At 36.7% G+C, this 53,462-nt stretch overlaps 1 protein-coding gene and 1 long non-coding RNA gene across 6 annotated transcripts; both read left to right on the plus strand.

Annotated features, from left to right (window-relative positions):
• The first annotated feature begins 341 nt into the window (after positions 1–341).
• On the plus strand, positions 342–40,319 carry LOC141918078 (uncharacterized). 5 transcript variants are annotated; one of them, XR_012621563.1, is made up of 9 exons: positions 5,234–5,278; positions 8,476–8,637; positions 10,489–10,611; positions 12,670–12,717; positions 15,083–15,171; positions 16,691–16,783; positions 28,909–28,977; positions 38,150–38,273; positions 40,155–40,319. XR_012621563.1 is itself a non-coding variant. In XM_074812109.1 (7 exons), exons 2-7 carry the CDS (start codon positions 8,529–8,531, stop codon positions 24,203–24,205), a joined length of 651 nt encoding a protein of 216 aa, XP_074668210.1. In that variant the 5' UTR covers positions 342–2,349; positions 8,476–8,528; the 3' UTR covers positions 24,206–31,775. The 5 variants fall into 5 exon arrangements, 4 of the variants coding, with proteins under 4 accessions (XP_074668210.1, XP_074668209.1, XP_074668212.1 ...); XM_074812109.1 differs by lacking the exons at positions 5,234–5,278; positions 38,150–38,273; positions 40,155–40,319 and adding an exon at positions 342–2,349 and having other exon boundaries at positions 24,017–31,775; XM_074812108.1 differs by lacking the exons at positions 38,150–38,273; positions 40,155–40,319 and having other exon boundaries at positions 24,017–31,775.
• Positions 40,320–46,809: 6,490 nt separating this feature from the next.
• Positions 46,810–50,905, plus strand: LOC141918290 (uncharacterized). The gene is made up of 3 exons (XR_012621650.1): positions 46,810–46,893; positions 49,395–49,582; positions 50,812–50,905. It is a non-coding gene; the product is annotated as an uncharacterized LOC141918290 (long non-coding RNA).
• The last annotated feature ends 2,557 nt before the right edge of the window (positions 50,906–53,462 follow it).

Raw genomic sequence — 53,462 nt, forward strand, 5'->3', positions numbered from 1 at the left:
TTCAGCTGCTGATGTTCACAAAACTTGAAAGAATGTCCATTTTTTTCAGTTAAGATTCCTCCTTCCGTGCCCTCATCAAACTTGGTCAAAATTATTCAGCAGGTTCAAAGGTGATTGGAGAGGACAGAGAGACAGGCAGATAGCACTCCTGCATAAGCCTTAGTTCCTTGGAAAACCAGAGTAACAGGAATTTAGTAATCTCCAACTCAGTACATTTTTACTCTTCTCTGTAATTGTGCAACACAAGAAAAGAACCACAAAATTGCTTCATACAGACTTAACATTTATTTATGTGGAAGGTTTTGCAATTATAATTTACTATGTCTAATTGCAGAGCTGAAACTTGTTTTTCATTTTCCTGGTATTCTAGAAATGACAGTTATTTCCCTTTCGCATTGCTGAAGAGTGGAGAAAAAATACAAGGATACAATTTTAATAGTAAAGAGAGATTTTGAGAGAGACTAGATACTGACATTAAAAGTACATAGAAAGGCAATGTTTAGGTGACTAAAACATTTGCTCCATTCACTGCCCGTTCAGTTCCTTTATAATCATTAACCGTAAAGACCATGATCTGCAGTATCCAAGAAGACGTCTCACGAGCCAGGACTAAAACTGCAGTCACCCGGATATGAATGCCTGTTTCTGACAGGGGAAAAGAGAACTCCAAGTGTGTTCACATTATCAACAGTTCTGCAGTATGCATTGTATGTCACTGTGCCTGGTGGCTTGTGTCAAACAAAAGAAGCCTTGCCAGTGCTTACTTACATTACACACTGAATACACATACAAGATAACACTTGTATCCTTCTGTACCTGTCCGTCAATGAAGAATAGTGGAAAGACTGGGCAATACTTGAAAAATATAAATTAAAAGTATGATCTGTATTTATGGATAACTTGGATAACTACAAATACCAATGCTTGTTCTGGAGCATTTTCACTAAAGTTGTAGGAATCCATCAGTAAAATTTGGTTAAAATGTAAGAGTCTTCAGCCTCATCCAACTACATCTCTTCTGTACATCTGTTTTGTCTCTACATTCAAAGAAAAAACACAGTTATTTCCAAATAGGAGATTTAGACATCTGGGCGTAAATCAATGAATGAATCAATATAAATAATAAACAGTTTTCTTAATATTAATTTCACAGATTCACAGGATAGTTGATGTTGAAACAGGCCTCCGAAGGTCTGTTACCTCCATTTCTCCATGCTCAAAGCAGGGACAACTAGAACAGCTTGCTCAGGCCTTGTTCAGTTGGGTTTTGAATATCTTCAAGGATGGAGGCTCCACAACCTCTCTAGGCAACCTGTTCCAGTTCTGCCAAACTGTTTTCCAGTCAATCAGCCCCAAGACTGTGCTAATGTGGGGTGTCATTCCTCCCCAGGTGCAGCACTTTGCATTTCCCTTTGTTAATGTGACTCAATTTTACATGTAAGAAAGAGAAGCTACTGTAGTCTGGGGAGATATCCTGACAACCTCCAGGTTTTCCTCTATATGCAGTGAAAGCACATGGGTTATAATGCCGCTGGGTGTTGCAACACTTTACTGTGCAGTGAGCCACTTTTGCTGAACCCTTCTTGTGGACCTATGTGTCCTCCAGTGAGTGAAGAGAGCACATCTTTTCTGATCTCAAGTTCAAGAGACGTCATCCTCTGTTATACCTGGAAGCACCAAAAATGTTGTAACCCATAATAAGTAAAAAACAACTGCAGTGACATCCATTGTAAGAACTCTAGACTTTGAGAAATCTTAAAAATTAGTAAAATGGCATTGGAGCAGAAATAGCTTCTGATGATACAGCACTGTTTTTAACTTGTGTGTGTGTGTTTTTAAGGACAGAGGTTTCTTAAAAAGTGGTAGACTTTGCAGCAGTGGACAACACAGTCATTACTGAATCGTTAGTCTTCTGTTGTATACAGAAACACATGGAGGTTTAAATAAGTGCCTGCTGTTCTGAGTAGTAGAAAGCTTCACTGTAAGTAGAACAACATTGTTTAATGACAGTTTGGAAGTACTGGGAGTAATAGATAGGCTGAAGTAGACTCAGTTTAGTCCTATATATGTCTTCAGCATGCCATGTAAACAGGATATGAAGTAAGATAAAGTTGACTGTTACAGGCTCATGTTAAAATGTTCTTAGAATATTAAAAAACCCTACAGTTTCCAAGAAAAAAATACATTGATAGATTGCCATGTCAGTTTGTCTCAGTAAGCTGCTAAATATATTCAGCTTGTTATCTTCATGCCTTTGGGGGAGAAAGACCTCAATGTGAAGAAAAAGAGGAACTTCTCATACGAATATTAAGATACGTTCGGGTGTAATACAAGCTGTATTCCTTAATAGTAAGTCACTGAATTTTAGACTAGAAACTTGGTGTTCAAAACTAGAGCAAGTATTTTTGACCTGACATCTCCAAAATCTGAAAATCCCATCTTTCACATCTGTTTTAATGTTTTCAATCACTTCCACTGAAAATATTTTGGATAGGTTTCTTCAGAATATTACTATTTGTGATCAAACTTTTCCCCAGTGTAAATGTGGCAATACACTGTAGTCAGAACTAGAAATAAGTCTTTATATCTGATCTTTTTTCTGGTACAGTCCATTGGCTATGTTTCAGTTTTGTTCCAGCTTGAGAGACTTTGAGTTATGTCTCCTGCAAATTGTTTGCAAATTAACTGGCTGATAAAATGTAGTTGCTGGTATTTACTGTATGCTCAATATTATTCATGCAATAGCATGTGGTACCAGGAAACTTTTTCCTTTTCATTGTTGTAAATATTGACCTTTTGCAGATGAATATCCTTTTACCTAAAAAAAAAACCAAAAAACCAAACCAGTTTTAGGCAGTTGTTTTCCTTGTTACTTTCCATGCCAATAATTATACTAAAACTAATTTTATAGTAATTTTGTTGACATTTTTCTCAATATGACTGTTTTCTAAAGACTATTGCCTTTCAAGATAATTTAATATGAGATCTAATTTGAATTAGAAGAAAATGTTGAAGATATGTCCAGTGATGGACTGGTCCTAACATTGTAACTGTAGGGATACAGTTATTAGCAGGGTCTGTTGCTGATGAAATACAACTCTAATGGTGAAGCTAGGAAAATGAAAAAAAAAAAAGCAAGTAAGAAGAGTGAGAGACAGAGTGACAAAAAGGGGAAGGGAGACATAGGTGCCAAGAAGGAGAAAGAGAGGTGGAGGGAGGTGGGAGGAGGGAGAAAGAGACAGACAGAGAATAGAAAATGCTTCTCAGTGGCCAGCCAGGAAGAGAAGTGTGTGGGGCTCCCCAGATGAGTATCCTCCTCTGGTTCCCTCTCCAGTGGAGCAAATGGTCCCCCCTAATAATGCTGTTCCCATGACAACTTGACATTTTTCATCAGGACCTGTACAAATTCCCTGTTGGTTATTCCTGCTTTTGATGCTGTTATTGCTGATGGGAGCACAACTGGTCACGGAAAAGGCTGCACAGCTGCTTCATTGCTGAGCTTTCTGGCAACACTAAGCTCTGGGATACAGTAAACTAAAAACTCTATTTATTGTTGAAGACCACTACTGATCTGGATTTAGAAAGACTCTTCAGATCCAGAAATGCTCAATGACATAGTCAACTACAGTCTAAACAACAATAAAGTTTAAAATAAACTGTAAAGACTAAGATGGAAGGTCAGCTGCAATGTGAATGCATCCTCACTATTTACATGGCTTAATCTGCTCAGATTGTATCATCTATGATTAGTTTTAGATTGTTTCTTTTTGTGGCTGCTGGTGGAATATGTTATTACTTAGCTATTCTACAGTAGTTTTGGTGTAGTGCATTATAATGTTCATACAGTTGGTCATTTAAAAGAAAAAATTGTTCGGTACTGTGGCTGTAGGATCACAAACACTTCATTTAAACCTGGAATATTACCTCATGGCCCAGGAACAGATACAGCCTGTAAGGGTGGTTCATGTGACATGCAGTCTATATCTTGCAACCTGGATCCATCTGCTCCTTACCAAAAAATGCAACTGCTGCAGCATCATCAGATCTTCACCCAGTGTAGCCTCTGACAACTATATTAAAAAAAATGCTTTTGCCACATCATACATTTTTCATTGCATTTGTCCTGTATTGAAATGACACTCTTATGTCATAACATTTAGAATCCTTCCCACATTTTTCAAACTGCTTGAGTAATAGCTAAAGACTTGAGATTTCAGTTTCACATTGCTTTGTCATTAAATATATCTTTTAGCAAAGTCTTTCTACCAACCTGATATACTACCAGTGTCCAGTGAGGGCTTAATGAACTAAAAAAGGCTTTTTGTAAACAAAACACAGGTAAAATATAGAACTTTCTTGACACAGTATACAAATTTTAGATAAGAGCAGTAGCTCCTTGATTTTAAGAAAACTCTGGCAAATAAAAAGAAGTTGTTTTTAGAGGAGTTTCATTGTTTCAGTGAAGTATATAAAAGTGTGATTCACTCCTTTAAAAATGCAAGGCTTGCTTATTAAAACAAAAGTTGTGTGTATAAATGAAGAGGACCAATAGGTGAGTGAAGGGTTGGGAATGTACGTAGGTGGATAGATAAAGCCAACTGAACATGCCAAATGTGATAATGAAAGAGTTAGTTCTTGTATGATTAAACCTTTATCTGGACTTTCTGGGCAAAGAAATGCAGCACATGCGCTTTAAAGAAGTTCACTCATGTCACAAGCAGTCACAACTATTGCCATTGGTGCAATGCCTGTAAAGCCCATTTAATAGCTGGGTAAATGTTTAAGCAGTTAACTTGTTTCAAATTCCCTGCAACTGAGGCTACACTCCTAGATTTAATATGTCTATATTACCATAAACGCAGCATTTGCCCTTGAATCAGCCTTGGAAGGAATGATAGATAGCAAGAACAATATCAGTGACGCAAAATATCAGAATAGTATTTATGAGTATATTCAGGCATTGCACAGAACTACTGGCTAAAAATTTGCATGCAGTTCTAGGTAAGACAGCTTCTGTGGCATCACAGAGATGTTTAAAATTTTATGCTTACTATTTCCAGCACTCCTGAAACTCCAGCAGCAGTTAGAGCCATGAGAATATTGATGTAAATGAGTGAACACAGAGATCTAAAGGATTAGGGCCACGTCAGAGTTTTCTTTTGTTCAGAGGTTTGGCTTCCTGCCATGAGTTAAGGCAATAAATTGGCTGTAACAGAGCTTCTTCTAGGATTCTGCTAAGTAGAAGTATCCCAGTAGAGACAATAGCAGGCAAAATAAGGTAAGCAAGAGTGGAAGATTACAGCAGAATTTTCAATAGGCTTCAATTTAAGATTATTTTATCAGACTGCTTGTTTAGATTCTAACAAATAGCATTTTTCAGCTGACTTTTTCTTCTGAACTCTTCCTTAGTCTAGTTTATGTCTATTTTTATGTATTCTTACATCTAGTTTATAGATTTTGTCTGATGTGAAAGAGATCATAACCTCACTATTTATCATCTACAGGATTCTAAAAGTTCTTTTTAATCCACTGTTAAATTGTAACAAACTTGGAGGAGTTACGTTCTTGGGAAGCAGGACTGTCAGCTGCAACCCAATGCACTCGACAAAACCATTCTGATCCTTTAACAGTCTTAGAGATACCTTTTTATGAATAGTATGAGATAATATTTGGATTGTACCGCCGTGTGAATGAACTCCAAAATTTTAAATTCTGTTTCCATGTACTGAATTTGATTTAATTTTATGATCAGGTGTGTCTGGGGGTTAAGTGGAAGAGAGAATGATGGCTAAGAACAAGAGAGATCACTAAGGGGGCAAGAGAAGCTATATAATAGATTTTCTTTGCTGCCTTCATATAAATGAATTGATATGGTCTACATAGCAGGAAAATATTTCAAACTCCCTGTGCTTTTAGGATGATCTTATTGCTATTGGCCACAAATGTGCTCAATAAACTGATTTCAGCAGTTTAAAGAGCTCAAAATTTTCTGCTTCCCTTAGATGCAACTTAGATGCAAATCAAAGCAGAACAGACCCAAGTTTCCAAAACAAACAGTGGTTGACTAGGTCTGCAGCCAAGAACAGTACCCAAGCTCATCCTAGCCCTCTTCAAGCAGCATATACCTTAGAGAAGAGAGAAAAGAACTAAAGAAATGGGTGTGAAAGACATTAAAACAAAGAAATAGACATAGGGAGAGACACACAACATTAAAAACTGTGAGCAAGAATGAAAAAAGTGGGAGTACATGACATCTATGTAAGAACATGTCATGAGAGGAAAGGCTTATTGAAATGGGAGTATTTCTGTGTCACTCAGTCCTAAGGGACATGTAAGGAATTCAAGTTACAGAAGCTTTTGTTATTTATTGTAGAGAGATTTATTTGTTTTGGAGAGCTAACAGACATGAAGTTCTACCACAGACTCTTCCATTTTCTACTTGTTCAAACAAGCCAAAATTATTAAACTTAAGTACGGTCCTTCAGAATGTCAAGATTACCTGTCTATCTTTCTCTGTAGAAAGTATTCTAAGAATTTATCCACTTCCTAAATATGCTTCTGAAAATTTCTTTGAACTGGCCTGCCCTCTTAAGGAATTCTTCAGGGTCTTGACTTGTAATTATCCTTCTTTTCTTACAGTGGTGGGTGTAAATAATGCAGACTCTGAATCTAGGTGGTTTGCACAGTTTCACATTGGTTCTCAAAAAGAAAATAAATTATTTCATTAAGCATTTAGGACTAACTCAACATAAATTGTCATTAGAAACTGCAGTATGTGAAGGGCAAATACGTCAGAAAACAATTCCCTGACTGCTTCACTGGGTATAAAAATCAGGAATTAGGATCTTCAGAACTTCTGATCAAGTGCAGCCAAACTAGAATTGCACTTATATTTTCAGTAGGAATCTTCTATAAGGTATTAAATGTCTGGTTTTGAGCATCCTAGATCTAACAAAGTCTTGATGCTTTGTTCATGCTGAACTCCTAGCACACTAAGGTCTCTCAGGATCCACAAGCTGGTGTTGCTGCCCACATACTCTGCACAGCCTGATTCATCTAGATGTTTGCAGAGGTCAGGTCCCAGTTAGGACTGGAAAACCTCTTTTGTTTAGCATGCTCAGTGCTAAAGCAATTTCAGCAACATGAAGAAAATCCAGACTTGCTTTCTACCTCTGACTACAAGTTATCAGACATTTGAGAAATTAGACATATTTATTATGAAGAATAAGTTACTTCTTTCTAACAAATGTTTCACTTTTCAGTGACCTAGCTTAATGTTTAGTTGTGACTAAAGAGCCACAGAGAGTGAAAAAGCCTTAGTTAGCCTTCATATCCTAGTAACGAGAGAATTGCCAGGGACAGAAGTCTTTCATTTCTACCATTTCACATAAATAGTTAATGTGAAATTCTGCATCAGTGGACTGAACCAAATCAGAAGACAGAAGTCCCCTCCTCCAGGTGAATTCACAAGTCACTCCACTACTGTCAGAGCCATGATCTCTCTGGCCTAACTGATCTTTAGTTATTCTGTGCAAATCTGCATGGGGCTAAAATTACACCCATCTTCACTTTGTTAATTCACCAGGGTACCAGACAGAATTGAAGTTCATTGTTTACTTTGGTCTGCACTTGCCATAAACAGTTGACTTAGGAGACTGTGTAGACTTAAGAATTCCAGTTTCTTTTTCTTCAAACCAAAGTAAGGTCCTTAGCTTTTCTGAAATGCAGTGATTTAAGCTGAGTCCTCAGGATATCTTGTTAGCTGCCTGGGTGATTCCTCAGTCAATATTGTTCCCATTCTTAGACACCAGCCTCTCCTTAGGATATCTAGCCTAGGTAATGCTTAAATCCTTTTATTCATCTAGCCTTCAAAAACTGAAGAACATTATTTTTTGTAAACACAGTCACAGATACAACATAATTTGAAAAATGCAGAGCACATTGAAGTAAAATTAATGAATCGTAAAGGAAACAATTATTTGAAAATATGAATGGTTGCTAATGGTAGGAGATTGATTTATTTTCTAGTCACTTGTGATAGTCATTAATAATTCTAATATACTCCTCAAATTTCCAAACTCCAGTCCTCATTTCTGAGGTAATGTTTACTGAAAGTCAGATTATGCTTGTTGAAGTTAGCATCATTTTCAATCACTTATGAATACTTTGAAAATTTTCTTAGACTGTACTCTGAAGGACAAAAAGAAAATGATTTTTCAATCCAGCTAGCAAAGTGTCACATAAACTGCTTATCTTTTATCTAAGGGGAAGTCTTTTAAAATATATTCCTTCAACACAACTGTATTCATGATAACCTGCATCTTAGTGGAAGTGTAGATAGCCGATTTACTGTCATTGGAAACATTTACTGAGTTTATCCTGCTTCCTCTGTCATTTATCAAAATTATTCTTTTTACAAACTTGCTTCTTAACTGAAACATGAAGTATTGTGACAAATTCTAACTCCTACTTTAGGGCTGGAAAAGAGAGGCAACTCAGATTATCAGGATTTCTTGAGTTCTTCCGCAATGCTGCTCCGCTCAGGCCGCAAAAAGCCGTATGAAGTGTCTTTCCGTGGAAGGCAGTCTAAGAGGAAATCTCTGCTGAGAACTGTGGAAACAGCTTCTGAGAAGTCAGGTAACTCTTTCCTGAGTGACAGGTATGTTTGTAATATTGGAAAGATGATTCCAATCCAAGGCAAAATTCAACCAAATTAAGTATCTGGAACAGCTTTTCTGTAATGAGGTCAAAAATAAAAATACCTGGAGGAACAAAAAAATTAAAGCTTTAAAACAACACTACAGAAATACTCCTCAAAACAGTGGTATTAGATTTTTCACACCACCAAATTCAGGCCAATAATTACTAAAGTACATCTATACCTCCCTGGAAAAGAGTGAATGACATAGCAGGCCTGCCAACCATTTTATTTTGGGCACTGCACTAGTTCCTTAATTCTAGTTAAAAGTAGTATTCTTACACTATAGCTATTATAATATAACAATTTTTAAGGGTTTTTTTAAGGGGTATTGATTATTATAGTTGTCTTGTTGCCTTTTAGAACAATGCAACTTTTTTCTGGAAGCCGGATAGCCTTAGTTACCAGGCCTTTGAAGAGAAGGTCTTTGCCCACACATGTATCAGCTATGCATGTGCTGAAGGTCTGACATGGGACGTATCAGACCTGCCACTTCTGGAGCGTGTGACACAGGCTCTCAGGGTGTGCATCATCCATCTCTTTTGTTGACTGTACATGCAAAATTTCTCAGTCTAAACAGGATGGAAAGAAAGCTTCTCAGAAACAAGTCTATTTTTCAAAATGTGTGCTTAAATACAGATGTTTCAGAGGAGTTACATCAATATCAAGTTTTTGTGAGGTCAAGCATTCCCAGAACATTATATCACTGCTGGTACATTTTGAGTATCCTGTTGTTTTACATGCCTAATTGTTCTGGCAAAGAAAGGACTGTATGTTACTTCATACCCTGGAGGTCTGTGTGGTCTCAGAAATGTCTTAACTGAATTTGGAAGTAGCAAACCTATTCCAGTAAAACAATGTTCAGCCTAACATAATCAATCATTCTGTAGGTGTCTGACACCCAAGTCCCTGAACCTACATCCTTCTGACATCCAGAACAGCACAGTTGTGTTCAGTAGTGATAGGGAACATTTTCCCTCCTGACAACTTTTAGCTACAAAGACCTGGGTTTTTTTCACTAAGACATGTCAGATCCCCAAAATAAATGCTGCTATTTTAGGTAGCCGTATGCACTCTAACCTAAAATTCTTGTCTGCACAATTTTCAAAGTGCAAAATTGGAAAACAGGGAAGTACTTACCTACAAAATAAAAGAAACTTGTGTAGAAACAGTATGCTGCAGACATGCTTTCTCTACTTCATCTCTTCTTTTCTTCAGAATGAAAACTTATAACTTATCTCTGTGTTTTCCACATCTCCACATATGGGCTCCTGTGCACAACCTTGCTCTGGCTCTGGCTCCCCACAGGGCTCTCTCTCCCACTGTAAGACTACTCATTCACCAGCCAACTGCTAATTAGGCCCTCTCTCTCATGTTCAAATTCCTTCTGTCCCCATTAGTCTCATTCAACACAGCTATCTTCAGGTTGTCCACAATCCCCCTTCTTACACTATCCCTCAGGCTGTTGGGTTGGAAGACATTTTTTCAAGCTCAAGTTTTGGCACATGTTAACTGTCCAAAAAGTTCAGCATACGTCTCTTCTTCTCACTGAGATAATCTGCCAAGCAAAGAAATCTTTGCTTTCCTTCTTCACACCACCATCAAGCCCCGAAAACAGCTGCTGAAGCCCACTGTATAATTTCTATTACATATGGGCTATACTGTTCATAGGTCAAATATTCATAGATTGTCAAACAAAAATTGCTATAAAATACAGTTGGTCTTTTTATTATGGAATTTTACCATTTTTCTGTTGCTAGTAAAATTAATTGTAACTTATTTTTGATTAGTGTTCAGTCTGCGAGAAACACTGAAATGCTATATACTGACTGAAGATTCAAAAACAGTGCATTTTGACATAGATGAAGATGGTCATCATGAAATATCAACCAAGGATTCCCAATCCCATGAAGGTAGTGTGCTTTTTCTACCAAAACTCACTAACCATATGTGGAGTACTACCGGACTTCTTTTAATGTACTGTTATGTGTACTGTGTTCAGTTTTGGGCCCCTCACTGCAAGGCAGACATTGAGGTGCTGGAGCATGTCCAGAGAAGGGCAATGAAGTTGATGAAGGGTCTAGAGCATAAGTCCTTTAAGGAGTGGCTGAGCGTACTGGGGTTGTTTAGTCTGGAGAAAAGGAGGCCGAGGGGAGACCTTATCACTCTCTACAACTACCTGAAAGGAGGTTGTAGCAAGGTGGGTGTTGGTCTCTTCTCGCAAGTAACAAGTGATAGGACAAGAGGAAATGGCCTCATCTTGCACCAGTGGAAGCTTAGATTGAATATTAGGAAAATTTTCTTCACTGAAAGGGTTGTCAAGCATTGGAACAGGCTGCCCAGGGAAGGGGTTGAGTCACCAGCCCTGGCGGTATGTAAAAGACATGTAGATGTGGTGCTTAGGGACGTGGTTTAGTGTTGGACTTGGCAGTGCTAAGTTAACGGCAGGACTCAATGATCTTAAGTGTCTTTTCCAACCTAAATGATTCTATGGTTCTGTGTTTTCTGTAGATGTAATGTTATTTTGCATCTTTATGAATATTGATAGTGATATAAGAAAACTTTTATTCCAGTTTACAGTAAGTACATAATATACTTAAATGATAAGTTATTTTGTTGACTCCCATTTGAGTTAATGGGAAGTTCAGATGCTTAACTATTAAGAGAGCGAAAGCAAAGATAATCCTCAGAGGCAAGGGCAAAATGGACAAAAATAAAGACGTTTTTGGAATTTTCAGGATTATTTTATTTTTCATGGAACTCTTCTTGCATCTCAAATGGGGCTTCTCTAATTGATACCAAAAATTATATCACAGCTAACATCACAGAAGTGGTTGTTAGAAGATATTCTTTTGGTAGAGAAGAAGCAAATAACAACAAATGCAATTATTATAGAATTATACATTTTCCAGAGATGTGAAAGTAGGGGAAAAATTAAAACATATTTCTAACTGAAATACAGGAAAAAGTTAAAATCTGTAAGATAGCTATCAACCTACTGAAACTTTATTTCTTACAAAACCCCAGCTTTTACAGGATGAGAAGTCCATTATATATGCTTCAGATAAAGACATAGAAAGTCTTGTTTGATATATTTATAAACTAAATTAATGTTATTTTTATTATGTTAAACTGTGAATAATGACAGCTGCACTGATAAGATATTTAAGTGTGCTTTATATCTTTTGAAGAATCTTTTATTTGACAATGTCATAGAATTTTGAAGTAACTCATAAAATTAGTATTCATAATTTATGAACAGAACCAAAATCTGTATAGGTATACAATGGAAGCATTTTGTGATAGATTCATAGTGTGACAGTCTTGTTGTATAAGATACGGACGTTCCTAGAAGAAAAAGAAAAAAGAAAAAAGGAAATGCTATGTGATATTCTTGTATATATAAACACAAGCTCCACAAACATATATTCATGGTGATACAGTTAAGACAACATCATATTAGAAACCTGCTGTAACGTGGATGTTTGTGACTTTGACCTGAAGTGGGTGATGCCTTCCCCAGATGGCTGGCTACATGATTCAGGCTGATGTTAGAAAAGCCAGAAACGTGCTGCTATTGTTGCCTGTTACTTTCCAATCTTGTACATTTCATATTAGGGTCCTCACATGTGCTGCCAAAGACTGTCAGGCTTCTCTTTGATAGCATTTTAGTCCTTACATCTCATTACTGACCTCTATTTTCTCAGGTGCATTCTCTTTTGCAAAAGATAATTAATTGATCAATACATTTATTAGAGTTCAGACTTCAGGGTACCTTCACAAGACTAACTGTAGACTTCTGAGGTTATATTAATTCAGAGACCTGCAGGAAATGAAGTCTGATGCCTATTGCTGCTACACTCTTTCTCAGACTACGTTTTAAAACAATTCTTTAAATTGTTTGTGATGTTTTTAAATGTGAAGAATGTACTATCTAATTCCACATATTTGTTTAATATCTTCTATTTTAGATATTGCGTGGTTAAGCGTGTTCACAAAGAATGAACCAGCAGTTACTGGTAAGACTCCTGTGGGAATAAAAGGTACCATTCTCTTCGGTAGGGTCTGGTTTTGAAGAGGTGTTTGAGAGTAGGAAAAGAAGGTAGTAATGTTTTATACATAGACTTGACATTAGAAGTAACGTAATATACCAGATTTTCATTTATGTCAGATTGCTGGACAATTCTAAAAATGAAAGAGCCTTTCTGTGTTCCATAAGAAGAAATCTTTGAAGTTGGAAAATTTGCCTTAGCAAGTTATGAGTAGTAGCTTGGATTGAAGACAAATGTATATGAAGAAATAGAATGTATACAAGCTAGAAAATCGGATTTTTTTAGAGGAAAGTGTGTGTGCTCTGTTGCTGGCATATGGGTCTTAGCTGGCAAAGACCTGTTGTAACAGGAGAGGGAAAACAAAAATAAATGAATATGAAGAAAGAAGAGACACATTTTTGGAACTTTCATATTGTAAGCATAAGAAATGATTGGGAAAAATCAAAAGTATATTAGTTCCAGGTATTCCAGTAGAAGTGAAATGTATTCCAATTTCAACCATAAGGGGCTGCTGTAATAGATGAGAGCAAACCAGGATTGCACTTTGAACAATGGCCAAATGAGGATTTCTAGGTAACAATATAAAATATTGGTACCCTCGTAAATCCCAACACTTTGCATTTCAGGGACACCTCAAGCAAGAAGTGGTTTCTTGTATTTAGTTAATTTCCTTTGCATGAATTTTTAAAATTGCCCCTTAGTCTCTGGTAAGGTTTTAGTAACCAGAGAGGCCATCAGAGAGTGGAAGCATCACATAGGAAATCATGGAAAGGTTCCTTAGTTTCCTTGCCATTTGCTATCTGCCTGATAGACCACTTTTGTTTTTCAGAGGTGATAGGGAAAGTTAGACTCCTTGGATTTACTCAGGCTAAACAATGTATAAGCAAGTCGCAATAAACTCTACAGATGGAGAAAGCCAAGGATAATTAGGATGTAACTCGTATTGACATATGTCCCTGGTTGACTGGCTGGACTCCTGCATCCCTCTTTTGGTGCCACTCTTACCTGTAAGTCAAGACACTCTTGACTTGGATATGAAATCTCTCTTGCCTGCTGATGTGCCTCTTACATGCTGCAGCTGAAGTTGGACAATTGTGACTGAAGCAATCTAAGGTGATGTCACAAAATATAATAAAAATGGCAGAATTTTAGACCTTCTACATTCTACTATGTTTATCTGAATACATATGTAAACTGAGTAAAATACACTAGGGTGGAGTGTGTCTCAATTTTTAACAAGGATTTTTATGCTATTTTCATGCTATAGCTGACTCAGACAAAATTCCTTCAGGTGGCTTCCACAAAAGCATTACAGTTATGGTAAGTTAGAGCAACTAAAATCAGGGCCAGGATTAGAGCACCCAAAATCAGTCAGATGGGATGAATATGATCTGCTGATTCTGAATATCTTTCAAAGGCTAAAAAATACCTTTGCTAATATGAAAAAAAAAATCTCCTTGACTGCAACTGTTAATGGATAATTATATAGCATAATGCTAACCTCTGTAAAATTTGTATTCAGTTGCTGCAGTGACGAACATATAGATCAACTGCTACTTTCTTTTATGTTTTTGTCTTAAACAGTACACCTGAGAGACTTTTAAAAGCACAAGTGGTATTATTTGAAGTAAATCTGCAAGGCAGTCAGAGAGTTATAGCATCACCGTATAGTTATTAATGTCACAGGTTTTGCTAAGTAATGCTCTTGTATGCTGTATCAGTTCACAAGGGGTACCTTAATTTATTTACTTTTTGCTGAGGCCTTGAAGCACCAAAAGGTAATGAATATTGCCAGTTTATCAGTCTGATGAGTATCCTGTATTATTGATATGTTGTTATTTCCTGCAGCTGAAAAAACAGTATTATCTCAAAAGGGAGTAAATCCAATGCACCCAAAATTATGATAGTGGAAAGATTTTGACCTAGAAAGCATGCAGAAAATAAAAGGGAAAAAAATTGTACATTTTCCGTAGTGATGTATACACAGGTATATTACATAAACACGTATATTGCATGTATGCATTAAGTACTATTATATATGCCTTTGTGGTTCATATTATATATATTAATGTATAACTGATATTCCATACATTAATTATAAATATATAGAAAAAAATTATGTAACTGGAAAACTTAAAGCATCATAAAGCTGTAGACTTTAAATACTTTACAGAAGAGAACAGTATCAAGAGTGCTTATATTTGCTTCTATTGCTATGTCTGTCGATGTAAAGTGAACATGAATGTTGTCTCTTTACAAAATATTTTAATCTATGCTTCATTTTATAAAGTCATACACATTTCAGTACAATATTCTCCTCTGTGTAAAACAGATTCTAAGAATTTGGTGATCCTCACACAGAGATCAAAGCTTAATGAATTTGTCCTATTGTGCAAGGGTAAGAAACAGCTGTCTCTGAAGGTAAGAAGTTATTTCCTCTGTAAATTGTGGGTGCTCTTTCTTACTATAGGACAATTTCCCCAACAGACCTTTTCAAATTCAGTTTCCTTTACTTACCACCTTCCACATTTCATGACTTCTGACTACCTCCCTCTATTCTGTCTGGGGAAATATTTAAAGTAGGTTATTGCAAAAATCATTGGGTTAGGTAGTTGACTACTGTCACTAGAAGACAGTCGGGAATGTTGGGTTCCAGTCTCTGTGGAGGGAGAGGGGTCTTTTAACCAGAAAACATGCAGGAAATAAAAGGGGAGGAAGAAGCAGGAATGCTGCCTTGGAAAGAGATGAGTTTAAGAGTGGAATTATTTTCTCCTAATCAACGTGAATGACAGGGCAAGGAATGTGGTGAAAAGAAAATACAGCTGAACACAGTATCCTGTTTTAAACATTTACCATCTGTTGTCAGAGCATTCTCATTTTCTCCAGTCTTGTGAAGGTTTGTTTATGGTAGGAAGAGCAGGCAAGGATAGTTTTCCCTGTTGGAGGGTTATAACCTTTACTAAAATCTGTCTGAGGAAGAATGTTATGTTGGAACTTACCCTCTAAAACAGGGCAAAGGTCTAAGAAGCTCTGTTTACATAGATTATATTGAGATAAAGAATGACCCTTCATCCAATGCTGGCCATGCATGATGGTGTAAATTGCCAAATGCTTTGTCAGATTAAGTCTTTGATGTTTTTCATTTGTTTTTAATTCACAGATGACTTTCCATAAAATCCATTTCCTGAAATTATCTGGGGAAATGTATGTTGCAAGATACATTAATTATTTTTATAGCCTATTATCCCACTGGGATTTTCCCTTCTGTCCTTTAAAGAGCAACTATTTTAAAAGGATTTTTCTGGTTCAGAGATTACCTTTTCATAAATTAATTGTTTGAAAAGTGTTCCACCAAATCAGAGAAACAACTGAGTGGTCAGCCCTTATTGATTTGACTTACAATTCCCTGTTTTGAAGCACCAAGTTATACCAGATTATGTTTCTTGACATGATTAAAAGCAGTTCTTATCTGAAAATGAGAGGAGACATATTTAATGTCTCCCAAATATGTAAAAACCTTGGAAAGATCATGGACCTTTATTTATCCAGCAGAATACAAATAATTTTCTTAGTCTCAACAGGAATTCTGATACACAAGATGACAAGGCTTCTTATCTGTGATAAAGTTTTGGTATTCTGTTACAACATGGTCAATCTTGGCTGCACTGCAAAATAGAATCCAGGCATTAAACAGTTTGAAGGACTGTCTTCAGTATTTTCTTTCAGCCCAATTCATTTTGCATTGCAAATGGTAAAAGAGGAATCTATTCATGGAAGTGTTTTGAGAATTTATCGATTTATTAATCCTGGATAATTTGAATGTAATCATTAATGCACTTTATTAAAAAAGAGAGCTTCTTTAGAATTAATACTAAATTTAGTGGATTAAAAGAGCAAAATATGAAGACAAAATTACCAATCTGGGCGGTTGTAAACACAGGTCTTAAAAGCATCCTGTTCAGAACCAGATTATCCTTCAGTGGAAAGATGCAACTTGAAAACATGCAACCATGAAGATCCCGACTTCAAACAGGTATATAATTATGATCAAACAAATAAAAACATGTGTGTGAGAGAGTGTGTATGCAAACATAGGTGTAAAAGAAGTGCAGCTAAATGCACCCTGCTCTTTTTCATTAAGTGACTAATTGTTTACTTTCCTACTTCAGCTGATTTTTACTATTTTCCTCAGAAAAGGGAAAATAAGAACTTTCCCATACTGTTGACTTGACTTGTATGTGTGAGTGCATCCTTCAATCTGCAGGCAAAATATCTGACTTTCAATTAAAACACGAAAGATGGAGATGTTTCCTGTAATACTATGGTATATAAAATGCAGGGAGATACAAAGTAGTTTTCACTTTGTACAAATTCTTAGGCACAATCTAGTAAATCTGGATGAGTGTATTAGCGGATCTAGAAGGGTCAGACTACAAGAGTGATTTAAGTTTTTAAGAAATAGTGAATCCATCAGTCAAAAACTTCTGGGAAGTAATAAAACCATAAATTATATATAATTTAATATAAATAACAGAAGTAAGCAGTCCCTGAAGTACTTTCAGACTGAATTCTGTATCAGCAGATGATTACAAATCAGGAGTAATGCATTGTGTATAGAAATAAAGGTAGCCAGTTGCTTTCTTAACACGTTTTTGTGACCACAGTTTGACTTTGTTGGCTCTTCTCTATACAGAAATGATAAAACCTTGTGAACACAGGAAGAAAACTACTTTAGTTGTTCTACAAGATATCTTAGACAGACATTCTAACCTAGAGAAAAAGAAAAACTAAGGAAATGTAGCTAATAATAATTTTTGTTAGGGTTGTAGTCAAGTGGATTTACTGTTCAGAGGGACTGAAAAGACAATCTTTCCAATTTCAGTGAGCAAAATTGAAGCTATCTGTGATCAGATAGCATTCAGAACTTCATAACAACAAATGTGAAACACTGAAAACCTGAACTTCCCAGCCTAATATTTCTGACTTTGCTAGCATTTCTCTTAAATCAGAAATGAATTCTGGTAATTTGAAATTACAAGGAGTTTCTTGTTTGAAGTCATTCTGAAATGGTCTTTCAAAGGTATGAGCTACAGTACTATTCATTTTTTTTTTTTAATAATTAATGAACAAACCTGCATACCAGGCCTGGAAAATCCAAGTGGTTCCTTCAGTTTACATTCCTGCTGAGGTACTTACTTGCTGCAAATATTGCTTGGCTCTATATAGAAGGAGAAAGCTATGAAACTTAGGAAATTTATATGGCAACTTCTTATCCCCTCCTTGTATGATATAAACTATCACAGTCATATTGCATTCTTCTAAAATTTATTTCATATGCTTTTTTATAGAAAAAGATATGCCTTTTTCTGTGGAGCTGTGCATAGGGAAAGAATTAGTGTCTTGATGGCTGCAAGTTTTGGGGGACAGCTGGAAAGAAGGGCTGTAACAGTTGCCTGGAGAGACCTATTAAGGACTCTGGGTTTCTAAACAGATAATTAAAATGAAAAATTCATTCTGAGAACCCATTCATTACCTAACAGAGAGACAGTGATCTCCTCATCATAGTTTCTTGCTGATACCTTCAATTAGTAGAAAAAAAAAGTTACTTCTTTGTGTGAGAAATCAGCAGCCTGCACTTGAACTACATCCACTCAGGCCAAGAGGCAAAATCATAGTCAAGTCTGAATCATGAAATTCTTAATAAATCTTCTAGAATGAGTGCACTGATCAGGAGATAATTTTTGGTGTGATGAATAAAGCCTCCACTGTCCTTAGGATGAAAAAGTGACTGAGACAGAGAAATACTTCTCATGGTCAATGACAAAGTTATGTGGTGCTGCAATGTGATATTTAGTCTGCTAGCTTCTGACAGTAAGTCTTAAAGACAGGCATTTTCCTTTTTTTATTGGAAGACTGCCAGTAGAATTACCAGAAACATGAGAATCTGTGGAGCCTGCTGTTACACCAGCAGGAAGAGTTGCACAGAGTGTTGTAAATTTCCATTTCTGTAACCAAGGCTTACGGAGACACAGTTCACAATCAATGTTTATTAAAATATCTTTTATTAATTAGGCTGTTATTATCACACTAAAATAATAACAGCTTGCAACAGCAAGTAATAGAGTATAATAACATCTTCTTCTGGCAGGAGACTAAGTGAGGAAGGTAACACAGATCACAACTAATATGTATTGCAACACTGTGCTGGTAAGAGTGGAAAACTGCATCGTACATGCAGTTACTTCCTCACGCAGTGCACACACACACGGCAGCTGAGAGGCCAACCCCAACAGTTCACCCAGGAGCAGGCTTACATTTACTTATAACTGTAATTATTTTAACTCTGTAACAGAGCATACTTATCATAATTAATAATATCATACAAGCAAATGCAGTTAACCACACAACAGGATGAATAAAGAGATACAGAACAGTATTTCCCTTTGGCTCTGCCACAGAAAAGGTTTTTCCAACTATCTCCCCACAACATGTTGACAATGATGGGATGTTTCCCACCCCTTATATATAATTCTCTCACTAGTCAATACAGTGTCTTTTAGCGTAAGTAGGATTACATTTACAAACTTTGTCACTTGATGTAGCCTACGCACAGGAAAGTGTTAATCCCAGTCATTTCTGGAAAAAACAGCATATGGTTATGATGTTGAAATGAGTTTTATTTGGCATTCACTGTTGACATTAATGGCTTGATTTGACCCTGAGTTCTCAACTAGACTGCTACTGTTTCATGCCCTTCTTATCTTCTTGCAGGCTGTCTCATAAATTAGCAGTTTCCTTAGAAGTCTGGACCAAAATTATGCCATCATGTAGTATGAGAGCTGGGCCTGTATCCTTGGAACACAGGCAGCTAAACAGATCATAGGAGGAGGGAGTACAGAGGGAACAAATAGTAAAGGCAAGAGTTACCAAGGAGAGTTGTTCACATTCTGTGTTCTTACATATATACACAGATTTTAATCTTTTCATTTTAGCATTTTCATTAATTATATATAAATTTATGTTATTTCTTTTCTACACTTCCAGAAGTGCATGGTTTAGTGATTATATGTGGGTTATCAGAGAAGTACATATCTCCTTCAGTACATATCTGTAGTATCTCCCTTCAGTGTTATTTCTGTTCTGGTTCAACCATAATATTTTACTATTAATGATACATTACCACCCACAGATCTTTGCATATGTATACTTAACCCTCTCAGCTCTTATTAAGTACTAGTAGCACTCAGTTTTCCCTCCATTTCAAACCTTCCTTTCTCTTTACTTTTTCAGCTGATACCCCTCCTAAGTTCCTTCTTGACTTAACACATTTGCTTAAAAGATTACTGAAGTCAACAATTCTATCACTAGATCTGGCTGCTCCTCTTCAAATTGTTGTCTCTTGGCAGATAATGCAGGATTATTAGGTTATTAAAGCTGAACAGCATTTTCCAAAAACTTTGACTGGAATTCCGCAGCCAGGGTGGACTGAGATCTGAAGAGCTGCAACTCTCAAAGCTCCATTAAGAGCTGTAACAGTTTTTAATCTAGGGTCCTCTCTACTTTGCTGTGTAGTTAGATGAGGCTAAACAAGCTTCATGGTTGGACTTGATGATCCCAAGGGTCTTTTCCAACCTGAATGATTCTGTGTGATTCTGTGTGAAGACAGACAGATAAAGTCAGAGGTTAGCTATGCAGTCATGAAAGATCTTATTGTGGGACTTAGCCTTTACTCCAATTAAATAGGCCAAAATAAAGAAAATGAAGCTCCAAACAGTCAAAATCTGGCAAATGAGGTCCACAGAATTACCTTGGTTCAGAACTTTTGACCTTGTCAGTAATGATAATGCCATGTTTACTGTGCTTGGTTGCTGGCTGAGGTCAACCCATCACAGTCCTTGCTGGCACCCAGCGTGGAGCTTGAGGGGTTTTTTGGCTCCATAAGTTGATTCATCTATTGAAGAACCAAGGAGTAATCAGCAAGATTCACTCACCCTTCCGTAGTCTCATATGGCCACTGTGAAAGTCTGATGGAGGATGTAAATTAACAGGGGACTACTCTGGCCTGAACAAAGTCATGCCACAATTGAGTTCTGCTGTATCAGATGTCCTAGAGCTCCAATATGAATAGGAATCAAATGTGGTAGAGTGTATTCTACAACTGATATTGCCAAGGCATTTTTCTTGATCCCTTTGGTAGCAGAGTGCAAGCCACAGTTTTCTTGCATGTGGAGGGATGTCCAAGACACCTGGAACCAACTGCCCCAGGGCTGGAAGCACAGCCTACCATTTGTCAGGACATGTGAGAAAATAAGCACTGAGGTCTGTTGGCCCTAGCCAGCAGCCAAGCCCCCACAGAGCCTCTCACTCAATCCCACTCCCCACCAGTGGAACAGGAGAGAGAATAGCAAGAGCAAAAGTAAGACATGAGTCAATATAAAGACAGTATAATGTGTGAAGATCAGAAAAAACCCCAAGCAATGCAAAAATACTTCCCTCCTCCTATGAGGAGATCAATGCCTAGTCAGTCTCTGAGCCACAACCACCTTGGAAGCAAAAAAACCCCCACCTCTTCTTCCTCTATGCCAGCCTTTATGGCTGACCGTGACATTATATGGCACAGAGTGTCCCTTTGGCCAATCCAGGACAGTTGTCCCAGCTGTGTCCCCTCCCAGCCTCTTGCCCACCCCCAGCCTACTCACTGGAGCAGAGCGGGAAAAAGAGAAGGCCTTGATGCTGTGTATGCACTGCTCAGCAATAGCCAAAACACTGGTGTGTCATCAACCCTGTTCCAGTCACAAATCCAAAGCACCATATAATTAATTTGTAATACTTTTCAAGGTCCATAGCTTCTTTGATGTAATTGAGGTGACAGCTCAGTTTTACTAGCTTGCTTATTTATTATCATTGCATGACTCATGTAGTTTTTGATCATGTGCTCATTTCCTTGTTTCATCTGAGGCAAAATATAGATTGTAGTGTGCCCTATACTGCTTTGTGTAATGACAATGTCAGATGATTAGTTCTATTTCAGCTGGCCTTCATATCCATTCCTTTTTATCTTTTAGCTGCTTCCTGGTTTAGAGTGCAGCAGTTGAGCTTAGCCTGGCATTATGCTCATTGTGTCTTATTCAAACTGGCATTAAATCATTTTTAGTCTATTTATTTTAAAACATTTGTAGCATTTTTCTAACATAAGCAGACATATGCTATTGCAAGTGGATTGTGGATCACCTGTGGGCCATGAGTAAAAGTGTATTTTTTTGAAACCTAACCTGCAAGTTGGTTTTTCATTTAATGCAATGACAAAGAAACAGTCAGATCTATAACTGAAAACCAGTTGTTTTTTTCTTGAAACTTGCAAATGATCTCTCAGGCATGACTACTGCCATAGGAGCTGTTCTCAGGATAAACTTTATCTGGCAGTAGTCCACCGTATTCTCCAGGTTTTCTCATGAGCCTTCTTAACAGGCCATAATAGGAAATCATCTGTGTCATGAATTCTTGCAAAACACCTTGTTCTTCAATGACCTGCTGCAACTCCCAGCCCTAACAGTGTTTGGATATACTTCTACTCCCAGATCCTCCTACTTCTTCCAGTCACACATTATCATTCCCCAGATCATCTTCCTGTGATGGCTCTCCATCTATTTTTCCATCATTTCATGCAGATACAGCAGGTATTTTTATTTTTTACATCTCAATCTGCTTTTGCAAGCACCTAATTTTGGCTTCACATTTACCAGATCCTATCGGAGTCTCCCTTGCTCTAGGGTGAATCGCTGTATTGTACACATGAATCCCTCTCCTTGCTTCTGTAGGTTTTCTTTATTTTTTTTTTTCCTGAAGTCACCAGATTCTCTTATTCCATTTCTATTTCCTTATTACTTTTTTGAGTCCCTAGAAGGTATTTCTTCCTTAAAGGTAAATTGTCTTCAACTTTCTTAATAGTATTTTTCAAAGCAGAATTTTTGGATTGAAGCTGAAATACTCTGCTGCTACACTGGCTTGATCAGGGCAGAATGTTTTAGCTGCTTTCCGTTATAACTTTGCTAATACAGGAGGGGTGTCCTCAAGTTTCTTTCTTGTATTCCGCAATAACTGCAGGACATTTTCTTTCCTTTCCCTGTTGTCATATGGGTTGAAGGGACACATTCTTCCTTCCATGGAAAGGTGGTTATTGATAATGCCTTAATCTCTAGCATAGCTGGGACCCTTTTATATCCTCCCACTTTTTCTTAAGCATTCAGTTTCCTTTTAGAGGTTCCTTTAAGCATTGCACACAATGCTGATACACCAGACTGGTCAGATTTATAGAACTGTCTTGTGGGTAGGATGAGAGTGTTTAAACAGATCACTCAAAAGGGAAGATGAAGTAATTTGATTAGGATGCATTCATTTGCCATCTTTCTTCCCCAAAAGATATTATAAATTCCCTGCTCCCTGGCAAGAGTTTGAGTTGGGGGAAACACCAATCTCAACCTTTTATTAATTAAGCTCTTACTATTAGCAGCAGATAACTATTCACAGTCTTCTCAGTTACTCCCTCACTCAGTGTACACACTCAGGAGCAGAAGCTCATATTCACGCTCCGGGGGCTTCTGGGCAGCTGTACACGGTCACACATGGGGTCTTTCGTTTCAGCAGGTGTGCTTACATATACTGCCCTGTAGCCTTTGCCCACCTATAGCAGCCGCTGCCTTTTTGGATATGTGGTGGGTTACATCATCTGTCGTGGGTGCCAGTGGGTGCTGGAGGCCTTGGGCAGGTTCAGCAGCTCCCTGGTATCCTAAGTTTATCAGGTTTTGCAGATTTAACAGGGTTTAATTTGTACCGTAACATTCTAATTCTACTCCAAAAGAGACAAGAAAAACTGTGGGTTTATATTTTGTTGCTAGTGGCAGTTGACAGGATAGGTCTGTGGTAAGAAAATAACCAGATGAAAATCCTATATTATCCCAATAACAGGTATACTGCAGAGGAAAACTGTGCTGGTCTTTTCGTGAAGCAAAGGAATGCAGCTTTGGGTCTGGAAATACTCAGACCTTTGAGGGAGACAGGTATTATTTTATTCATAGTTACACAGAATTTCTCTCAAAATTATTATGTGTTTTCAAAGATTTATCTAAAAAGTGGTAAATGTGTGTCACCAGAGAAAAGCACTCAAAATATAACAAGCCAGCAACATACATGAATTTTTGTCACATGAAAGCCTATAGAGAGGCTTTGAAAATATAACATACGTTCTTTACTTTGTGTGTTTTCATAGCTGAGTGAAGATAATCACTTTTTCATCATGCATTACCAAGGAGATTCAGTGCAGTTCCAGTGCTATGAAGATACAAGTTACTACCTGTATGTGAATGATGACTCACTTGACATTCGCAAGCCGGAAAACAAAGAATCCAACGAGGACAAAAATTTTTACTTCAGGGTGTCATATTTACAGGAAAAGTAACTTGTCTACTTTTCAGCAGCCTAAGTGTCCATACAACTCCTATAATAAGCTAACACAAGAGAAGGAAGGTTGAGATCAACTCATTTCCATTTTGGCTTAATTTTTACTTTTTTGTAATTTCTTGAGTCACCATTTTGCATGAGTAACATCCTTTATTTCTGTACTTTCAATAGGAAAAGACAAAGACTGTTTGAAAAGCATACTAACTGATCAATCTCTTTGTGTCTTACGTGCACAATTATGGTTTTAAGGAGCTGAATTCTTCTGGAAGGGGAAAAATACGCAGGGGATATTTCAAAGACAGGGAAAGAAGAAGGAAGCATACTTGGATGTGAAATACAAAGCACAGTTAGTTCTCCACATGGTAAACTTTTTACTTTTTAAAAAGTGTCTCTTATGAGCTCACCTGAACTTGAGAAGAAGACATTTAGATGTTATTAGATGCATATGTGCATGTCCTGTCTGACTGACTTTAGCAAAGGAGTGGAAAAGGTGTCTCTGGTCTAACTGAGAATAAAGGAAGAGTCTGAAGGTTAGACACAAGATCTCTCTGTCCCTGTAGCTCCAGGTCAGCTCATATACTCCATTATGCAATTTTAGCATCTATCCAGCATGGCAGCTCTCTAAAGAAAAGTACACAGAGCATCAGACTCACAACGTGCAGGCAGTAGGAGGGAAGCACATTGAACTGACGGGACATAACATGTGCCTGTGAACACTGGCAGAAAATTGCTGACATATTGGCTTCCATCTCTGAATCACAGAGGGAAATGCAATCATGTGTTCAGCTGCAAAGCAGAGTGCAGAACATCTATAAAATAATTAAATGTTCAAAATGACTAAATAAAATAAACAATAAGTGCTTATGTGGGGTACAGTGGAGGAGCAGTAAGAGTGCCTGCCTTTTAGCAGCAAAGTCTCTCAGTGTGAAATGGAAGATGCTGGTACTTAAGCATCCATAGACCATACCCTGCAAGACACAAACCATTTGAAATACAAGAGATGAAGCAAAAGTGTACACAGGATCACTGCTGTGCATGGAGTCCCGCTGTGATTCAGAGGCAATTTTCTTTGATGCAAGTAATTCGTGAATGTATGCATATAAATGATGAGAATCACGCACCTATGCCAAGAAGTTGTCACTTAGTTGCAGTGGAACAACCTACAAGCTACACAGCACTTGCAGGAATTGTTCCATGTAAATATAATAATGCATACCTGAAATAGGAATCCTAACGTCAGTCAATCACACGAATGCACATTACAATAAAATAATTATCTATAGTAGACCAAACTCCAAATTCCAAAGGTGAGACCTTAAAAGATATTCCCACCCCCAGTAATGTGGAGTTTCTCTGCTGGGCTGCTGGTATTCTTCTAATAGTGAAAATCAGTCTGTGGCTTCCAATGCTGACTGAACAAAAGAGTGCCTTTGAGTATTCCCTAAATAATACTTGCTTAGTAATACTTCTGGATCTGTTAAGTGTTCAGTGAAGTCAGTGGGAAGGAAAAAACCCCAAACGCTGGATACTGACATCAGCATACATTACACTAGAATTAAATTATTTTAGTGCTATCTATTATATTGCACAAGAAATAAATTCAATTATATATCAGGTACAATAATTTCACTAAGTGATACTCTAACACTTCATAGTCATACATTTATTATTGGTAAAGCGATCACCTTACTAAATTACAGAACATGCTTTCTAGATGGTAAGTTGATGAGAAGATGACAACGCATCATAAAGCTTGTACAAAACATACTAATGAAATCAGCATTGCTAATGTCAGCAAAAAAGTAACCTTGACCTCAGTGAAATTTTAATCTATTTTACAGTTAAAACTTAAATTATGGTTATATGCAGAATTTTGTACTTTTACCATCTACTTAAAAATAAGATTTTTTTAAACAATTTAAGGGACAAAAGCCCTTATGGAAAGCAGCAGTGGTAATTTTGTAAAGTTTCATATTTGAGATATAAGACAGTAATGTCATTTGACAATTTCTCTCAGGAAACACAATAAATTTAGCCATCTTTGTAACTATAAATGTACATAGAAAAACAAAGCTAACAATTTCTGGATCCTATTTTTTCCTAGATTCTTTTGTACTCATATGAACTCCTCAAACCCACATTTTCAAATTCCCACTAATCTCAGTGTCTCATGAGTGGCAGAGAAGTTTTTATTTTGTGAGGTGGAAAGCATGTTGAAATTTTATTTAAAAATAGAAAGTGAAAGCCAGTGAGTCTTTTAGAAAAATATAGCCTCTAACACTTTACAATACAAAAAACATTTAACCATAATGTCTAATAGTTGAATATGAAATACAATAACTATTTCACAGTTTGTTTTGAAAACAGTACTGATATTCTTTAACTTCTACTTAGCAGATATAACTATTAAAATACTAAAAGAAATATTTTGCTCTATTCTTTTCCTCTTCAAAAGCTGTGTCAGAAAGAAAATACCGTGTTCTGTTTGCTGCAGAACAATTTAATGCAAGTATTCTTCATATATAACTTCTAGTGGTTTGACCATATTTGCGACTTGCTAGAATAAAGCTTGTGAGAACATCAATAACTATAAAGAATGTGATCCTTATGCTAGTTAATCTGGCAAAAAGCTAACCAAAATAATATATGTAAAAGAGGGTACCATATCTTCTTAGGATCATGTACTAATTTTTCAGGAAAGCAGAGTTCTTTCAATAATGGAGAGGAGAATGGTAATTTATGGTAAAAAAAAAAAAAAAAACATTTAAAGTAAAAAACACTGAAGACTGGTAAAAGAATGACTGCATTAAAGTGTGAGTTTAGGAACAATTGTCATATGTTAAAGCAAGAGACTGGCAGCCAGCCTTGCTAGCCCTGAAATACGTGACTAGTATACGCTGTATTACATACCACCTTCATTATGGGTAGCCAAAAGAACCAGAAATTAGAATTAGAAATTGCTAGTCTAATGAATGCTTTTACAGTCTAAACAAAAAATAACAATCTAGCATTAGTCCAATTGCAAGAGTACTAAACCTTGTAAGTAATCCAAATCATGCAGTTTCTATGTTAAGGATCTTTAGTAACACAACACATCAGTAGACAAATGCCTCTTCCCTGGTGTGAAGTTCTCACCCTTTCAGTCACTCACTGTCTGAAGTCAAGGGCCCTTTTTTCTTAGATGGGATGATGTGATGATGTTGCCATTACAACGGATGTTATAATATATGTCTATCCTGTATTTCCCCGCTGATTTAGGCCAAATAGTATTCTGTCTTGAGTGTTGCTGCATCTAGATATATGTGGCATGAATTTTGATGTAGAAGGTGTGTATAAATAGAGATTTTTTTAATGTAATCTTGGTTTTGTTTCTATTTGTCTAACCAAAGAAATCATAGGCAGGCTAAATTCCTCCAACGTTTGTGTGTTTTAAATGCAACTCCTCATATTGCCTGTGTATACGAATAGCTGCAGAGGAGCAGATTTTCTACCATCTTCTCTCTTCATTGTTTCTGGCAAATTACATGGGCTAACTAGTACTGAGGATGAAAGACAGCAGCTGTTAATGTACAGCTCTGATGTCAGCACACAGTTCATTGAAGCCGTACTTCTCTACCAACATCTCATAGACTTCAGGTGAACAGTAGTATCCTTGTATCCAATTTTATTACATCAGCAAGCTACAAAAAGGTTCTCAGCAGCTGAAAACAAAAAATTTCTTTCTTTTTCCGAATCCTAGTATTTATTTCCAACTGATACAGGGCCTAGATCTCCTGTGTCTGGAGTGACTGAAGGGGGCAGCAAAGCAGGTCAAGGAAAGAAAACGTTCCCCTCTATTTGGCATTTGAAAGGCCATATCTACAGCACTGTGTTCAGTTTTGGGCTTTCCAGCACATACTGGAGCAAGGCTGAGCAGAGGCATGAGGATGGTTAGGAGGATGGAGCATGTGAGGAGATGAGAAGTGTGACCACCTATCTGAAGGGGGATTGTAGAGAAGATGGAACCAGACTCTCCTTAGTGGTGCCCAGAAGAAAGACAATAGGCAGTAGTCACAGTTGTAGCAAGAGAAATTTTGACTGCCTTTAAAAAGAAAAAAAAAAAAAAAAAAGGTTATGTAGGAATTGGAAGAGGTTTTATTATTATAAATCTTCGGAGTTTTTCAAATTCAACTGGATAATGCACTACACAACCTCATTTAATGCTGAAGGTAAGCCTGCTTTGAGCAGGTGGTTTGAGAAAATGACCTCCAGGTGTTCCTTCCAAAACAAATTATATTGTGATTCTATGATCCAAAGGCAGCTTCAGTGTCTTAGAACTTACAGAATATATAATGCAAAGAACAAAATTATTCAGTACAACCTACACAAACATACAGAAGAACATAAAAGCAAACAAAATAAACCCTATTGATTTCATCCAAAGCACAATGTTTTCATGACTACATGCAGACTTAGGCCCAAGGGAAAATACATTCAGTGTCAGAAAAAATGTCATAACAATTGAGATTCCCTCTTGATCTCCAGAAAACTCAAATTGAAACACATGGGCTATTTCAAAGCAGAAAACTGTACAAGGAGAACAAGGAAATTAAAAAGTACTATTTATTTTGGAAAATAAAAAGTAATTGCAATATGATTAGCAGGTGAATTTAAAGCTACTGTCATTTTACCTGATTGTTTCTGGTGTCATTTTTCTTGCAGTTATAGTCTTCTCAATATTTGAATGATCTCAAGGAATTCAATAAGCACATCTCATTGTATTGAAATCTGGTAAGTTCTGTGAGGATCCCCTCCACCCCCCACCATAGCTATTAAAAGTTAGGAATACACTACAATTTTATTAAAGAAATCAGAATGTACATTAGGTATTCTAATAATGTTACAAACTAAAAGATCTAATACACTTAGCTACAAGTATTACCCAAATTCCACAAGTTACTCAAATTACTACCAGAATAATTAATTCCTGTAATAAATAGATTTTTCTCTAATAGACATGGAAGTTGTGGCTGACAGACATATTTTCCGTAACATTAAGACTATCCTGTTAGGCACTACATCAGCAAAACTGACATTTGCACTGCTTTCTCATAAAAATATTTACAAAGAGAAAGCAATTAGATTTCCAGTATTCTAGTCAAATTTTTGGTATAGCGGGCTTCAAGTCTAACTGTTGCCGATGCAAGTAACTGAAGTGATTAGCAGACACTGACAAGAAAAACTAAAATGTTTAATATGTCTTTGCTGCCACTTTGTTGGTAAAGGGATTCTAAGGTGTTTTACAGAGACTGAATGTGAGAGGTACCTGAATAAAGGGGTGATAAAGTCTAGAAAAGGGATTGAAATTGGAGAGAAAGATATAGAGAAAGAGAACAGATGAGAATAGAAGGACATAGGATGGAGAGTAGAAAGATTCACAAGAAGAAAATAGCTAAAAGCTATAAAATGGAGAGGGATTAAGAAAAAGTTTGAAAATGAAGCACAGAAAGAATAGCGTGATTCTATGTGCATTCCTTCCTCCTTCTAGAAAACTAAATAGGAGAGTTAACTGCACTAACCTCAGGTAAAAATGTGTAGCCCTCACATAGCTGAGCAGAGGACAATGTCTTGAAATCTGTGTCAGTTCCAAAGTCCTTTTATCATAGCACCAATAATTTCCCAAATAAGTGCAAATCACCGTTCAAAGAAGTCATAAAAGTATGTTTAAACAAATTCTTTTACTCCTATGCTCACCTCTGGCCCCAGGTTATTCTACAGTTGTACAGGGATCTGCAAATAAGATAGACTAACTGAAATGGTGTCCTGGGGTTTATTTGTAAAACAGGTGTGTGCTCATACACAACAGAAATTAAATCTATTGCCTGTTGTTTGAAGATTTAGCTCCTCAGTGGACATCATGTTAACTAAGTGGTGTATTGAATTATTTTTTTTTCTGTATGAGAAGAAATGCAAGAAAAAAAAATAAAATCAAATATAGCTATCCATGCATGTGAGATACTTACATTTTGACTATTTGTAAAGTCATATACTCTTCATTATTCACTGCAGCTTTACTAAAGAATTTGCAGGATCTCTCTGATTTCAACTTCATTTTTTGATAGCTTAGAAAGACAGAAAGTAGTTATTTAGTAATTAATTATGAGTTTGCTTTACTTTCAGTATGAGCTTCTATATAAAAATCTGTTATTTAGAAATAGGGATTATATAATTCAAAGTACAGCTTTGGAAGACCATACATTCTGACCTTTGCTGCTTGCTTTACTGGCAACTCCACATTTTCTGTCTGAAATTAGTATTTTCTTTGTAATTATGTAATTCTCTTGAATAAGGTCATTCTAAATACTAGACTACTAGTCATTCTAATACATTAGTATTAAAACTAGTATTAACCACTACCATATGTTGACTGCTAACATTATAAACAAATATGTTCTGTATTTACAAAGTTCAGCAAACTTTGTTGACAATTAAGCTTCACTCTTAAGATAAGCCTTAAAACTATTTTATGTGTTTGACTCAAGAGTTGAGAAATTAATGTTTCACCATGTCACACTGAGGTGCCTTTGTTATAACTTTTTTTTCCAAAACCATATTATTGAGATGGTTACAACAAGCTATGCTTTTAAAGACCATCTGACAAAGTATCTAGAGGCATTTCAATATTTGAACGGTACTCATTCTTCTCAATTATCTATCATTTAAATGAGTCTAGTTATTAACAGGGATGTTTTTGAAACTGGAGTTTACAAAGTATAATCTGGATTCAGCACAAAATGCAGTTCTTTCAGTAGATGAAAACAAGAACTTTAAGATTTGTTCCTGATGATCAGATGGACCTCAAGATTAGCCATGAATTAGACAAAAAATGATGATGTGCATCACAAGTGATAATGTGTTCAAGTTCACCGTGCTTTGAGCAGCAGAGCTGACTACATGATTTCTGGAGGTCTCTTCCAACTTCAGTTACTCTATGACAACTGTTGGCGATTCTATTCAGAAGGAGGAATTTATGCCAGGAAAAATTGCTTCTGGGAGGAGCATCAGGAACATGGGATACTTTGGGTAGGAATAAAACATATGTTTGTATGCAGTTTTCTGTTCAGAAGGGCACTGACCTAAATTCTCAACTATGAACCCTATAAACCCCATTGTATTACTGTAAGAGTTCTACAATGTCTTCTTAATTCTGTGACCAGTGTTTTCAGTATGGCATTATCTATTTTTTTTTGGAGGTACCTGAAAAATTCATTCTGACAACGGTAGCTGTACCATCTGTACTAAAACTATAAATTTAGCTTCCTAACTCTCACTGTATTCACATACCTTCCCTAGGTATTACTGGATATGTATCATGCTCCAAATGTATTGACCCAGTAACACCACTGTTTTTTTTCCACTTATCCCACATCTTAGAACTGTAAATAAGCAAAACGGTTGAAGTTGTGGTATTGTAAACAGTGACATAATGTGCATTTGTATAGCCTGCAATAACACTTCACAATCTCGTAGTACTTCATGAGTCAAAATTTTGTAAAATATTAACATACAATAAAGGTGAATACAAATTTTATTGTGTACATTTTAAATAGAGGAAACTAGAGACAGAAAAATGACTTAGCCAAGACCAGGCAATAGCAAATGGCAAAGCCAGAATTCTAACTCATGGTTCCCCATCCTACACACATTCCTCCAGTGTTGTTCTAGTGCAGAATTGCAGCTTTGCAGTATGTCTGACATCCACACACATCTTTACAACTAAATAATAAGATTCTAACAGATTTTCCATAACCAACAGTGTATGAACACTTTAGAGTATGAATTTCAAAGCAAAGCAAAGTGCCTTGCAAATGTATCAATTATGATTGATTTTAACCTTTTAGTATTGAATTGCTATTTTTGAAACTGAAATTAAGGTAATTTCATATGGTTTTTATTCTAATGAAATGTAACAAGTTACTGACAGGAAGCTAGGAAGGACTTCAACCTGAATATTTTTTTAAACTTAGTTTTAACAGATGAGATGATCTACAACGTTTAGGTATATGTGTACTATATTAATCTCAATAAATTTAACAAGCTTTAATGGCGAGCACAAACTTGCCAGCACTGGGTTACAAAGTTTCATATATGATTCTAATTGTGAGAAATTGCTTAAAATTAGAAACATTATCTGCCTTTATTGTAATGCAGAAATTAATATATAGAGAAATTCAGAGAGTAGAGAATTTGCAAGTTTAACACAAGATTCATTTAGAAGACCACTGAAATTTGCTATCAAATAAGTAGTTGTCAGTGTTCTAATTATAATCTATTTTAGCAAACCCTGTTGAAGTAAACCTGATCTCTCCTTCCAAATGCAGGTTGTTGGGTTTTTTTTTTCAGAGAGACAGAGGAGAGTAATTTATTGCAAACTCTATCTCTGGTCTTTATTATACTCTTACACTCAAAAAGTTTTGATCAACTTATTTAGGTTAACTTGACTGTGAGACCTACAAAAAAACTTTTTGGAATTTGCATTTATTTTTATTGAAAAGCAGAGACACAATTTTGAGGCACTAATAACAGACACTTGGAGGAAGAAATGGCAGATAACCTGCCAGGGAGCAGCAAGGGTCAGCCTCTCTGCAAGGGAAAATGAGCTGACCTTAAATAAAAGCAGTCAAGCACTCAGTGAGGGGAAGAGCCTGCAGGAGGGGGGTGCAGAGAAAGAGGGTTACAGGCTTCTTAAGGCAATTGGAGCCTACTGATGTGTTCAAGGCACTGCCATAATCTTCCTTACAGAGACATAAAAAAATATCTGGTTTATTATAAAACATTTGATTAAGTCAAAGCATATTTTATGTGCTTTGTCTTATTACACATAATTCTATTTCTTTAATTTTTTTTTTGCTTTAATGTTAGCCATAAAATTTAGCCTACATATATTTGTCTTAAGTCTGTTACAGTGTACTTTTTAATAGGTGACAAAATCAGGAAAAATGAGCTAACTTTATGCAGCTTTCCTCTTGATTACTCAAAACACATTTAAGGCTTCGATAGCTTTGAACTGACAATTTAGAAATACAGACACACCATATCTTCACTATAAGCCATCTGCAAACCTAAGTGGCAGTATATTTAGCTTCACGCTGAAGTGAGTATATCTTGGGTTTCAGTCCTGTAGTCTTTATGGTAGGACAGGGTCCAGCATTTTTATGGGCAAACAGACGATATGACAATGTTCTCTTTTGTCCTTTAGTCATCTGTTCAATTTCTGAAAGCATTACTTTAATTCATGACGATGAACTAATCTTTTTATTTAAAACATAAGATTAATCTCAATGTATTTGTCATTATTTTTCAGCTTCCATTTGGTAATACCCTAAACCTAGTAATATGACATTGCAATGTTGACTTTGCAATTGAATTTCATAAGGTCAGAAATTTACTATGGATTGCTGAATTGTGAACTACCTGTGTAAATACAGAACAATCATGGAAATGCAAGGGATCAGCTGAGTCATAACGTCTGGTTGTGAAACTAGAGGCATAATAGACACTTAGTCATTTAGCCCGGAAGGACTTTTACTCCCTATGCTTCCCCTTAAATCACAAAATGCATTAAAATCCACAAAAGTATAATGCTTTACAGGAGAGAGCAGGTCAGACACAGAACTGTATTATAACCTTCATCCTTTCGTGCCTGTAATCCTATTCTATCATTTGTTATACTCTCTTATCATGTCTTACTTTAAACAGAAATCTAAACAAACCATGTTTAAACCAAAAACATCTCAGTGAGGTCCCAGTTCTGACTACAGATCCTTAATCACTAAATAAATGCAATGAACCCATTTACTCTTTTAACAACTCTACTAATAACATTTTTTTAACAGTTAGGATGAAGTAGCTGTTGATAAGCGATTCTCCCACTCCCAGCATGGAGCTACTTTGTGGGCAATTCTGCAGTATTAGTGCTAGCGAACAGAACAGCTACTGTTTATCTAATAAGTTCCTGATAAGAGAATCCAGAGACATATTAGTGTAATTCCATTTATACACCTTATCACAGTGGGATATGCATTTGGCAAAGAGATTATTTGCTATACACTAAGATGTTAATTTATTAACAGTTAAAATAATTTTATTACATAAATCTATTCTGTGTTACTTAACTGTCGACGAAGGCAGAAGGCATTCTGATGAAGGCATTGTTTGGAGCAAAGACAGAGACACTGCAATGTGAGCTATAATCTGAGATGTAACAGTGGCACCTGTGATGCTTTTTAGTCAGTTCCCACCTCCCTGGGGTCTACACCACTACCCTTTTTTGTGGTGATGACCCCCACCTTGTTGTTGGCATTTGGTCTGCTTCTGTCTGTGTTCAGCACAAAGAAAATGAAGACTTTACCAAGGTGATTCATGGTGGTAATGAACAACATTGTTCCTAATAGGAGAGCTGCCCCTGAGTCCTCTAGATTCCACTGCTGAACTGTAAAGTTCAGCTATATTTAAAGATGCTATGTACAATTGTACTGCTGAATGCAGTGGTACTGCCACCATCAGTTTCCTTGGGTCTGAATGTTATGCTTCAGCTTGTGTTAAAACACCAATGTTTTTCATGCTGCTCTTACTTTGGACTGAAATAGGCCAAAACACCAATCACACTTTTAAAAAAGTGGTGCACACTGGTAATGCACAAGTGCCTGAGATAATTAAAAAAAAGCATATCGGTTTCTGGGCCAGATTAACCAGGGTGGGGTGGCAGGGCTAAGGAGTTGGCATTAAGAAAACAGTGTCTCTGAGGTTTTTTGTTTGGAACCTGCTAGTATTGGCAGAGGCAGACTCTAGAAAGGCTTTAGGGCTACTGTGAATTATGGTTTCTCAGATCTCCTAGTAACTGTTCTGACTCTTGAAAACTTGCCGGTTCAGCTGCACAATCAAGACTGTATTTCAATCCTCATCTGTTTGAATGGGTCTTTAACATAGCAACAAGAGAATACATTTGCTTAAAACATGAAAATACGGTTCTAAAGCCTCATATTTGGCAGAAGAAAGTCAGAGGACGATGTAAAACTTGAAAATAATTTTAACTCATGTTTTGAAATCAATTTACTTTGAAAATGGGTTCTTAACTGGAATATGATTTCATGGACTCAAAATTTAATCTCAGAAATAAAGTGCCCCTTTATCAGGGTGCACTGTGAAAATGCTTTGTATTCTCCAGTAACTGCTAAGTTCAGCAAACAGATGAATCAAATATAGCTTGGTGCTGCCGCATGATCAAAGTCTAGGAAAAGATCAGCTATTCTGTCTCAGTTAACAACTCTATGGGAAGAAAAATAACTCTGAATCCCTAGATGGAAAGATATGTCCATTTTTGCTTTAGATGCTGAAAGAGATTATAAGATGGACTGTTTTACATTCTTATCTAGCAGTTTAGTTTCTGTAAAGGAGTTGCTCTTATAGTAGCTATGAATCCTATAACATACTGAAATATTTCTAACAGTAAAAGTAAGCCTATGAAATACATTCTATGACAGAACAGCCATTTTAGTTTAAGTATTTTATTTATCAGCTCCACCATGGAAAATTATTACATGTTCTTAAATTACCATTTTTTTTAAAAACCCATTATTATATTCTAAAGTCAGACTGCTTCACCACCCCCAGACCTTTACAAACAGATGCAAGAAGGATAAGTGTTGGATTACTTACTCTCAGTTCTGCTGGAAATCAATACAGAAGGTCTATTTGTTGATCTTTCCTCCCCCAACATACAAAAAAGCCCAGTGTTGGCAAGAAACTGTATTCTTCTAGCCAATACTACCAAAAAAAATGAATAGAAACAGAAAAAAACAAGAAGCAAAGAGGGCAGGGAATAAAATTACCATGAGAAAAGAGAAAGCACCATTTTCTATCTGGTTTGAGTTAGCAGGAAACGTGGCATGCAGTGTATACTGTATCAGGTCTGAAAGCCTTGTATCTCAGAGCAGCATGAATTCTTTTGCCATCATTAATTAAATTATCAAATCGTTCCTTTTAAGTAAGTATAAGTTATTTACAATTCCTTAATGTTTGCTTTTTAAAATAGTTATTTACATTTATATAAATACATTTTAAACGGCCTAAAGTGGGTTTTATTGGACTCACAGAAAGAAAGGACAAAATAAAATGGCATTGTTTTATTTAAAATACAGAACTTCCTGTGAGATAAGTATGTGAAATATGGTCACTTTGCACTATATTTCAAGTTGTTCTGGACTTACAGTATAGCTAGATAACTATGGGAGGCTGTCCCTGGAGCAGAGGATCCTGACACATGACTTTCTACCTCACTGTGTTTAAATGAGAGAATTCAGCACAAGATTGCATTGTGAACTTTTGAATCAACACATGCACAACTCTGTCCAAATGCAATCCTTACCCATTGCAACAACTATTATGAAGGTGTTGCTCTTCCTGATCAAAGGGATGAGCCTATATACTGTGGTTTTCTTACAGAAAGGCAATTTCCAGTTTGGACTTATGGAATACCAGTAAACCACCTGAGCTGCACATGGCATTCATTTGGTGAATATATAAAGAATAGGGACCAAACTGCATTTAAGAATAGCACCTGCTCAGTTCTCTGTTACCAGTCAACTATCCCCAAACTACAGGGCAGTAAAAAGTTGAAAAGGAGGAGTGTTTCTCCTGGAATATATGATTTTCAAGTGCTTTAATTTCTCAGTGAAAACAAATTATTAATATTAGTGCAAATATAAAAATAATTATCCAATCCAGTCTTTCTTCCTCTATGAAATATAAAATAACTCTGTTTTGAATGTAACAGCAGCAAACACGTTTTCATAGACTAAAGGAATGCTTCCAAAATAGTCCAACAATCAACCAGATCAGAAAAACACAACTGTAACAATTTAACACAATTCTAAGCACAGCTTTCAGCCAACACAGAAGTAAATAAATTGTAGCCAGGCTTTTATTTGTCTAACAGGCAAATTTGCATAGGCATGTAGGACAAAATTCACAGGAGGAAATTGCTGACCAAACTGACATAAGACTTTGCAATGCTATGTCAGCCAGAGCTATAGTTCATACACTACAGCACTAAGAAATTATACCCTGATCTACTGCATATGCACCTCTCAATTTTGTATGTGCATTTGTTTTAGACCCATAAGAGACTTATGGGCTTCCAGATTCTGTAGTAAAATAAATAAGTTTAAAAAGTGATTAAAACATCCTTAAAGCTCTCAAATTTGATATCTAAAAGACAGTGAAGTAACAAATAATATTACCTACATTTCTTATTGTATTCCTAATAAAAGAAAATAAAATGTTATGAACATGATCTCCATATATTTTTATTCATTGTGGAACTACATCAATTATTTGATAATGTATCCTGGCTAAATTCATAGTTTCTTCACATAGTTACGTAGACTACTCATGAAGATTAGCCAAAATTTGCTTTGCTTACCTTTCAGTAAACGGTGACTAAAAAAAACCACAAAGTACTTGAAGTTGTCTGAGATAAAAAAGGACAGGCTTCCTTCATAAACTACACTTACTGTTATGTCAAGTGACCTTCAGCAAAAGATTCTGTTTTATACTGATAGTTTTTAATGGTGATCAGAGGAGAAACATGTCTCAGGAAGGCATGTACACTGTACAGGAAGGAATAAAAATTTGAAAGCCATCTCTAGTATTGTGCTGAATTCTTCCTACCTTTTCGATTAACATTTGTTCTGTTGCATGTTTTGATGACTTTGTGATTATATCTAACATTATAAGTATTTAAGCCATCCTTTACCAAGAAACAAAGTCAAGTTTTTTTACTGATGATCAATCCCTGATTAAGTTTTGATCAGTAAGAATGATAGGAAAAATCTACTACCTGTTATGTTATTGGGAATAACGATAAAACTTTATTTTCTTTTCCATTAACATTTTCTCCAAGCTTATGAAATACTGGCAATTTCTCCTTACTCCTTCAGCTATAATCTAAAATCTTCTGGATTGCGGATCTTGTGCTGCTATGAGCATTAAAAGTCATATTTTCCATTGCTTTTCAGTTTACTCTGGTAAGTGAACAAATCATATATAAATCATCCATAAATAATCTGTAAGAATCTTTTAAAAGAATCTAAATAAACCTCTAATGAGAATTTGGAAGCCTTTAAATTCAGTTAAAATATCGCACACTCAAAACTAAAAGCATTAGGATTAAACTGTATTTCCGAATAGAAATCAAAGGGATGAAGGAATATCTTCCAGCCTCATTCATTTTTATATGGTACATTTCCCTTGCCATTACATAAACTGAAAAAAAAAAAAAAAAGAAAGAAAAAGGAGCTTGGTGTTTATGATTTAATTGAATGAGTATTCTAGAAAATGCAGCTCCATATCCCGATCTTCAAAAACTTTCACGCTTTGGAGAAAATTAGTTCTTTACAATGAACTCAAAAAGTAAAGGAATTTGGCATTTAATAGTACAACCAGGTTTTGTACAAAAGCACAACACTCAACATCTTGCAACCAAAAAGCAGAAAAAACTCTCAGATTATTTAATTTTGATTTGCTTTGGCTGTGTGTTTCACAACAGTCCACTGGATGGCCCCCTTACCACTCTCTGGTTCCGCATTTCGTTGAGCACCGTATTACCATGTTGTAACTGCATGAGGCAAGTTCCACTGCCCCAGGAAACCTTCCTCAGAACAGATGAAAAAGATCTGCATTTGTGGTCCACAGGTTTGCAAATGCAATGTGTCCTCCCAAAACAACGAACTTCAGTTTCCTGTACAAAAGAGTGGCTGATAACGTGCAAGTGTAAAAGACAGTGGAACAGCTATATGTAACAACCACAACAAAAAAACCTGAAACCACATGGAGTATACTGGCAAAAAAATAAAATTAATTGGGTTAGATTCTGGCACTTCCATCCTCTTATAATACACTACAGCAAGTGACAGACATAGTCATCCTAACACTAAGTGATCCATCCTCCTTGGAAACCTTTTAAAGGCAACATGGCAAAGAAAAATCAGGAACAGAGACATGTTGAAAATACTCAGCTTCTGGAAGTCAAGAATGATAAAAAGGGGAGGTGTTGGTCAGTGTACACATTGGTCCTCGCAGCAGTTCAAGTTTGCAGTTGTGGATTCATGTTACTTTTAACAGCAAGTTGATCCTAAACCAGGCAGCCCTGCTCACTCCTTTCTTTAGTTGCCTCTAGCAATGGTGTTACCACAGGATATGTCAGATCAAAGAGCTGATTACATTGAATTTTTCTGATGTATTAGTTTTAGATCAGATGGTAAAATCTGTGATTGTATGTTCTCCACAATTTAACACAAGGCAGGGTCTGCAGTTACCATGAGTAAAGTGCAACACAAATTCACATCCTGTGTTGAAAAGCTAAAGCCTTTTTTATTTCTCTGTTTTTCCACTTGGTTGCATTTCTAGCAGTATTCCTAAAGAGATTTTATTGCAAAGTCTATTACCTGATAAAATCACCTACATGAGTTATAAAATTCCTGGATATCTCTGAAAAAATTCCTAAAATGTCTCAGATTTCTGGTCTATATCCCATAAAGCAGTATGAAATGACTTAATTCTTCCTTTTTGTGTCCGCTCATTCTGTTAAATACCAGACAACTAAACAACATTTTAAAATAAAGGGATCATAAAAATAATTGAGATAATCAGCTGATTCTGTCACCAGTCACAGATTCATTCTCTTGGGAAACCATCTTACATCCCTTACTCATATAAAACTCCACGGATGTCTAAGAACTATTCTACTGAATATTGTAATGTTACTATAGCATTCAACATTTACACTGGATTTTTTTCAGTCTTCATTGTTTCAATGCATTATAGTTACTATCTGATATGTTGAATGTGTCGCTCTGTGTGCACCATGGGGATATTAAAAATGTGCTTTTTTTTTTTTTTTTCCCCAGAAATGAAGGATGGCAGCTATGGTGTACAGAAGGCAGATAGTTTTATACCACACTGGACATACAAATGGTCAGAATGACATCACTGCAAACTAAAATCACAATCACTTATAGAAGCTGGAATTAACCACCTGGAAGTACTGTCTTACATTGTCTTTAGAAAGTGATACCTTATTGTACTGAGACAATTTTAGGGATTTTAGTTAAAGCAAACTTCAACCTATTTTTAGCAAACTGCCAGATTCCACAAAAACTGAGAAGAGCTCCCTGAATAATCAGCTCAGGTACAGAGTTAGGCTGCACCTAGTTTATAACTCTTTCTTTAACAGAGCAGATTACTTATAGAATGAAAAAAGATAACTGAGGATGGAAACAGAGAATCAATGTTATTATAACACAAACAGAGGCAAAATCTTGTCTACTTGCCTACAGCTGTGTCAATGCATGTTGAATACAAACTCAGGCAATGTCTTTATCTACACATATACAGAATAACTGGAGCAACAACGGCAAGACTTGATAAAATCCTTTACTTTCCAATGTGGAATAGGCAGTCTTTAGAATAAATCAGGACTAAGTGCCAGAGGCTCACAGACAGAACAAAAGCAGAGGAGGTCCAAGAGTGGGATGTAAGATATGTGACTATGAATATTGTCCTCTCTGGAATAATGTGCTCGTTCTGCTAAAAGGCTTAAATACCCATCTTACTGGAAGAGGCTGATACGATACTTGCAGCTAAGACATTTTTAAGTAGTGTAAGGTCAGTTGAACACCTATGTTTTTGTAGGGCTGGGTCTGTTGTGGCCCTAGCTATAAATATAATGTTATATAAATAACATTACATACAGCTATGAAAGTATTTAAGCTTATAATCAGATAGTGGAACAAAGTACAGAGACCTTGTGTGCAAGCTGTCATCAGAATAGCCATTAGTTAACGGAACAGGTTGCTTAATTTTCTCTCACAGGTTTTTTTTAAATTGGTCTGTCATGGTGGGCATAGTAATGTGTTGTAAATAATTAGACTAGACTAGACTAGAATAGAATATTTCAGTTGGAAGGGACCTAAACCAGTCATCTAGTATAACTGCATGACCACATCAGAGCTGACCAAAAATTAAAGCATGTTATTAAGGACCTTGTCCAAATGCCTCTTAAACACTGACAAGCTTGGGGCATCAACCACCTCTCCAGGAAGCCTGTTCTGGTGTTTGACCACTCTCTCAGTAAAGAATTTTTTCCCAATACCTAGTCTGAACTTCCTGTGATGCAGCTTTGAGTCATTCCCACATGTCCTGTCACTGGAAGTACCGAGGCAGTTAAATATTTAAGACATATAGTACAATTATATTTCTACTTCAGACAAAAACAATCCCCAATTTGATTTACACAGCCATTGGAGTGTTAATATACCACAGCCCCGCAGAGGAACCTCCCTCCTCCTGATCAGCTGAAAATGTGTATCACGTAAACATGAGATCTGCAAGCTCAACTAATACTGATACCAGTTTGAGAAACTGCAAATGTTACTCTAATTCATATGCAGTGTTGCCTATGCTTTTCTTAGCTTGTAGTTATATTAAAGTTGTAGCCTTAAAGCCCAGTAAATGCAGCATGCAAGTGCTTGTAATAGGACACAGATTTTGTGTTAAACTAACAATGCAAGCCTTAGGACTTGTCTGGATTTACTTTGGCCCACCTGGAGTTCTGCTTTTGTTTGTTTTATTCTATGAGCACTTATCTAATTCTTTTGGTCATTATCTCCTATTAGGTAATAGGTGACTACTACCTATTATTGTATTATACTTTACCTTTTGCTTAACATTGCACTGCTGTGTATTGTAATGCCTACAGTCACAGTCAAGTTGCAGCCTACTGTATTGTTGCCTTTTGGAACTAACAGATGGCACTGGGAGGTAATGAAATATCTATGACCCTATAATAAAACACAGCATTGAGGGCTAGAGAAACCAAATGACGGTAGAGGCCTAGCTACAGAATGATAGTGGGGTCCTCAGGCTATAAGCAACTCATCAGTCTATTACTGGTCATTAGAGGACTGCAGTCTTGGGAGCTGCATAAAACCAGTCTTAGTGGTAACAGAACAAAGAACAAGTATCCAACATATGTAAACCACATATTACAGTACATTTTGATGTACCCAGGACTTGTGGTCTGATGAAGAAAGAGCAATGTGTGACATATATTAACAAACATATAAAAGTGATTCCAAACAGATCCTTGAGTGAGGAGAAAGAAATCATCATCAGCAATATTTTACTCCTGCTATCAAGGAGGAGGAAGAAACCCCACCATCAGTATCATGCTCCTCTCAGTGACAGGCTCAAGATGCAGTCCCCAAACTGAAGCCATTAATGCTTCATACTCAGAGGATCAGTGGAAAGGTTAGCATCCGATCAAAGAAAGGGGTAGATACTAGAAAGTTTGCTTATATCAGTTTTAACTGTACATAGTCTGAACTATAAGTGGTGATATATATTTAAATAGACTAATACTAATTCTTGATTAAGCATTTACTTGGACTATTAAGATTTTACTTAGAATAACAGTAGCTTCTTGGCTTTGCATATCAGTTATGTTCTTTGGCTCACAACTGCAGAATTTCTGCAACTAAATGATGGAGATTCAAACTAGTCTGTAACTTGAGTACAACAAATTGATAATAAAATACCCACACATATGTACATGCATAAAAACTCATTATATGTCCCAGGAAACTTCATCTTGCAAAAGATAGCTTAGAAGAATGGAATTGATAACAACAGTATACCTTGCTGTCCTAATATATTCTTGACTTTTTTGTTAAAAAATTGGACTTTGTCCATATCTTTGAAAGCAATTAAATAAGCCCTTGTTTTTAGAAATTGGTTCCAGTAACTAAGTGGCAGAATTAGCTGTTTGATCTGTTTGTATTATCTGCAAAACAGAATTTAACGTTTCCCTTATTGTTTTTGTCCTTCTAGACCTAGACAGATACAAACTGTCCATACCAAATTTAAATAGCTCCCTTCTCATCATGCTGCCTGTTTTGGATGTCCTTCTTGGGCATCTAATTTTAGCGCACCATGTGCACTTAGCTTAAATTCTTCACTCAGAGGTCTGCATTCAACACCAGAAGCTCCAGAAGTGCTAGGCACTGATATGAGGTTACTTCCACTTCTCCTACTCATCTTTACAAAGGTTTAGCTCTTTAACCAGAAAGTTTTGAGCTGTTCAGTGGTTCCAGTAAACTAATGGCACAACAAAGCCCTCCAACCTTCTCTAGGCCCCTGGGATCGCCACAAAGGACAAGGATGATCTGCATTTTCTGTGTAATGAGGACTAAATATGAATCATTTAGAAATGCCTTGCACTTTTCTGGTTTGGGTTTTACATAGTTCATGAATCACTTCTCTGATGGATAGTCAAGAATAGAAATATTTCTAAAAAGATAAACTCTATTGCCACTAAAAACTGCCTGATAAAATTACAAAGGTTTTCAAGAGGTAAAATAGATAGTAATCTTCTTTACAAGTTTATAATGTTATCTTTTAGATAACCAGTATTTGTAGCTAAAGTCACAAAAGACCCAGTTCTGAACTTGGCAAGGGACAGAAAGGATAACAAGAAGGGCTTCTAAAGGTATGTCAGCCAGAAAAGGAAGGTCAAAGAAAGTGTAACCCCATTGATGAACATGAATGGCAAACTGGTAATGATGGACGATGAGAAGGCTGAGGTACTTGACAACATTTGTGCTTCAATCTTCACTGGCAATCTCTCTTCCCACACCTCTCGAGTGGATGGACCATAAGGCAGGGACTGGGGGAGCAAAGTCCCTCCCACTGTAAGAGAAGATCAGGTACCTGAGGAACCTGAACATACATAAGTCTATAGGACCTGACAAGATGCATCCCAAAGTCTTGAAGGAATTGGCTGGTGTAGTTACCAAGTCACTCTCCATGATATTTGAAAAGTCATGGCAGTCAGGTGAAGTCCCCAATGACTGGAAAAGGGGAAACATTGCACCCATTTTTAAAAAGAGTAGAAAGAAGGACTCTGGGATCTACCAACCTGTCAGCCTCACCTCTGTGCCTGGGAAGATGATGAAACAGATCCTCCTAGAAGCTATGCGAAGGACCATGGAGGACAGGGACGTGATTCAAGACAGCCAGCATGGCTTCATCAAGGGCAAGTCTTGCCTGAACAACATAGTAGCCTTCTATGATAGAGTGACTACATCAGTGGACAGGTGAAGAGCTACTGGTGTCATCTATCTGGACTTCTGTAAGGCCTTTGACTCAGTTCCCCACAACATCCTTCTCTCTGTATTGGAGAGGTATGGATTTGATGGATGGATCACTTGGTGGATAAGCAATTGGCTGGATGGTCACATCCAGAGAGTAGTGGTCAATGGCTCAATGTCCAGATCGAGATCAGTGATGAGTGGCATCCCTCAGGGGTCTGTATTGGAATCAGTATTGTTTAATATCTTCATTAACAACACAGACAGTGGGATTGAGTGCACCCTCAGCAAGTTTGCAGATGACACCAAGCTGAGTGATGTGGTTGACACACCTGAGGGACAGGATGCCATCCAGAGGGACCTGGACAAGCTCAACAAGTGCACCCATGTGAACTTCATGAGATTCAACAAGGCCAGGTGCAAGGTCCTGCACCAGGGTTGGGGCAATCCCCAGTATCAATAGAGGCTGGGTGATGAGTAGATTGAGAGCAGCCCTGTGGAGAAAGACTTGGGGGTATTGGTGGATGAAAAGCTGGACATGAGCCAGCAACATGCGCTCGCAGCCCAGAAAGCCAACCATATCCTGGGTTGCATCAAGAGAAGTGTGGCCAGCAGGTTGAGAGAAGGGATTCTGCCCTCTGCTCTGCGCCTGTGAGACCCCACCTGCAGTACTGTGTTCAGCTCTGGGGCCCCCAGCATAAGAAAGATGTGGACCTGCTCAAGCGGGTCCAGAGGAGGCCATGAAGATGATCAGAGGGCTGGAGTCCCTCCCTTATGAGGACAGGCTGAGAGATTTGGGGTTGTTCAGCCTAGAGAAGAGAAGGCTCTGGGGAGACCATATTGCGGCCTTCAGTACTTAAAGAGGGCTTGTAAGAAAGATGGGGACAGACTTTTTAGCAGGACCTGTAGTGATAGGACAAGGGTTTTAAACTAAAAGAGGGTAGATTCAAACGGGATATAAGGGAGAAATTTTTTACAATGAGGGTGGTGAAACACTGGAACAGGTTGCCCTGAGAGGTGGGATATGCCCCCTACCTGGAAGTGTTCAAGGCCAGGTTGGACGGGGCTTTGAGCAACCTGGTCTAGTTGAAGATGTCCCTGCTCATGGCAGGGGGGGTTGGACTAGGTGACCTCTGAAGGTCCCTTCCAACCCAAACCATTCTATGATTCTGCAAAAACATACAAGAATAGGCATAATGTAATTCAACAGACCTTATATTACTTACATGTTTGCAGCACTTAGTCTTTTTTAGTACACATCCTCTTCATTTTGATTTCTGTTGATTTCCTTATACTGAAGCAATATTCAGTAGAGACAAACTGATTATGAAAGACACTCTAGTTCCTTTGCGAACATATTTTCTGAAGCTTATGATACTGAGAAAAAAAAATCTGGCCTTGGTACACACAGTTTCAGCTTTCAACTACTTGTCTCTCTTGAAATTAATAATCTGAGCACTATATAAGTACAAATACACACTTACAAATGAATACATTTTCAGCAGATCAAACAGTATATTTTATTATGCAACTAAAAACCAGCTGTACTTAAACTAAGTAAAAATTTGGCAAGCATGTGCTCCCTAATGAGGACTAATTGCTTCATCTTTCATAAATATATATCTTTATAATTAAGATATAGTTACCTGAAATGTTTTTCCTTTTTGCACTTTTCACTTTTTTAAGCTGCTAGACAAACAGGATTAAATAATCAGTGCTTGATTTTTCAAGTATTTATATGCTTGTTTCTGAGTAAACTGGTAAAATGTTGAACGCATTGTTTGAGAGCTACCAACATTATCTTTGTTTTTTGATGGGGCCAAGCAGATTCAGCTTTTTCTTCAGAACAGCACTGATTTTCAGAGGTGAGGATATGCACTAACATAATTGCAAAAGCAGAACCTTCAGTCCTAGGTTAACAGATACATAAGAAGCAATTAAAGGCAGTAAAATGAGGTTAGCATTTCAGTTTGGAAAGAGAATAGCAAAGGGTGATGTTCAACAGTAAAGGCTGGTTCTGCTATGGGTGAAAGGCTAGATCAGGCTGGAAGCTGACTCTGCTGGGCTAGGGTTTCAGGGAGGATTAGCATGCTTTGTTGAGCTAGTGAAAGACCTAGAATTAGACTGATGTGATCCATACTAATATTGTCTTCTTACAGATTTATAAATTATTGACACATGTCATTAGGCCTAGGTTTAGACCTGGAAGTGGTTTCCTGACATGCGCTATTGCTAGTGTTCCCACTTACAGTGACTGATGTACTAGGATTATAGTTATATTAATCTAGGAAGAAAGTTTTGGACTGATGAGCTAGGGTTAGTGCTGCCTTATTGGGAGCTGTTATATGAGTTAGGGTTAATGTTGTTGTTTTGGTTGACCAGACCCAGTTGACCTACAGTCATACCTGGATTCACAAGGATTTCCGATTTGGGTTAAATATGGTGCCATCATGTCAAGTTTGGAGAAGAATTGGAATTTGAAACTCTGTAAATTGACAAGGTGAGTCAACTTACAGACGACTTACGGTGAGATCGTGGGACAGCTTCAGTCCTGCAGCGATTACTTCACAGAGAAATGGTGGTATCTTAGGTAGTAAGGCTCCAACCTACCTGAAGATTTTTAAAGGAAAAGTGACACTTCAAATTCAGACTGTAAACGAAACAGAAGTCAGTGGAAATAATGATTTTCTAGTGAGAAATGTTACGCCACAAAGAAATTATGGGATTCTGGGTCCAGCTTAATTTTCCAGATTGATCTAGAGTTAGTTGATCCAGTTTGATGTAGCAAAGCCATCAGTCATGCAACTACCTTCCATATAAAATTATCTTACATGTCTTGGCAAGGTACAGAAATTAAAAAAACATACAGAATACTACTGTTGTATGATAATCTGAAAATAAAGACCACCCTTTACCCCTCAACTTCTGCTCATTAGAAACCAACTTGCCAGCCTAAAAATGATTCAAATTTTTCTGAAGCTTTAATTTGTCCTTGTGGGACACTGTACCTGAACTCATACAGTTGTTATTTTCTCACTTTTTTCACCTGTTGTCTTTAGCCCTGAACAAGTCAACCCTTCTAGTCTTCTCAGACAGGTTCTCTATTCTGTAGACTATCCCAGAAACAGTATTCTGTATCTATCCCTAGTTAAACTACGCTGTCCTGATGATGTTAAACAGTATTTTAGATAAGATTTCATATGAGGTTTGTACAAATGGGGTCTCTATTTGAGTCCTTTTGCATGTATGGAAAAACAACTCTAGATTTATGTGGTAAAAATATTCCTTCGCAAACTTCGGAAACTTTTCCTGAGGGGTGTGAATGACAAGGCTTCCACACATCTTTTTTGGTTAATATAACCACTTAAAAGATTATTTTCTGATTTGTTTCTTTAAAAGTCAGCTGAAAAACTGTTGAAGTACACTTTTCTCTGCACTACCAGGAGTGCAGAAGAATGCAGGAGTCCTCTGTTACATAAAACAGCAATTGTGCAAGAAATCTACAATAGCTTACACCAAATAAATTTTTAAACTTTATTGAAAAATAACATTAGCATTGGATATTGCAACACCCATATAATTACATTTACCTTGATGTTTCTGCTATTAACCTGTTTTTGTAGGTTTATTATTTTGCAATAAAAATTCTCATTGTGATTATTTTTCACATACTCTCAAATCAGAAATATTTTTCCACATTTCAGCCACCTCACTAATTAAAATACAGTTCGTCACAGTGTTGAAGGTGAGATGAGTTGTTTTAATTGATTATGCAAGAGTTGAATGGCATACCTAGAGATTTCAGAAACATGAAGGAGATCATAAAAGATTTTAGAGTGATCAGTTCCATTCAATTTTACAGGATGCAGTTCTTCAATCTAAAGATCTGGAGTGATCTTTTAAAACAGTTGGGAAACTGAAGCTGAAACCCCTGCCATTCTGCATGTCCCATATATAATAAATCTAGCTGTAAAGTTCTGCCACTTCATTAATCCAACCTTAGTGAAATGAAAGGAGATGAACTATAGATTTGCCACTTCTGAAACTTCAATACAAATGTTCTACTGGTTTTCAAGGAGCAATTTTATCAAAATCTAAGTCAAGACAGCTTTATAAATGCTCTACTGATTTTAAATGAGTTTTTCTAGAAAGCTTGGTTCAGATGCAACATAAATTTTACTTTGCAATTAACGGAAGACTTCACAACTGCTAGTTTGTGATTCCCTGGAAAAGTTCAATTAAAACCAATGGAAGACTTGATTCGCTATACTTTCATGAATTTTACATGAGCCGTTTCCAGTTGCTAATCCTCCAGATTCAGTTACGGTATCACAACAGTCTCTCTTCTACCTGTGCAATGCCAACAACAGTGACACGCACCCTGCTGGTAACACAGGATGCTCACCTGAAGCAAAAAATGTAGTAGAGCAATAAAAATCAATTACGCTAATCATACAGGTTCAGATGGAAATAGAAAGATGGGATTATAAGGAAAGTTAATGTTTTTTTATAAATTCTGCAATTGAACAGTAGCTTACAGTAAAGTTCAAGTTTTAGTCACATCAGGACTCTATTAGTTGCTATCATACTTACATATTTATTTTGCTAGCCTGAGCTAGCTCATAAGATCACCAGCTACAAATTCAAATAGCTTTAATTCTCACCAACAACAGAGTGACATTATTTGGAAACACAGCAACTTATTTATCCTAACTCTAGGCCTACCACAATGAAGGCTGTAGCTTCAGGAAAGGTTTTTAATTTTACCTTTTAAAATTTTATAACTTTGCAAAGTACCCTGTCACATTGAGAAAAATGTAAGAAAATATCATTAAGAAGTGCGAGAAAAGAGTCTCACAAATCTAAAACCATGGAGAGAAAACACACAGACCTCTAAAAAAACCCAAGGCTTTGGTGCTTTTCCTTCTAATTAAGACAAGTTTTGAGGACTGGATATGACTCTAGGATAAGACTGTGTTTACAGCTCTCTGTCTTTTACAGAGAAATACCAGGTACATGAAGGATAATGGTCATACGGAAAGCATTAAATGGCCCCATACATCATCCTTTCATATCCTCTCAAAAATAACAGAGGCTCAAACTTGCAGAGGCTGTCACTTCTGAGTCAGAGAAAGAACGGACAACAGGACATAAACTAGATATGTCTATCTCCTTTTACCTAATAAAATGTGAGTATTTTTGACTGGGTCTACTCTTGATTTTCTAACTTCTATGCTTACACAATGAGTTCATCCTTAATACCTAAAAACTCACAGTTGACTAAGTATTAGTAACATTACTTGACATTTAAATTTCTCAAGCACTTATTAAATAATTTAACATTTATCTGCCTTGCTATAGAAGACTGGTTTTATCATACACATAGAATATTTCTCTATATTATAACTATAAACTATAGAACTATAAATACTATATATAGGGAATGCAATACAGTTAGATCTGGACATAATACCACAGAATTTATAAATGAAACCTTGAAAGAAAACATGTCTCATTACCCATTTCAGTAGTGTAAGATTTGAAACACAATTTTAATACAATAATTCTTGATAAAATCACTGCATTTCCATCAAAAAATCAACTGCTCTTACACGTTGTAATATATCATACTGATATCTAAATTGAAATGAAAAATTCAAACTAAGAAAAAAATCTCAAATCATATATGGAGAAAAGGCTGTTATCTCATTAAGTGTTACTTTTCACTGTAAAAATTACTGACATCTGAAATAATTAAGGATGACAACTTTATTAACATGAATTAGCTAGCTTTTAAAAGACAAAAGTATATACTGAGTTAAATTCATTCTTAAAGAAACTTTTCTAGAATCAACAGAATTACATGAGGAAACTGTGGACTTTTGATTTAGCTCTGGTTGGGGATTATTAGAATGATGCAATATCCTTACTTCTTTTTACCTTTTTCACATTAGCTACTGTATAAAATTATATAAATACACATTATATAAAGTATAATTTAAGGCTTACTTTACTTCACTGAGCTCTAAGTACATCACTCCATGAACAGGTACAATGTATTAAAGAAACAGGCAGCATCTGCTCCAGGCTGTATGGTCCTCAGGACAGGGATTTTCTCACTGCAAATAAAAACAAATATAGGTGGCCTGTTTTATAATATGTTTCAAAATATTTCTTAGTCAGGGCAAAACACTCACTGCTCTGTTGCCCTGAACGCTTACCCTGCTTAGGGTAAGTCTCATTCTAGCTGCCATAGAACCCACACTTTCTAACACCTCAACCCTTCTGGCAGAAGAAAAATTGCTACATATAAAATCTTTAATAAGGCAGAGTTGTTAGCAGTTCTGTTCCTATCATAATCAAATAAAAGTATTTATGTTATGAACTCTTACTGTCACAACTTTTCTGTCTTTCATAGCTCTCCTTACATGATGGAAAGAACAGTCAGCTCTACATATAGGATACCATTCTTATGCATGCTTGCTGCATTATCTGCATTTGGTTTTGCTCTCTTCATCAAGTTTAAATAAGGTTAATTAAGTCAGCCACCCTTGTTTTCTCTCTCAGTATGTTTCCACCGGAATAGTGAAGTGCTAAGGCTTGGACAACTCGGCCCAAGCCAGAGTTGACCTATAGATGAATCCTGTATATTTTATAACTGATAAGCATTGTGCTAATAGGTATTATACTAAGTTATAACAAACCACCTATTCTGATGTAAAAGGTGGAAGTATTGAAGCCTGAGCAACGGGCCCTGAGCCAAAGCTGCTACCTCAGTATGTAATCATTAGTGAAATATGCATGGAAGATGTAGCTCTCTTGAATGTATCTTTATCTTTCTTTGTGTGTGGATAAAATAACAGGGCCATGGAGACAGTCGTCTGGCACTGTGGCCTGATGTGAGACGTTGCGCCTAATCCAATTAGATAAGCAGAGGAACTCCCTTAGCTTCTCCCTTGAGCCCTGGCCAGGCTCTGGGGGAATCTAATGTGAGATTGAAAACAGATATTTCCGCTTAAAACAAAGGTGCCAGCTATTCTGGTTTGCTGATTTTTGGGTATATAAGGCTGGACGCGCTCACAGCGACTTTGGATGCCTCACCTACGGGTGGACGCACCGCGTAGGATTTCCCACTTGCCGGGACAGGCTCTCCAAATCCTCGCTGTAACCGGGGCTCCCCAGCGACTGCAGATCTGGGTGATGGTAACGTATGCAAGTGGTGATGGATCTTTCTTAATCACTACTCTCTCTCTCATGAAGTAATGATTTGATGCATTACCCTGTATTTTCCTGTTTAAGTGCACTATTCTGTCCTTTCTTACTGTATGTTTTCTGTATTATTCTGTTATATTATTTAGTTATTTCTAGTAAAATACGCCTGTTCTTTTCACTCTGGTGTCTGAGTTTAATTGATATCCCTAATCAGCAAAACAAATAGTCACATTGACTTCATGGGAGTCAAGTGACACATTTCTACTAAGTTCAGTCGACGGACAATTTCAGTTTGCTTCTTCTCTTCCCCTTCTCTGGAAGGCACATCAGCACATCTGAGCAAAACAGTAATGAAACATCCACCCAGGTTATTACATTGCCTACAAGTCATTAAAACGCTCACTAGAAAAATAAGCCTGTAGAATGATTTCCTGTCTTTTCCTTCCTGGCTTGCTGCTCCTCTTGCACAGCCACTCCTCGAAACCCAGTGGCACACGTTTCCCTCTTCTGCTGGCTTCTTCCTTTGCTGTGTATTATGCTTCCATTCTTCCAACTCCTCCTCATGTGTCCTACACATTTGGTTCTTTGTCAAGCTCATCTCTGGCTCCTTCTGTCTATTCCCATGACTTTATCCACATTAAGGCCATTCAATCAAGAGGTCTCCTATTGACAAACATGAAATAAATAAGACAATCTCCAGAATTTTTAAGAATTCAGACAGAATTTCAAATACCAGAACAAACATAATCTCAAGCAAGTAATTATCTTTATTTACATGCTAAAGCAACCTACCTTTGGAAAATTACGAAAACGCCTACACATGCAAAGGCCCCATTCTAATAGCTCCCATATTTCACACCATAATTTTAAACCTTTGACTATTTTATCTCACAAAACCCCGAATTTGCATCACTGTTTGCTTTCGAACGTCTCATCATAAAAAAATCTCTTAACTTCAAAACAAACTCATGCTTACCATTATGTCATTCTCAATTTTCACTTCAAATTTTAATTTCTCATTCTTGTTCTACAGTTTTTCTCTAAGACAACTAGCATTGTCTGATCTCCTAAAATCTCATTTCAATTTTTCTTTTTCTATGCACATTTATGTTTTTTTGCCATAATTTCAGGTTTTGTCTCCGATTAGATCTTTGCACTTTCCTCACTACTCACATGTTTTACTTTCATATTCTTGACACCTTTCTTCTCTGTCCTGACCATTCTAGTAATTCTTCTGCTACCATTACCCCAGTCCATCATGTATACTATGCTGCTCAGTCAGTTTCTCCTTTAATTTCCTCACCAGCATAACAATATCCCAAAGAGGACGCCATTGCTTTCTAAATAACTAGCTTGTTTTTCCTCTAACCTCCTCAATAACTGCCCCTCTTCACATCCTCTTTCAGACTCCCAGTCGAGAATTTTTACACATTTTTTTCTTATTTATATTCTAGTCTCTAGTCCATACTGTGCATTATGAAACAGGCCATGTGTAATCACTCCATAGCAAAGTGCTCTTTCTCATTGGTAACTCCTGTGCCAGCAACCTGATCTGCTTTTCTTTACAATCCCAGTTAGATAACGTATTTCCAGGTATAGTGTTGTAACAAACTGATCTTCTTTCATTTTCTTTCTCCATATCAAAAAATGTCTTCTGTTCTAGGAACTCGATCCTGCACTTTCCATAAAGTCTCCCTAGCACAAACTGATGCTATTCTCCCTAATGTGGTAAAACATACTCCATTTCAGAATTCTTTCCGATCTTTTTTCCCCGTTTCAAAAGACAAACGTTTTACTACTTGCTTCAACAGAAAGGCTGTATTTGGATTATGAGACTCTATTTCTTTTAGTGTAAAG

Source organism: Strix aluco, chromosome Z (assembly GCF_031877795.1).
Source record: "Strix aluco isolate bStrAlu1 chromosome Z, bStrAlu1.hap1, whole genome shotgun sequence".
Taxonomy (NCBI): Eukaryota; Metazoa; Chordata; class Aves; order Strigiformes; family Strigidae; genus Strix; species Strix aluco.

Bases quoted from the DNA above. Each gene is read 5' to 3' on its own strand.
- LOC141918078 (XM_074812109.1), top strand. From the start codon at position 8,529: ATGCTGCTCCGCTCAGGCCGCAAAAAGCCGTATGAAGTGTCTTTCCGT. The intron at 12,718-15,082 runs GTAAGACTCCTG...TGTGTAAAACAG, and splicing joins GAATGAACCAGCAGTTACTG to ATTCTAAGAATTTGGTGATC. The intron at 15,172-16,690 runs GTAAGAAGTTAT...TTGTAAACACAG, and splicing joins AGAAACAGCTGTCTCTGAAG to GTCTTAAAAGCATCCTGTTC.